The following is a 72089-nucleotide window of genomic DNA, read 5'->3' on the forward strand; positions in this document are numbered from 1 at the left end:
GCTCGAATGAATGTGGCATCACAAGTAAATGTGAGTAGGTCATTTCTTTTTATAAGTATACGCATACTTGCTAGTTTCCAGTTATACTTTGAAAAGAATTTACTATGTATGCCTTGCTTAGACTAAAATTACCTGAAGTAGTGAAATGACTGAACCTAGGGAATTATTTTGAACCCTATAGGTTCACAGATATGCATACCATGATTAGACTTACAGCTATAATTAATTAATGTTACTAGAACTGTTGTGCTATTGTGAAATGCTAAATAATCCTACAGGATGCGCAAGTAAGTAACTTGTTGATTAGAATTATTGATTTGTTATGGCATGATTATATTTATGTTATCTGCTCATCATTGTTGCAACCCGGTGTTAATACTCGCCCCAGGGCTAGGGCCATTCCTTTACGTGAATGTTCACATCCGTATCATTCACTCACCTTGGATCCAAGTAGGTGTCGGTCCTGTCGTACAGATTGCACTAGGCAATTCCGACTCATATGTGACCGCGCTTCGACGCCAACCTTCACATGATCGTAGTACTAGAGCGCATTGATTACACCCAGTCTTATTCGTGTCAGAAATTATATGTAAAAACTCATGTGTCAGCATAGGTTGATGAGCATTCGTTATGATATGTTTACTATTTTGAGATTATGTGATTATGGTCACCTTGTGCTTACCTTGATAACTGTACTTTATTGATTTCTTGAGACTTTGCAGGCTACGGTAAGTATTTTCTTATTATACGTAGTACGTACATTTTCAGAAACTATACTTGATTTTATGGCGAGGGGTTATAACATTTTTGAAAATGTTTTTACAAAACATTATTTTCTGACCCACTCAACTTTGTTTTTCACCCCTCCAAGTTTAGTAGCTGTGCTTGCGTGTAAACGAGGACTCTGGCAAATCTCTGTAGATAGTTATCTTCAATGGTATAACCCTCATCCTAATTATTGTATTGTTCTTATGTTCTGCCATCACATGTGAAATAGGTTCAATCCCGCTCACCTGCACACTCCCTTAATTAGGCATTTTTAGGGTTTAAATTTATTCACATTTTCCACTACACTACACTTTATGGCTTCGTCACCTTCCAGGTGTCAGCCAACACAACTCGATTCGGAGTTCAAGTGGACATTCCGGTCAGGGCATGTCAATTTGGTATCTGAGTATAAGTTGGGCAGTATTACATGCATCACACGTGTGATGTAAGCATTCTAGGTTGTTGAGCCTAATTTTTTAATCTTGCCACCTCGTCCAACACGAAAAATGTATTAGTTTTTTCTAAGTCTTGAGTGACTTAGTCCACTTATTGACCTTTTAGAAAATCATTTTGGCGAACGCCTCTAAATTATAAGTGAAGAATTTCCCTGCTAAGGAAAATGTAGATTTGAGATAAGTTATTGGCCCTGAAGCAAGGCTACTATATCAACAGTTGTGCATCACTTGAGAATTACCTACCAATTGCACTACCATCTAGTCATTTCTACCAACCCTTTTGAGAATGGAAGCTAAGAATAGTTTTGATTCCTTGGTAGTATCTGTTAGTATACCTTCTATCATAATTCCCATGAAGTTGTACTTTCGTCAAAATTTCCAGAAATGTCTTTAGTGACAATGTGGTGCTAAAAGGGTAGATCAACTTAAGAACATCAGGGGGGACAATCACTTTTGGTCCCTGATAGCACTAATCTTTCCAAATGCACTAATGATCTTTCCAGATCTTCAGGAGGAAGATCGACTTCCGTTTAAGTCCATCCTAAAGTAGATTATTAGAAAATTCTTTTTCCGGCTTTAGGACGTTCCAGCCAATGCTAGTTCCCGAGTTTTCTTTTGGTGATGTACTCGTTATTTTGATGAGCATAGACACCGGTGTATGAGTTGTTATACCTACAATTAGTAGAAATCCCTGAAGTAGTAAGTATTTTCTCTATAATTAATGAAACCACCTTACTGGACCAGTTCCTTACCAATCATCCAAAACCAACTATCCAAGCAGGCTCTAACCTGTAATCAACCTATGGTGGCACTATTAATTGACGATACTGTTCGATATCCAAGAAGTGTCAACCAGTATTTAGGCGGTATGATTTCTGATACCAGAGACATGCTAGTATCAATGAGTGATACCCTTATGCTAGGACGCCGGTTTACAGTTTCAGGGTAGCGAACAATATCAAAATATCGTATATGCATTAATTAGCGGTGCGACTGTTAGACTGATTAACAGTGACTACTTGAGCCGAAGAAACTAAATCATGGACACTTAAGAGCTGACCTTGTATTAAGACAGTAAACTCACGGTTATGTTAACCATATTACCTATTTAGGTATTCAAAACTTCTTCGACTAGCCACCTCTCGATCACTTCCATAGGTAGACAGTAGGATCGAAATACGAAATGATATCTCACTGTTAGAATGTTTTGAGTGTCGAGAAAATTGTGGTATAGTACATTTCGAAGATGTATACCTTTGACGTCATTTCTCAAAATTCTACTTGGGATGCCATCAAATGCGAGAATTAGAATGCACCATTGATCCACCTTGTTAACACCACATTTATTCCCCTTATTTCTTATAGAACAACTCCTATATCAGTTTTCCTTATGACTTTTCGAACAAGTCCTACTTCATTCAGAGAACTTAGTTACTTAAGCTTACCGATTAGGAAATTATTCAACCAAACCCCTTATCTAGGGAACCTCAAACCTATCCGCGAATGGGAAAGGTCAAACCTTAGGGTCATACCTAGATTTTAGCAACTTCCTCGGGTGGCGATTAAAAATCATTATCCCCTACTTTAAGTTGATGGTCTAGCCGACCAACCTTTGTAACTCGAGTTTTCTTCCATAACCTGATGAATTTTAGTAGCTTCGTCAACGACTTACTTACTCCAGTGACGAATCTAATCTTTAAACATCAACAGTCAGCTTTATATCAAATTCCTCAACTGTTAACTTTGATTAAATTGGTACTTTCTTGGGAGACGTGATCTCCGCAGACGATATTATTTTCTTTTTGCAAAAATATTATAGTGGAAACAAGTGGAAATTCTCACAAAGTATTGTGAATTTCAAGATACCTTTGGTTTTGTTGATTTTATTCGACAATTTGTTAGCGATCTTTCGGCTATGGTGTTTTCCTCACTTATCGACCAAGGAAAGTTAGTTTAGTTTAGGGTTGTTAAAGATGAGTAAAGTTTCTGACAACTAAAGTGTTGTCTCATCTTACCTCTGTTTTACACCTTTTTTTTTACTCCGATCATTTCAAAATCCAGTTTGACGTGTTCTTCGAATGTTTCGGCTGTGCAGAGACAGCATAACGGAGTATGGCCTTTATTTTCCAATGGTTAAAACCATTCAAAACAAACCATCTTATCTATGACCTTAAGTCAACAGTCGTCATCTTTATTCAAAAGCTAGATGACACTTCTTTGTGGAGAAATGTGTTCAAAGTCTACACCAACCTCACAAATTTGTGGAGCACATTTTTGCTAGGAAAGAGCCAAATTTCTGACAGGGACGATGGAAGAACTAAATCAACATCTACTATTGCACTATCATGTATTATCCTGGTTGTGCAAACATATTTACTGCTATAGCAACAAAAGATGCATCTACCCTTGAACTTCTTTAGCTTGTCTTATCCTATCCTATTCGGGATTCATAAGCTACAATTTGACAATACTCACAAGTGATCAAGAATTGTTCAAGTCTTTATAATCACCTCTTATGTCTGAGTAGGGATAGGAAAATATCGCCATACACTCCTAGTGCAAGTTTCTTGTACATGTAGATATTTTGGTGAGATACGGTGATTATCAATTGACTTGACAAGTCAATTCATTTTCCGAAGGTTCAAAAGGACAACATTTTTCACCTCTTGGTGCTGGAAGGTATTCCAGTTAACCTTGGGTACATGTGCACTTCGTATTGCCTTGAAGCGAAAACACTGTCTAGAAGAACCATTGACGTTAAAAGTGAAGTCATGACTATTAATTTCTCAATCACCCAGGAAATACTCAGTTGAATGAATCTTACCGTGGTGATTTGAATACCTCGGAAGCTACTGTTGTAGTTTGATGCTACGTTTTCGATCCAGTTATCTCATACTCTAGATTTAAGGGACTTGCTTTGATCCTCAAGTTCTCAAGTATTCTTATAGCTTTCTCGACATACTTTTTCACTAAATTCGGGAGTTGCTCGCTAAGGAGTTGCGGACTACATGGTTAGATTACGTGGCAGGTATGTCACTGTGGTATCTCATTGGGATGTGTGTTTTATTTCTAAGTTTTTGGGAAGCCTTCTTGAAGGCCACATGTAGTAAGTTTTGTCATCGACTACATTTCTTCTTCAAACTAACGGCCAGTCTGAGTGAACTACATGGATCTTTGTGGCATGTTGTGTTTATCTGCTCTTTAGTGGTAGCATTATCTTATTAGAAGCTTATTTCTGTTAGAACTGCTTGTAACTACGGTTACTATTTTTGGTCTTGGTTGACAAGTTGAAGACGTAGTTTGGAGATTCTTTGCTTAACACTTGTTTGATAAAGGAGTTTTACAAACAAGTGTTCAATTGTGAGAGTTCACAATGTAGAGATTTTATTTTATGGTTGTTGTTGCCCAAGGGGGGGTAGTGTGTGAGCACAGTAGAGACTTGACTAGATGTTGTTTGTGTAATTCCCAATGGGGCATGATGGTAATATTGCACCCTCGGGAGTTATTTACTTGCTTATCATGACAACAGTGAGTTGTCGATATCGTGAGTTGCAGACCATAATATCAATGACTTATTCGTTGGATTCGTTGAGCAAATACATAGGTAAATTCTTTTACGTTAGTACTTACTTATGTGTTTGCTGTATTTTACCTATTTATTACTTGGGCTCGACCTAAGGATATTATGTACTTACTTTTAGAGTGCGCGACACTTGGGATCTTAGTAGAAAAATCCTATGTTTAGTTTTACTATTAGTACAACTACTCTAAACCTTATGTTGTTATATATATGTATTTTCGACGGGACGTTAGTACATATAAATATTTTCAACGTTTTGTTTTTGCGAAAACTATTATATTATAGTATTGTACTAAAGAACGACAGTTTCTTCCTCTCGGCTCTCTTTGAAACAGCCCTTCCAAGGGCCTTCCACAACAAACAACTACAACAACCCTCCACCACCATCCTCTCCCCATTAGGTGAACCCCAAAAAACACCCCAAACCTTTCCCTTACCCTCGGTCGACACTATTCATTGTCTTCCCCAACGAGTTTCTTGTTTTTCCGACATTGGTAAGCTTATAAAAACCCTTAGGTTGTGTATTAGGGTTAGATCGAAGCTTGTTTTAAGTTGTGTATAGTGTGAATCGCAAAAAATAGCTCGGAGTAGCTTTTCCAAACTTTCTAGCAACCACCATCTCTTTCGAGGCATTTTTCGGCCAAACCATGGCGAGTTAGCTGTTATGCAAGGTACTAACCTATTCCTGCCATCGAGTACTACAACTTTCATGTTTAGATCACTTGATTTGGTTGAGTAACGAAAAAGTTATGAGCCTTGGAAAATCAACCAAGAAACCGATCAAAAACTTGGCCTGAAAATGGATCAACCCGACCCGTTTGTCCTGAAATCCAAACCCATTTAGGCTGAGACCCAGCCCAATTACCCCAAACCCAAATCCTTTTAAGTCTAGGCCTTGGGCCAGATTACCCAAACCCAACCCAATTATTTTTATTTATTTCTTTCTTTCCTTTTAAAAAACCCAAAGGCATTGCGTCGGGCTTTCAAGCCCAATACCCATTAAACCCCAAACCCTTTAGGCCCAGTTTGACCCGAATGTTGATCTGGTCAATGCTGACCGTTGACTTTGACCCTTGACAGGTCAACGTTGACTTTTGTTGATTTTTTCAGGTTTTTATCTTGGACCTTCCTAGGCTAATTTCGATGTCCTGAACCTGATTTTGACGTCCATTTTCCTAAATTCAATCGTTTGAGTGGAGTTTTATTAATTGTACATTTGTAATTATTATTGAAGGCTCCGACTTCCTAGCTCGAATGAATGTGGTATCACAAGTAAATGTGAGTGTGTCATTTCTTTTTATAAGTATACGCATACAATCTAGATACTTTTTCTCTTGTTACTAGAGTAACATCCATTAGATTGTTGACTACTATTGCTTTTATTCATGATTTGATTATTCATCAAATGGATGTGAAAACAACTTTTTTGAATGGAGATTTAGATGAAGAAATCTATACGGACCAACCCAAAGGTTTTGTTGAACCTGGACAAGAGTGTTACATAAGTTGACTAAATCTCTTCATGTTTTAAAGCAAGCACCTAAACAGTGACATGAAAATTTTGATTCCTGCATGGTTAAGAATGGTTATAAAACTAATGAGAGTGATAAGTGCGCATATTATAAATCATGGAATGACTCACATGTTATTATTAACCTCTATGTTGATGATTTGTTAATTTTTTGCTCAAATGAATTGTGATTAATGAAACAAAAAATATGCTTAAGAGCGATTTTGACATGAAAGATCTTGGTTAGGCTAATTTTTCTTTAGGCATGAAAATTACAAAAACATGTGATGGTATTATTCTTGATCAGTCGCATTGTATTGAGAAACTTTTGAGAAAATATAATTTTATTGATTGCAAGCATGTTTCCACTCCTCAAATGTTCACTAAATTCCAGTTGAAAAGGAAAATGATGTGATTAATCAAAAGGAATATGCTAGCATAATTGTTAGTTTGAGCCTGACATTGCATATGCAGTTGGAGTGCTTAACAGGTTTACCAGTAAGCCAGGTAAAGAGCATTGACATGCCATGGAAAGAGTAACGAAATATTTACTTGGCAATAAGAATTATGGTTTATTTTATAAAAAAAATATCCTGCAGTACTTGAAGGTTTCAGTGATGCTGACTAGAACATTATGTCATGTGATTCTCTTTCTACTACTGGTTATATTTTTACAGCTTTTTGTTGGAAATCAAAGAAACAAACTATTATTGCCAATTCAACCATGGAGGCTGAGCTTATTACTTTGACATCAGCCACTCAAGAAGAAGAATGGTTGAGAGATTTTTTATATGACATTCCACTTTGGGAAAAACCAATACCATCTATTGTAACTCATTGTGATAACACTACTGCAATCGGCATGATGAAAAACCGTTATTATAACGGTAAATCTAAACCGATAAGAAGAAAACATAGTGTTATGAGATCTCATTTGAGCAGTGGTACCATCACTAAGAATTATATTAAATCTGATGATAATCTTGCAGATCCATTAACCAAGGCATTGGCAAGAGAAAAAGTATGGAGAACATCAAAGGGGATGAGATTAAAGCTCGTAAAATCATGAGCCATATATAAGGACACCCAATCCTGTAATTAGAGATCCTAATAATTGGGTTCAATGGGAAAATTGAATCATATGATGGTCGTAAGAGATGCACTATTATTTGTACTCATCCCTATAGTGTAAGTGCATTTTTCTTGTAATGTTTTTAGAGGTTGAGTTTATTTAAACTCTTAATAAAATCTGTAACTCGTTTTGAGTGGGATGTTATAATTACAGGAGCATCCTTGATAGGTTTTATCTATATGAGTGTAAAAGTGGGGCCGCTTTCTATGAGAATTGGGCTTGTTCTCAAACACACTCAATAAAACCGGGATTAGCACAAGGTCATAACGTGCTATCTATAAACCGGGATTAGCACAAGGCCGTAACGTGCTATCTATTAAAGCTCAAATTAACACCTGGATTATTATGTGTGAGCAGTAATTCTTATTTTCCCTTAAACAGTTGTAGTTCAAGTATGAGACAACTATTAACTTTGGAATTTTCACTAATGGAGGTTCAATGCAGAGTTACACCTTCATGATGCATAATGATCCATCTTTGGCCAGTATTATTTTCTTTCTTTTCTTCATAATTAATATTCAAAATGAGTGGGGGGAATGTTGGTTTATTTTTAATATTATATCAATTAAATTAATTTCTGTTTGTACCATACTTAGGGCCTCCATATTTAGATTTCGTATAAATACGCAGGGGACTCAAATGTAATTATGTAATAAATGAAGGGGCAAATATGTAATAAATGAGGAGCCCTTAGTCTATAAAAGGGACTCCTCACCCTCACAATCCTCAAGCCTCAGATCCCCAAAGAGAGGCTCATATCCAGCAACCCCCTCACACTCTCAAACTCTCTCTTTCTCTGGGGGACTCCCCCTCACCCTTGTAATCCATACATACAGTTAGAGAGAAATACAATCAACATCAGTGTGGACGTAGCCCAAACATTGGGATAAACCACGATACATATTGTGTTCTTTACTTTCTTGCAGATTCACTGTCGGATTTACGTTGTTTCAAGACCTCCAGTTTTATGCATCAACATTTTGCGCCATCTGTGGGAAACGATACGAAAAGTTATGTCAGTTCTTTTTCATTTTTTCACCTCCACCGTGAATCTGAAGAACCCAGAACATCCCTCCTTGGGCTTTTCCAGAAAACTCCCAGCTCTCTCTCTTCGGAGCCATCCACACATACAATGGTGATCTGGTATGGGAGAGTCAACCGCAAAAACCATGCAAACCATACACACCATAGCCGTCAGATCACTTGATGAAAGGAGAGAACGTCAAAGAAGAAAATGTATGCTTTGATTTTAATTTTTATCTTTTTAAAATGGATGTAAAGATAAATTTATATATTGAATTGGGTTTGTAAGGGTAATTTGGGTTTAAAAAGATATTGAGTCTTATGTTCGATTCTTACTTAAGACGAATTTGAACCACATTATTACTAGTCTATTATGAGGCTACCTTAAGTTGGGTGTAGAAAAATGTTGCATGGGTTTAAATAAAATTTCCCTAACTACAAATACCAACTATTGATTGATTGGTAAAAAAAAAGCGTCTTAATTTAGATTGAAAATTCATTAATTCATATTTTCATAATTGTTTTAAAATATATAGTTTACCTCTATGACTCGGATTAGGTTTATCATTGGATGACTGCATTGCTGATATTGATTGTCATATGTGTAACAAAGTAAATTAACCTTCCAAACTATAGTAAATTAACCTTCCAAAGTCGAGCATTTTTGTTTCTTCCATGAGTCTAACAGATATTTCCCTTGGAATTGAAATAAACCCTGGCTTAGATCGAGCTATTCCAAAACTAAAAAAATACTTGAGTCCCCCCAAAGTCTTTCGTATCAAACTCATTTTTCTGGTATTCCTTCAATTTTTATATTTCTTCATCATCATTGCAAGTAGCAATCATATCATTAACATAAATAATTAATTAAAATCACTCTGCCTTTACGGTGCTTCAAGCATAAAGTACAATTTGAGTTGCTCTACTTGACCCGTACATCTTCCGAAACTAAATCGCCCAAACCATGCATGCGCCAACTGCTACAAGCAGCGAAGAAATGAAAAAAATTTGTGTCCAACTTGTCGGAGATGATCATTTACTCATACCTAGATCATCTTCTGTCTTATCCCTCAGCAATTGGGATCTAAGCTGAGGTTATGAGATATGATATTGTGATAGAATAATTTTTAAAAAGAGAAAACAAAGAGCTATATTATCCAAACAATAAAACAATAGCATGTGTTACGTGTAAGGTTTTCAACACATGATATTATATTATTAAATTATGATGTCGAGTAGTGATGAACCTGATTTATGTAATTTGTTGTGAATTATGTGGCTTAAACAAAGTTCTTATTTAGAATAAGAACATTAAAAAAATATCTCCAGCAAAAATTAATCAGCATCATTCCTTCTTTTTTTTGGTCAAACAACATTATTCATTTACTCCAGCAAAAAATCCAACTCTACCCCAAACTTCAAAGAAACTAACAATGAGCTGGTGATCGAATGGTAAATGACTGATTACGAGGCTTTCTTAAAACTAAAAACTGAAGGTCTCAAGTTCGAAACCTGTTACTGGTGTCGAAGCCAAACTTGTGGTCAGGAGCAAGGTATTAAATATCGATGATATCGGAAATATCGGTAGTCTAAAAATACGGAAATATCGATGGAAATATCGGGATATTATCGATATCGATAAAAATAATATGGAAACCACGGAAATTGTAAGAAAAACTTGGAAATTTTTATTGAAACTTTGCAAGATGTTTATTTAGTCAATTATCTATTAGTTTATCACAAAAAATTGGAAGGAAATGCATTGCATGATGGATTTAATTGATTTAAGTTGATTATATAGTGAGCTGGCAAACATTGTGAGTGTAGAAAATATGTAGTAATTAATGAAAGAAGTTTAAACACACCATAATCATTTATATATAATGAATTAGTATAATATTTTACACTTTATACATTGCATGTAAGATACATGAGTGACTTAGTACCACATAGAGTTCCTATGAGGTTTAAATTTTTCACTATCTTCATCATCTCTATGTGTAGAGTGAGTGTATTGTGAAGAGTAGTCATCAAATGATAAATCCCCAAAATAGTTTTGCATGTAATTGTTAACATGTCACCCATATGGATCTGAGATTGGTTGACGTTGTCCATAAGTAAAATCATTTGAAGATTGAGTCTCGGATTGTTTCCATGAGTTGCTCGATTCCATCCCAACAGGAATGGGATATGAAGGGTAGGGAAATGGTTAGTTATGAGTATAACCACAGTTACTACTTCCCACTCTAACAGAGTCCGAAGTTATAGATAACAAGTCATCTTCTTGACTTGACAAAATCCCCTTGCCTGTTTCTCTACGAGTATAGTTCTTCCCTATGGCACCAATTCCTGGTCCTGCCCGCCTACTGCCATGGTCCTCATCCTATGTTGCATGCGTGAAGTTTGCCTCACCAGTGAATGGGCTCATAAATCCGGGAGGTGGTCCAACATAGTTTCCATATCCACCACCACTACATCCAGCTCCACTATATCCTGCATCATTCTTACCTCCGGTGGTAGGTGAGTCTCCTGATCATGTACTAGAGTTATCATCAGTATCAGCACGATGTTGTGGTTATGTAGGATTGGAAGAAGGTGAAATTCCAGTGTTTCTTGGTCTTGGGCGCAAAAGTTCTTCCAAAGAGTCAGCGCTGCTAGATCTCACATCCTCCTCTAATACTCTTTCTACATTTATGCCTTCATTACGTGCTTCTTCAGCAACTCTGGGAGCTGGGTTGCCTTCATCATCATCTAAATGAAGAGGTCTAAACCATTGATAAAATTGGTTACCCTCTGTATCATCATCTTCAACAACAATATCAAACACATCTAGTGGGTCACCACGGTCGACATGATTTATTTCTGCTTCCTTATCTCGAATTTGAAGCTTCATGTTGTAGTAGCAATAAACTAATTTTTCCAACCTACTATGAGCCAACCTATTTCTTTGCTTTGTGTGTATGAGTGCAAATGTGCTCCAATTTCTTTCACAAGCAGATGATGAAGCTGTTTGTGATAATACTTTGATTGCTAACTTTCTCGCAGTTGGTGCATCAGTCCCATACATGATCCACCATTCAGCTACAATGAAAAACAATGTTGATAAGCCTAATAACTCCAACAAATTCTATTCTAAACTGATAGTGAAATATGTTTACACTCACTAGGAGACATTTTTGTTCGAGCAGCAACTGATGTTGGTTCTCCAAAAGTTCTTCTTGCATCTTTAAACCATGTTAGCTGAATTCAATAAATCGTGTTAGCTTAATCCAACAAAGTAATTATTATAATTTAAGTAATTGTGTACCTCATTTCCAAATTGGCCAACTGTTGGTGATGCAGGGTCTAATTTAGAGTATACATTATGTACAACACGTGTAAGGGTACCATCATCTTCAATACCGAGTCTGTATTGGTATCAAGGATTCAAATAATATGCTGTTCAAAGAAACATATACTCTAATAAGAGAAATAATACTTATGCAACTAAAGAAATGAATTGAAAATTATGACATAATTTATACCTGCTACATGCAAATCATGGTATAATGTTTTATACCTTCGGTCTTCAATTATCTTTATGACCCACCTTGCACCATGGTTTCTTTCCAATTCATCTTTCACTACATGCATCAACTTATATATTGCCTCCATAGTAGGATACACTTTTGTGTCAACGATCCGTAAAACTTTGTAAAGAGGTTCAAACACTTGGCACACATGTTCTGATTAAGTCCAAAAAGTATGATCAAGCACTATACTTTCCACCATACGACCTGCATTTGAGCGGCTCAAATTGTGGTTGGCCCAATCGTCACTGGTGAATAGTTGCTTCAACCCTGCTTTCTTCTTAAGTAGGCTATCTAATGCAATATAGTTGGTGGCGAATCGAGTGGTTGCTGGACGAATAATTTTTCCTTTGCAAAATTCACGCATCTTTGTCAACAACCAACCGTGATTGTAAATATAATTTGTGATCGTTCTAGCTCTTTTTACCACAGTAGCAACATTATCTCTCTTCCCCATTGCCTCAAACATGAGATCAATACAATGTGCTGCACATGATGTCCAAAACACATTATGATGTTTCATTAACTTTTTTCTAGCTTTGACAAATGCAGAACCGTTGTCGATCACAACTTGGACAACATTATGCTCTCCCACCTCCATGATTACATCCCTCAATAATTTGTAAATATACTTGTAGTTCTTTATATGGTCTGAAGCATCAACAAACTTCAAAAAAATTGTCTTTACCTTGGAGTATACCATGAAGCTTATGATAGACAATCTGGTCGAGCCAGTCCATCCGTCACACATGATTGTGCAACCATTAGTTTCCCACTTTGACCTCAACTTGTTAACATACTCGCAAATGTCTTTATATTCCATATCCAAATATTTGTTTCTTACCTTATAGGGAGTGGGAGGTTGTACTCTAACACCGGCCTGTTGACATCCCACTACCATATTTTTGAAATGATGTGATGATGCCTTCTCAGCAGGGACATTTTCATAGATAAAGAACTTGCTAATTAGACGCCTCATTCCCTCCTTCACATTACCTCCAGTGAAATAACTCCAAACATTCTTTTGACGTGCTTTAGATGACTTATATAAACTTAGGGCTATTGGTGGTGTTGGTTGTTATTCTCTAACACTGCCTCCCCGTCTCATTTGTGCACCACCACTTGTCCCGGAACCTTGTGCTCTATTAGGAATTTTATGAAGGTGTTCTCTTTCCCATGCTGACTGTTTGGAGGCACGTAATGCTTGTTTCAAACTGCGTCGTTCTTCAGGTCTCATGTCATCACCACATTCGTCCTCATCGTCATCATCATCACTGTCAACCGCTTCGCCAATTACTTCTCCTCGTAGCCGAGCTCGAATATTTTCCATTCCATGTGTTATCTTTTCCTTTTGCTGTTTTTTATTTTTTTTAATAATGTGGTGATGAATGCCTTCACTTATGGGGGCACATTATCGCATCGTTGGACATTTTTTGCTGGATCTAATCCACTAAGATGGTATTTAAGTCGTGTCACTCCGCCACTCTTCATTACCCGACCACAATATTTGCAAATTGTGCCATGTTTGTTTCCGTCTATTGGGTCTCCATGTTCCCAAGCTGGATCACGTTTAGTAACTCCACTGGACATCTTAAACATACCTATATTTATTTTTCATGAAAATTAGACAATTTTTTTTTGGCCAAAAAATATAGTACTAGTGATGACGGTTATATAAGAGAACCTAAATAATAAAATTATTATACAGAAGAATTAAATACGAAGTAAAGAAAATGATTGTAAAAATTTAAGTAATTATAAAAATAATATGGAATAATAAAACCTAATATTAATGAATAATAATCCAATATGATAAAAAAAAAATCCTAATATTAAACATAGTAATGATTCTAATGAATAATAATCCAATTTAATGAATAATCCAATTTGATAATAATCCAATTTGATAATAAAAAAAAACCTAATAGTAATGAATAATAATCCAATTTGATAAAAAAATAATCCTAATATTAAACATAGTAATGATTCTAATGAATAATAATCCAATTTAATAATAATCCAATTTAATGAATAATCCAATTTGATAATAATCCAATTTAATGAATAATAATCCAATTTGATAATAAAAAAAACCTAATATTAATGAATAATAATCCAATTTGATAATAAAACCTAATATTAATAAAATAATAAATAACATTAAACATATTAAAATTATCCTAGGGAATAATTACACAACATTACTTAATTACTTAAAAAAATTAACATGTAATTGTTAACATTACTTAATTACTTAAAAAAATTAACATACGAGTCCACACAAATTTTTTTGTTGTATAAATTACAATAATATAAATATAAGTTTGTAAACCTACCTTAAATATGGAACCTTTTGTGTTGAACCTTTGGAATGGATCTGGAATGACTCTGAAAGAGGTAAGGGAAGAAGAAGAAACAAAAAGGTGTAATAGGGGTTTTAATTTTCAAATGGTCAAAAAATGAGTGATGATCTGATACAGAGGCTCTGATAATGTGAAAGAATATCACAGTGGCACACGGTTTTAAATGATCTGATACAAGTTATAATTGTAAAATTGTACAAGTAATTCTAAAAGTTGTCAGTAAGTTCCTAAGTCCTGAGTCCTGAGTCCTGACAGGAACCACACACACACACACACACACAGACACGCCACCACACACGCAGACACACAGAGACCTCAATCTCTCTCTCGATCCTTCTCTCTTCTCTCCCTTCTCTATTCTCCCACACACACACACACAGAGATCTCTCGATCTCTCTTCTCCCTTCTCCCACACACACGCACAGAGACCTTAATCTCTCGATCATTCTCCCACATGGCCTTCTACTCCTCCCTCGCCTTCCTCCTTGTCCGCATCTTCCGCCTCGTCAGCACCGTCTCGAGTCGAAACTCTCATCTCTCTCCTTTCTCTCTGCACCGAGACCCACATACACACACGCACACCATCGCACCTGCTTCAGGAAGACACCCACCTCGTCTTTCTCCCTCTCCTTCTCGTCTCTGCAACTCGGCGAACGCAGGAACCCTCCGGTAAGTTTCTTGAATTTCTCTGGTTAGGTAAGCTTCGGGTTTACCTCTTTCTGTTCTAGATTGAAGCTCAGATGTGAAATTTAAGTTCTATCTCGTGTTTTTGCAAGGTTTTTGGGACGAAATCGGTTCGGGAATAGGCACACCCATCTCCGGCGAGGCCATGGGTGTCGACGAACTTTCCGAACACCTCCGACCGTTTCACGACAAATGGAAGTTATAAAAACATTTATCTTGTCTTCTATTTCATTTTGATACCTAGATCGGAGTCTAGGGTGCTCTTTTATAGTCGGCCGGAGCCCTATAAACTCCGGCGTTCTTCTCCGATTTGCACAGATCTAAAATTTGGCGATATTATCGGTAATATCGCGATATTTTGACGAAAACTAATTGGATACCTATTAAAATATCGTTACCACGAAAAACCGATAATATCGGCGATATTTCGCCGATATTATCGGCATTTAAGACCTTGGTCAGGAGACACTGAAATATCTCTGTGAGTCTTCTCAACCCCAAAAGAAATGGATAACTGTGACTTGACAGCAGTAGTCGCGTTGTTAAAAGAAAGGAAAAAAACTTCAAAGCAACCCAAAATTATTCATTACTCCAGCAAAATTAATCAAATCTCAAAACACCAGTTTTCTGTTCTTTCTTCCTGTAGCTTCTGCTCGACATGGGAATCAATGCACGACCGTGCTCGCTTGTTGCTCGACGATTGTAATTGCCGCAGTTCTTCAGTGAATCAGAGAGCTAGAGCTCATTGCCCGCCACCTTCTTCATCCTCTGCCCCTGCATCAAGGTTAGTAGGTCAGAAGTTGATTTGAACTCTCGAATCGATCCAACAACTTAAACTCATTCGATGAACAAATTCCCAATTCGTCAGTTTTCGGGTTTGCCCAATTCGATTCCAAAAGAACCCACCTTTACAAACCCCACAATTTCTGGGAGTTTTGGGAAAATGAATCGGAATCCGATTCCTATACCCCACAGAACGATTCCTGAACCCAAAGGGCAGGACCTTGATTTTGTCAATGTTGTAAACAGCCATCTGATTCACTCGGATTGGGCTAAGCTTAATCCCTTATCGACCGGTCTAACTGCTTTTAGAGTTAAACATATATTGCTGAAAATTCAGAAGGATTATGTTCTTTCCCTTGAGTTTTTCAATTGGGTTGCTGCTCGAAACCCGAATGCACATACCCTCGAAACACATTCCATGATTCTCCACATTCTCACCAAGTACCGGAAGTTCAAATCCGCGGAGTCTATTTCGAAGAAGATTCTTGTTTCGGGCTCAATTGATTTGCCTTCCAAGTTGTTTGAGGCGATTCTGTATTCGTACCGGTTGTGTGACTCATCTCCTCGTGTCTTTGATTCGCTGTTCAAGACTTTCGCGCATTTGAAGAAGTTTAGGAATGCCACAAACATGTTTTGTCAGATGAAGGAGTACGGTTTCTTCCCAACGGTTGAGTCTTGCAATGCGTATTTGAGCTCATTGCTTGATTTGCATAGAGCGGACGTTGCTTTGGCGTTCTATAGAGAAATGCGGCGTTGTAGGATTTCGCCCAATGTCTATACTCTTAATATGGTTATGGCTGCTTACTGCAAATCGGGAAAATTAGAGAGCGCTGTTGAGGTGCTCGAGGAGATGGAGAGCATGGGTTGTAGTCCTAGTGTGGTGTCGTATAATACACTGATTGCGGGACACTGTGATAAGGGTCTTATGAGTTCGGCTTTGAAGTTCAAAAACTTGATGGCGAAGAATGGATTGCACCCTACTGTGGTAACTTTTAACACGCTTATTGACGGCTTTTGCAAGGCAGGAAAACTACAAGAAGCAAATAGAGTTTTTAGCGAGATGAAGGCCGCAAATGTGGCTACTAATACAGTAACTTACAATAGTTTGATAAACGGGTACAGCCAGGCAGGTAATAGTGAGATGGGCACTAGGCTTTTCGAGGAGATGTCAAAGAACCGAGTAAATGCTGATATACTGACTTATAATGCACTGATATTGGGACTCTGCAAGGAGGGTAAAACAAAGAAAGCTGCGTATCTGGTTAAAGAACTTGATGCAAAGCACTTTGTCCCGAATGCCTCAACCTTTTCTGCCCTTATTGTAGGACAGTGTGTCCGAAAGAATGCTGATCGTGCCTTTCAGTTATGCCAAAGCATGATAAGAAGTGGTCATCATCCTGATGAGCAAACTTTGAAGACGCTTTTATCAAGCTTCTGCGATAACAGAGATTTTGATGGAGCAGTCCAAGTCTTGGAAGAAATGGTAGAGAGATCTATTGCTCTTGATTCAGGTATCTTATCTGATTTATGTCTAGGACTTCACCGATGTGGGAAAGAAGAATTGGTAAAGTCATTATGCGGTAAGTTGGAAGCTAGACGACTCATGCCTCAAGGTTTTGATAAAAGGTCGTACCCAGTGCACAAGGTTCCCGCTTTACGCAGGGTCTGGGAGAGGTGAATGCCGGCTAGAACTGAACATTTAAGTTTTTCGATAACATGTAGATTCGTGTTCTGTTTGTAACTTTGAAAGAAAAGGTTCAGCAGTGTTTTCGATTAAACATGTAAGTTTTTAAACTACTCTCTGTTCTTCGCTCTTTTTCCTTCCATCCGTCCGAAACTCTTGTCAAAAGTGCGATTGATGAGCAACCGTACATGACTGTGTCCCAGCAATAGTTTTTCCCCTGGAGTTTTTTCGAGTCGCCAAATATCATTCGGGTTTTCAAACCACACTTGGGGTGCGTTTGGTACGTGGGACGGGACGGGACGGAACGGGACGAGGCGTTCCGTCCCGCGTTTGGTGCGCCAAAAATGGGTGGAACGGGCTGTTCCACGGAACAGATTTTGGGTGTTTTTGCGTCCCACCTCCACCCCCTGGAACGGGTTTGTTCCACGTCTGTGGAACACAATGTTTTACCATTTTAAGACAAATATACCCCATGTCTTTTTCAAAAATTACACCTTCGTTCCGTCCCGTCCCGTTCCGTCCCGTCTGCGTACCAAACACACCCTTGAGAATTGAGATACAATACTAATGTTGGAGAGTTACTTGAGTTCCATCACTTCCAATCTCATTCGTTACGTCCTGCTGCAAAAGGAAATAAGGAAGGGCAATTAAGTTCAGATAATTCCTTCTTGTGGTGTTCCGAAACCATTCATTCTTGTGTTGCTGCCTCGAAAATCTGGGCCAAACTCTTCCGATTGGACCCGATTCTCGAGTTTGTGCTTCAGGTGGCACAACGTTTGTGTAACTGCAAGTCGAACACTTGCATATACCCAGTATGCTGTATCTATGAAAATATATAATATCATCCAATCGAGACCCAGAATGCAAAAGCTCTCAAAGCAACAACTCTTAACTCTCTAACAGCGTAAGGTGCCAAATGTGCGTACAACAAATCAAATGTTTTCATCAGCTCTGTGTAAGTATCGGAATTACAAATTTCATATAGCGAGGACCTGCTCGAACCACCTACTTAGATATATCAGAGATTCTAACTACGTTACGATTCATCTTCACCAGCTTCAGCGGCAGCTATCTGAGAATCCAACGTGTTTATCAGCTGCTCACTAACTGTTTTTGCCACGGATACCATGTCGAGAATGATGCTTGGATCAAGGCCTGCACCACCCCGTTTGGTCAACCCGCAGATGTGCCCTTGCCTATTGACGGAAATTGAAACAGCCGAGCTCATTTGTGATTCCTCTTCTGAAGTGGCATCCACAATATAGTGCTTACCTACCTGAAAAATATATGCAGATGATTCAGTACAGGGCATAAAGCATTTGCAATTTGCTAAAGGACAGAGGAGACGGTTAAATTTTGTCACCTTTGTTAATGTAACTATGACAGGGACCTTAGATGTGTCAAATTGCAGAAACTCCTCGTCGCTTACATCAACCTCCGGTTGCTCATCCCCAGATGCACCAGCTGCAACATTTACTCTTGGGATGCCTGTATTGCTCAAAGCAGCCTTTGGGAACATAAGTTTCGTTATCTTTCGTTTTTTTTTTTTTTCACTTTATTTGGAAACAGAAACAACATCAAGTGTAACTCTTAATTCTTTTGCTAGCCACTAAATTTTGATGTGCAAACACTTTAGAGACTCTGTCAAATATACCTGCTGCCATTACAAGATACGAATTGTTGTAAAGACCGGCTTGCAAGAGCACTAAGCTCGAACTAGGAAATATCGGGATAGAATTATATTTACTAATTTATTTATGCTCAATGATTATATAAGTAATGTGTAAACAATTATCAAGTACCTTTATAGCAGCACCTAGGGCATCTAGAAGATTCCCATCTGAACTGACAACAAGGCCGTCAATGTAAAGATCCCAACAGATCTTTCCTTCCACAACTACTAGAGAGGAGAGTTCAATTCCAGCACCTGAGACAAACAAAGGCACCCATATTTTAACTCTGCAGTTGGATTCAAATACGTTCCACTGAGAAACTATTGCCAAAAGTGAAGACAGACCAGATCCACTTTTACCACCCAAGAGGCAATGTCGAAGAGCCACTGAGAGTTCTGCTGACAGCTCCTCACCCCCTCTACCCTGCAGACATGTTAAAAAAACAACAGCTTGGCAATAAGTATAAATGCATTGGTCATACAAAGGCAAAATAGATATTCATCCTCTGCAATGGACCAGTAATTCATACACCAAACGGAGAACTTCAGATTGCCTAATGAACAATGAACATAAACTGAGAGATAGTTCCTTCATATTTTATCAGTGCGTGAATTCAAAATAAAAACATAGTAGACTGTCTACAGGCTCATGAAGAAACCAAGATGTCTAGAAAACCTTAATTCACAGAGTAAAACATTAGAAGAAAAAAGATGATCAAAGCGTTAACCTCAAACATTGGTGCTGCGGTTGGACTGCAATCGACGTTTATAAAGACCTTTCCTTTGTCGGGTTGCAGTGCAGTTGGCCTTCCAAGTTCAGCCTGCACTCGGTCAAAATTACCAGCAAATATGATATTACAAACAACAGCATGTAAAAGTATGAGCTTAAGATCAACACCGTAACGATACCTTCACACTAGCAATGACATCCGTAGCCCCCATCCTGACCCTTGCCGAACCATTTGCCTGCGCAACGGCCACAAAGAACGGCAATTATAACTAAATAAGTAAAATTTCATGTTGCACAAAGAAAAAATGCACTACTTTTAGTGAAAATATGACAGATATTAACCTGGGAAATTACTCCAGTTTTGACATTGATGGGCCGAGGCGTCAATCTTTTTCGACCATCAGAACGAATGTCCTGTGCAATACCGCCCTGTATAAAATGCTTTTCTCCTATGGATAGTCCCACCATTTCTGATATAATTAACTTCATAAATATCAAGAAAAAAAATGAATTACTGCAGCAATATATTACGTCTATAAATAACTAAAAAAGGGCACCAATCCTGAGTGCTCGTATGTCAAAGAGAAAATCTACAGTTTTCTCAATCAACGTCAACAACTAGGTCTAAGTAAAGGCAGCAACTTGGAATGAAAAATTGTCAACTTTTCAACGAATATTAACAAGCAAAGAGGAATAATTACCGAGCAGAGACAATGCTGACGAAGCCCTAATCAGTGACAGAAGGCGGTGGCCGTGGCTGTGGCGGCGTTGCTGCGGCTGAGAGAAGATGCAGAGGAAAGGCTGTAGGGCTTAGGGTTTAGGGATTTCAACATCTGAAATTAGGGAATTCCGATTACGGAATACTCCGGTGTTACCAAATTTAAGGGAATCAAAGTTTAGTGGGTCCCACGCAAATTTTGGAATCCAATTCCGAAATTTGGAGGAATTAGACTCCTAACAATTAGATTGGTATTTGGATTCCGGAGGATTGAGGGGGTGAGGAATCCATTTTTCTTACCCATTGTGCCCTCGCATAAAAGTTGAAATTCCAAATAAACCCAAGCTCTCGTCCCCAGTGTTATCCCTCTCCTTCTCCCTCACCAAACAACAGCAAACCCAAAACCAATTTAAAGAAAAATCAGAACAGAATCGACAGCTCATACAAATGAAAAGGATTGAGAGGAACTCACTCAACATGAAAGTATTCTAAACGAAAAAAATGGGAAATTGATTCGGAAGCTGGCATCAAAATTCGAGGAAACCCATGTACTTGGATAATTCCAATGATGGATGATCAGATGAGAGAAGCACGTACCTCAATCAAACAAAATCGAGGGTAGCAGTCGGATTGAGGAAGATCGAATGGAATCGAGGACGCAAGAAACAAAGACCTCTTCTTCCTCTCAGTCTCCAAGTCGCCCTTTCTTCTGTCTCTCTCTTACTCTCCTTTTTCTTTTTCTGTTTTCCTATTTTTCAATACTATGTAGCACACTTTTAAATTTGCGTCGTGTTGAGGCAAGTATACAACATATGCACATCCAATAACTTTATATGAACATAATTTATTTATGTAAGGGTAATATAGTAGTCAATTTAGTTTTCATTCCGATTCAACTGAATAAGTAAACAACTTATATGGACTCAACATCATTCCTACTCCGATTTCAGAAAGTTTTAGTAAACAACTTCAACAAGAATCTGATTCTGATTCCATTTCATTTCAATTCCTCTTCAATCCAATTCCTCATCGATTGCCATTAGGGTATCCGCTTTTTATTTTTCTGTTTTTTTTCTTTTAGCAGGAACAGCTTCTTCTAAAAACGACAACGTTTTGCTGGTAAATTTCCCCCTCGGGAGACGCTCTATATAATCGACACGTGTTGCTTATATCTTTTTCAACCGTCAGATTAGTATACGATGACACGGCGCGTGCACATCGCCGGTGAGGCCATGAAACTCGAACCTAACCGAAAATTCCCAAATCTTCCACCTGTGAAAAATTAGGGTTTTTCATTTTCTAGGGTTTTGTATTCGGTTCGTCTCCCGGAAAATTTAACTGATCCGATGGGTCGTTCCCGCGCGGTTTCGCAGGCGGCTGTCGACAACCACAATCAGAGGTCAGTGCAATTTTTACCAATTCGCTGCAAATTTTCAAGCTTTATCAGACGATAAGCAATTTAATTTCCCAATTTCGTCTAACAGAAATTGTTTACTTTTTGTGTAATTTTCAGTAGGGGCAAAAGAAAGAGAACGGCTTCGGGGGCGGAGGCGGCGGAAAACAGCGGCACAGCTCAGAAATCTGTGGCCCAAGAAATCAGCGAACCGAAAGGAGCTTTCTACCATTGCAATTACTGCAACAAGGATATTTCTGGGAAAATTCGGATAAAGTGCGTGGTTTGTCCAGATTTTGACCTTTGCATTGAGTGCTTCTCTGTTGGAGCTGAGCTTACACCTCACAGATGCAACCACCCTTACAGGGTTATGGTCAGTCCCCTTTACATTTTCAAAGTTGATTTCTTTCTGGTACATTAGACTAGTTGAAATTGCTTGAAGAAATTTTGAATTTTTAAGCTTTGAGTATGGCTAGAGCCAATTTTAGAATTTGGAAATGGAAAAAAGCGAGACTGGGATGACCTTGGTGTAAAATGCATTAATTGGGAAAAGATTGAATCGGTTTTCTGACCCGAATTGAAGCTCTATATACTTATACTGCCTACAAATAAGAATGTTTTCCTTAGAATCATAGAATGCAAGCAACAGCCCCATTTAGATTCACCTCAAATCTGCGTAAGCATCTATGAGTAATTATTTTTATTTGTATATAGAGTATTTTTCGAGCTTGTACTTTCTTGTCAAAAATAGGAGATGCTTTCAATATGACATGGACTATTAATCAAGCATGCATATAATATATGCAAACTTTTTGGTTTTTAAACAGGACAATTTGGCTTTTCCACTTATCTGTCCAGACTGGAATGTGGATGAAGAGATGCTACTGCTCGAGGTATTGAACATACTGATTTTTTTTTTTTTTTTCAATTCTTATGATAAACCTGTATCTTTTATTTTTCCGGTGAAACTAATAAATTTGTGTCGTGTATCACTTGTTCTTTGATCATGCTGCTTAGGGTATTGAAATGTATGGATTTGGGAATTGGACCGAAGTTTCTGAACATGTTGGAACAAAAACCAGACAACACTGTATTGACCATTATAAAGCTATTTATATGAACTCTCCGTTCTTTCCTCTCCCAGTAAGACCAGTGTTCTAATTAATGCATGTCCCCACACACGTGATATACACACATAAATTTATAAAACGCAGAAATTATTACTAATAGTCTTCATGATATCCCTTAGGACATGTCTCATGTTATGGGAAAGAGCAGAGAGGAGCTTCTTGCTTTGGCTAAGGGGTCTGATGAAATCAAGAAAGGTTAGTTTGCGATGATTTCTTATTAGCTGATGCCTGAAAGCAGCTGTGTTTTGGTGTGTGATTCATGATTTAAGATGCTTCAATTGGTTAATATGGAACCGTTCAGTGGCTTAAGTGATGCATGCTTGTTGAATGTGGTGAATGGTGATCTTCTATTCTGCAATTTGTATTCAAAGGATCCGCGAATTGTTTTCCAATGCTATGTGTTATTTGTTTGTCATAGATACTGACAATCCTTTGGATTAATTAGAATGTCTGGCTCATCTGTTTCGTTTTTCTCTGCAGAAGTTCCCATGCTTGTGGAGATTACACTGAAAGAAGTGTCTCCCTTTTCTGCAGAAGTCAAGTATGGTATTTTTATTATATTTAGTTCCTACTTTAGGTTCAAGCACTTGTTCCATATCTTCTTTTTAATTTGTTTCTTAATTTTATTGATCAGATGTGAAGAATCAAAAAACAATCCAGCTTCCCAATCGTCGTCCAACTCAACTGCTGGTACACCAGCCAACATATTTGAGGCAGTTTTTAGCAATCTCATTTTTGTCATGTGTGGTTACCAGTTAAGCATGCCTGGAAATGTCTGATTTTCTGTTTTGCATCAGATGTTGCCAAAGGGTTGGTCCCAGGTGCTGTAAAGAAGGCATCCAACAAAAAGCAGATTAAGGACGAGACTAAAGTCGGTAAAGTGGAAGGTATGGTTTTATGGTTACTTCCTGTATCACAATTATTGTACATGTACTGCATCATACACACATCTACTTTTACATGTCTTTAGAATTTCACTAACTGACTTTTTTCTTAATTGTAAGAAGCATTAGTTATGTATATCCACAAAACTTTATTGCCCAGAAGTTATTTCCCCCACAGAATAGTTGTTGTCACTTAAATATTCATGTTATACTTGATACATATTTATATATTATGGATTTGTCATGTATTTGGTTTAAAGCTCAGTTTTATGTATTATTAACAGAAACTCAGGTTGACCGGAGCGTTGGAGAAAAAAAACTGAGGAGTTTAGGGGAAGAGGGACCTATTACAGAATTCAGTGGCTATAATTTCAAGAGGGAAGAGTTTGAAACTGAATATGATAACGATGCTGAGCAGATTCTGGCCGATATGGAATTCAAGGATACTGACACTAATGCTGACCGTGAATTGAAACTACGAGTTCTGCATGTCTACGCAAAAAGGTATTTATATGGCAACTTTGATAGATTAAGGCTGATAGGTCTATTTTCAAGTTCAAAGCAATTTTAAGGAAGGGAACAATCTAAAGTTTTAACAAGATGAAGTGATTATTTTCGTTACGGTCAGAAAATTTATACAGAATTCTATTTCTGTCATAATTATTGCAAATGCTAGGCAGCATGTCACACATTATCTCATACAAGTGATACTGTATCTCACCACGTAACAAGTTAGCCTTGCTGTCTGATTTTCCCCTTTTTTCCCCTTGTTATACTCAATTATATGTGGGAATTTGGCAGGCTTGATGAGAGGAAACGTAGGAAGAAGTTCATACTTGAAAGACATCTGCTTTACCCCGACCCTTTTGAGAAGGGCCTCGCACCTGAAGAAAGAGAAATATACAAGCGCTTCAAAGTTTTCATGCGGTTCCACTCAAGTGAAGACCACAAGGAATTGCTTAAGAATATCATTGAGGAACAACAGATTGTCAAAAGAATACAGGATCTTCAGGTCTGATGCATGCCTCACACTTGACTTGTATTTATATTACCTTATTTCCCCCTCTATACTGTGGGTTGCTCTCGTTGAGTAAACAATGGGAACATGACTACATTATGTTTGTCACATTCTTTTACATGATTCGAAGTCAAAGGTACCGTGGCTTCCCACGGTTAATGTGACTAGTTCAAATTACCCCATAACAAACCACTCAAACTCAGTTACCTTTTAACTTCCCATCACCACATGAACTCATTTTGTTAGTTCTCTCGGACCGTATAATAAAAAACGACCATGTTGCATAGCGTCTTCTCAAATTTTTTTTGCATTAACTATGCAGGAAGCTCGAACTGCTGGCTGTAGGACAGCTTCTGACGCCAGTAGATACCTTGAAGAGAAGAGGAAGAAGGAAGCTGAAGAAAGTGCCTTAAGGATTAAGGAAAGCTCACAGGCTGGTAAAGGCTTGCAGATCAGCCCTCGGGGATCTTTCAAGGGATCCACAGTTCTGCATCCCTTCAGCAAGGACTCATATTTAACTACGCAAGCTATTTCAAACTCCTTGGATTATTGGGATGTCACTGGGCTAGCCGGGGCTGATTTACTCTCCGAAGCCGTAAGAACGCCAATCTCAACGTGCTTTTTTTTTTTTTTCCTTTTATGCGCGAAATTATGTTTTATGATAGTCGATGTGGGGCATAATACATGCAGGAACGAAGACTTTGCAGTGAGATCAGAATTCTACCTTCACATTATCTCAACATGCTGCAGACCATCTCCATAGAGATTGTAAACGGCAATGTTACAAAGCAAGCGGATGCCCGTAGCCTGTTTAAGGTTGAACCGAGCAAAGTCGATAGGGTTTACGACATGCTGGTGCAAAAGGGAATGGCTCAAGCATAGTTAGGTCTCCAATCCTGGTTCTTGTAATCCTGTACAGTTCTGTTTGTTGATTGAAAGGGAAGATCCCATTTCGTTCACTTATCATCGCATGTCCTTTAAAATTCTTCAAAATCTTAATTTGAGTACATCTCCTGAGAATGTGGCACAACAAAATGATTCCGTGCCTACTGTCGTATGCAACTAGGGATTAACCAAATACAGGAACTTAGAGAGTCATAAAACAGATAAGAATGCCTCCCTCATTTACATATTTATCTTTAATACAAGCGATAATAGGGACGGGTTATCAAACTTTTGCACTTGTTTATGTTAATGAGAAATGTTAAAAAAGTTGTAAATTTATGTGCAAATGGAAGGAAATTCTACAAAAGTATCAAATATCAACGTCGTAGACGAAAATGAAAACAATCTCAAAAATAAGAACACAAGAGATTTAACGTGATTAGGCTTAAAGCCTACATCCACAGGCAAAGCACGGCGAGGAATTTCACTAAACAAACGGAGATTACAAAAGAGTTTAAATACTCACAATCCAAATCCCACTAAACCAAACGAGTAAAGAACCCAAAAAAAAAGGGAAAAGATTCCCTCAAACTACTCTCTAACTCACAAACTTACAAATTGACTATCACCAAATTACCACATGAATAAGCCACACTAAATAAACTAACCCTAATCTCCTATTTATTGAGCATAAGACTGAGGTTTACATAGGAATCCTAATAGGAAGAAAATCCAAATCCTAATCAAATAGGCAATAAACAAATTCTCTCCACCAAGAAAAGGTAACCAACTAAGAAGTCAAAATTCAAACCCAAATAGAACACTAAAACCAAATAGCTAACATGTACCTAATTTCGAGACGCAAAACCCAACAAAAGGACTCAAAAGTAAGACTTTCCATGGATTCTCTGTCATCTTATGTTTTTTGCACAATATTGTATAATGTTAACACGAAAATTAATGTTAAACTGTAAAGTAATAAAGAGTCGACAATTTAATAATCTTCTTAGCTTTTCTTTTATGTTAATTTGGGTGTAATCGGTACATCAGTTGGGAACGCATAATAAATTAGCAAAGGGGGCTTATTATCACTATTTTTTACCTTTCATACGTCTTTGTATTTCAAGTCATGAGATTAAATAAATCAGTAAACAATGAACAGTATCAAATAAGTAATGTATAAGGATGGGCACGGACCGAGCTGGGCTCAAATTTAGAGATATCAGACCCTACCCGTTTTAATCTGTAACGGGGCAAGCCGAGCCGGGGTGAAGAGATTTTGAGTTTTAGAATCGACCCTAACCTGGCCCGTTTCAAACGGACCGGTTCGGGCGGATCCATAGTTCCTATTACATTTATTTTTTCTTTAGCACAAAAATAACAATGTCATTCAAGTCGTCTACCTCAGTGGTCGAGCAACCGCCTCCTCCGTGACAACCTAGATGCTCAAATCGGATGGCGCCGGAAAACCCAGATGCAACAATGGCCAAATAGCGCTAGAAAACCCAGATGCAGCTCAGACCGTTAACGTCGTCTTCCTTATTCGTCATCTTCATCGATCTAGAACCATAAACCCACCCAACCAACACAAAATCAGAACCACAAAACCCAACACCCACAAAATCCCAAAACCCGAAAACATAAACTGACCAGGTTAAATCGGGTCCCGTCGTACTAAAATCCCTTGTACCACTGCATCGTCTTCCCTGTCACCGTTTGTGCTGCTCATGCGTCTCTGATTCTCTGCAACTTTTGGATGATGGGAGGGATCGCAATCGATGGAGATGAAAGGGACCTCAATCAATGGTCAAATGGTGGGTGGGAGGGACCTCGATCGATGAAGAACAAATAGAGACGAGGAAGAAGCAACGATGAACCGACAGATAGAAAATGGATGAAGTCGTGAGGTCTGACATCGAGAGTCGTGATACCTAGATTGGGAGAGTGATCGAGAAACTCTCAGCTCGAATAAAGTCGTGAGGTTTGTGTGTTGTGTTGTGTGTGTTTGTGGGAATGAAAGGTGCACGGTGGAGATTAAGTGTGATGATGGATACGGTTCAGGTCGAGGGTCCGTGTCCTCAGATATTGGACCCTTCCCGCCCTGTTTTCTGTATATACTATATTGGATCCGTCCCGACCCGCGAGTTCAAGATCCGTTTGCCTACCCTTTTAGTGCACCACAAAAAGATGTGTTTGTCATTTCCCATCGGTAAAAGATTCATGCAGCAAACAATTATTCAGTCATTGTACTTGACTTTGGAACTTTATGAATTTTGAATTTACAGCTTGTACTAGCTTTCACCCATGCATGTGGAAGAAGAATCCACAATAATAAAGAGAGAGAAACAAAAACAGAAGCCCTCATATATTCACTGTTCACTCTACGGAATACAAGTCAATAAAAATCAGAAAGCAACTTCTCAGACATAGGCTATAGCTCCAGAACCTGAACAAAACTAGACGAAAAAAGAAAGAAGAAACAAATTGTATAAAAATTGTAAAAAAAGAGTTCATCTTTTGTGTCTGGTGCCAGGTCAAACGCCTCTCTCTCTCTCTCTCTCTCTCTCTATCTCTGTCTCTCTCATAAATCATTCTGCAGCATATCTGATGATATCACCACCCAAGTCAAAAGTACACTTCTTATGTCAGTTTCCTTGCTCCATCACATTACAGTACATAAACCCACAGGCCACAGAGTCTCCATTTTGCTTTCCTCCCTCGCTCCTCTGCCTGCCTTGTTTTGTCACTCTCACCATCTCCCAATACCCTATTTACCCATTTTAATTATTTTGTTTTCATTAATCCCCTTAACCAAGTTTTGTTTCTTTTTTAAAAACGACGATCTATTATAAACTACTTCTGTATATGTGCATCGAAATATTTGAACTAGCCCATATGTAACGGAATAGGAGCTGATAGATTGTTCCGTTCAGCCTGATCTAATACGCGTCTACTTAATGACACATTTGGTTGGAAAAGAGACATGATGGATTGTTTATAGGTGTGTGATATCCACACATCCCATTTTACTTCTCACACACTTTTTTAATTTTCGACCGTCGGATCGGATGAATTGAAGAATATCAACGGATAAAAATTATCAAGGGGTATGTGAGAAGTAAAATGGGATGTGTGGATAGTACACCCCTTGTTTATATTAACCTAACTAAGACAATCTCCAACTTTTGAGTTAAAACCTAATATTTAGGTTTTAGTCTTAACCTAATCTTTCTCCAACAGTTGAGACTAAAATAAGTTTTGAGTTAAAACTTAATGTTTGGACAAATTTAACCCAAAATTTAGGTCAGTGTTAAAGGGCTGGCACACCGAAATCTAGGTTTTAAACTAACCCAATCATTTTTCCAATTGTTGGAACTAAAATAAGTTTTGGGTTAAAACTTAAAATTTAGGCAAATTTAACCCAAAATATGAATAAATCCAATGGTGAAAAAAAAAATTTAACAGATTAAAATCGAATATGATCATCAAATTAAATAATATAAATAAAGATTTGAAGGCCCAAAATTGAATCCAACAACTCAAACAAGTACAAAAATTAGTTAAATCAAAATTCACCCAAAAGGTCTATAAAATACACTTTTCATGAGGCCAGTATAGTAAATTTCTAATTGTTGTCGAAATCTAAATATTTTTAAGTTAAAATGTTAAGCAAAATATATTATGATAAGCTACATAAATCTTATTTTTTAAAATGTTAACAAAATATAATTTTGTATAAATTTATTCCTTCATAAATCCGGGTTAAAATTTTAGCATAGAATCATTAATGCAAAAAAAGTATATTAAAACCTAAAATTTTTTAATTAAGAATTTAAGCTTCAACTCCAACCATTGAAGCAGAAATTAATACACATTTACTTACATACTTGGTAAGAAAATAGGCTTGATAGCTTGTCCACGATGCGTCAACTTATACATTTGAACACCGCATAGTGTGATAATTGATCAGTTAACACTGCATATCAATCAATGATTATATCTTCATTGAATTTTAATCAAATACATTTATCACATTTCACATCATGTGATACTCCAATAATGTCTGATAAATCCAACATAACTCTATATCAAAGTTAAATTTAACCTCCTACACTAAATCACTACTCAATCTGCTGCACCGAAGTCCCAAAGGTGCAGTCTCGTACCCCCCGAACACGCTGCGACATGTCGTTCATCGCATACCAAAGCGTTCACTTCCCCAATCCTCTCCCTGAAACTGTACAGATAGGCCCCCCTCTCCACCTCCCACACCCTCACCACCCCACCGACGCACATTAGCGCGCACCCTTCGTTCATGCACCCCATCACCGCCATCTGCGCCGCCCCCCTCACGTTAAACCTGCACACCTCCTCCAGCGTGTCACTCCAGCGCACGCTAGCCAAACCCCTCCTCCCCACAATAATGTACGCCGACCTGCTCACGTCAGCCGCTCCCACAATTATCCCTCTCCTATACTCCTCCTCACTCAACACAATTCCCTGATTCCTCAGATCGAAGACAATCACACGCGCGCTCGTGCACGCCACGGCCGTTTCCCGACTCGTGACTCGGACTCGCCCCACGGCCTCGGTCATCTCCGTCAGCATGTGCCACCCCATCACGGCCTCCGGATCCGACAACGTCCCGCCGACAAAAGTCAATTGTTCAGTCAAACCATCCCAAATGTGAAACGTCCGACCCGGAACTCCTGCGTACAGCCCGACCCACCATCTTTCGGATCCGGTGAAGTCAACCAAAACACCGTCGTTTACTACGTCACCCAAGTGGGCCCTACGAGTGACCTGCGGACCGTTTATGACCGCCACATGGATGTCTCCGTCCAGCGTGGCAAAGGTGAGAGTAAAGTCTGTCATCACGATGCCGGTAACGGCTCGGGAGAATCGGCCGAGGCGGTCGCGGAGGTGGGGCCGGAATGTGCTGACGTGGAGGCGGGTGGCGAGGTCGAAGAGGCGGACGGCGCCGTCGGCGAAGCCGCAAGCAAGGTGGGCGTCGGAGAGAGTGAGGCACCGGCAGGTGAGGCCGTCAGGGTCTTCCACGTCGGATAGGTCGAAGTGGAGGGTCGTGTGGGCTGACCTCGGGGTCCGGAAGTTTGTGGCCGTCCGATGCCAGTAGATGTACTCGTCGCGCCACGTGTCGCGGATGAGAATTGTCCGGCCCCAGATACGGCGGGTAAGGCGATGCCAGAGAAGGTTAGAGCGCGAGACGGCGCGCCACGTGGAACAAACCTGCACATCGGAAAAAATGTCACGTACTAGATGAGTTTCAGTATGTAGGTTACTCGTTCATGCACTGCATGCATGTTATATTGTACGGAAAATATGAGAATTAAAACGCACAGCATAAGGAAGTGTTACTCATATGCTATTTTTATCACATTTTTTTACTATCTTAAATGACAAATGAGTTGGACAAGCTACATCATTTAATTTCAATTTTTTTATTAATTAAAACACTTAAATCATTTTAATTGACAAAAGAAGACTTCTTGAATATCCTAATCATCATTTAATTAACAACCTTTTTATTAATTATTGATTAACTATTTTTATTTTTCATTCTTATTAATTTTTTGTTTATTAATTTCTTTATTTCATACAGTCCGTCAACGTAAAAAATTTTAATATAAACATATATTGTAATCTAATTAATTACATGTGGAAAGATGGGCACGCATGCATGAGTAGGTAAGGATAATATGTGTATTTAATGGACTTGGATTGTCTACCCTCTCATTTCAGTGCCCTCATCGTGCCCTTCTGTTTATGTGATCACGGTTAAACCACGTCAACGTTTTATATTACTATTTCTTTTTGCTTTATTATTTTTATAAAAAAACAATATAAAATGTTAACGTGACTACACAAAACAGGAAGGCACGGAAAGAGCATCGAAATAGGAGGGCAGACAATTCAAGTCCGTATTTAATAGAGGGGTCAGAATCTACGGGTACGAATAGCGGTGTCAGATAGGGTATGTGTTTTAACCAGTTAAAAGGCAGTTAATGGAATGGCACAATGTAATTAATTAACCACCATAAATTGACCGCAAATTGTATACAAGCAAAAAGAAACAAGTACAATATTACAATCACCATCAAGGACAAAATCTCTTTCAAATCATTAATCAACTTGGTACGTGCAATATTATTCAATTTGTTTAACCAATTATAGATAAGAGGCAAGCAGAACCCCAACTTAAATAATTCTTCTAATATAAAAATAAAACAATATTATCAAAGACCTAGATCCCTTTCTAATTACTAATTAATTATGTGGGTTGAATGGTTTTTGGGATGTTAGCAAATATTAGCTAGGGCAAATAACACAGGGTGGACAGGGAAGAGAATCAAATGCAAAACCCTAGACACACACGGAGCAGACAGTTGATGCCATGCGCGTAAACCCTAGAGAGACAGAGAGGACCTTGAAGGTGGACCCCGAGGGCAGGCAGCTCAGCTGGCAATCAGCAGAGCCAGAGAAAGAGTAAACACTATAGGGAGGAGAGTGGCAGGGTACGTAGTAGGAGAATAGGGGCTGTGGGAGAGTAAGAGAAGAGTGAGGAAGAAAAGACATCAGCCAGAGAGATGTCTAGAAAAAGTGTCAGCTGTGTAGTGTACAGTTACTGATGAATAATTATCATTTCATCACTTCTGCAAATCTCTCATCTTCCCTACCAACCCCCCCCCCCCCCCCCCCCCCAAAAACCCCAAAATCCTTCTGTATCTGTACGTATTTCTGTACATAATGTTGCTGCCTGAGTGCTGTATGAGCATTATTTGTTAGAGAAGGATTCTCTTTAATTCTAATCTCTATTTGATATCAGTTGATATCAAATAAGGAGTAAGGTTTTTTTTCTTCTTATTTTCATCTCCTTTTTTTCTCTCTCACTTTATTTTATATTTTATTGTCTCTATAAAAAATTTAATATAAAATATTAATATGATTTAACTCTATCTATTCAAATAGGAGAATTCTAATCTCTATTCCCTTCTCTTTATTTCTATTTGAATTCTTATTTGAATAGATACAATTAAATCACATCAATATTTTATATTAAATTTTTTATAAAGACGATAAAATAAAAAATAAAGCGTGAGAGAAAAAAAAGAGATGACCTTACCCCTTATTTGATATCGACTGATATATCGATCCAGCCGACTATCATGAACACTGGAGACTGACACCTCTCTCTCTCTTGCTCTCTCTTCCTCTCTGCTTTTATTAATTATTACTCAATCCAACGTATACCTTACAAGAAGCAAAGTACAGGACTATATTCGTTTGCATTCAACAAGATAATAAGAGATTTTCTACAGTTTGTTTGTAACAGTAACTAAAATCGATATATTAAAGAAATTGGAACTTCAGGTGAGCACACTATTGTTTGTAACAGTAACTAAAATCGATACATTGGTTTTTGCCTCTCAAATTATTGTTCAGGAATTCAATGAACAAAATCTAACGAATTATACTTATCCTGGAACTTTCTATACAGATATATCAATACATAAAAAATTGTTCATCGGACTTCGATTTTAACACTTTGTAATATCATTATATATTCATGAAAAAACATAGCTAGGGACCATGAAAGGGACAAAGATCGAACATCTAGATAACTAATCATGTGGTCCATGGAGGAAAGATGTACCTAGCTAGCAAGGATAATAAAGCTATGAACAAACATACACATACATCTTGACATAATAAAAACATAGGATTGCAAATTTTGCGTACTTCCCCACGTATATTTGGCTTTCATTTCCAAGAAAGGTGTAGCCAAAGCCTGTCTCGTTAAAAGCAGAGAATCTTTTCTTCCCCACCCCTACTTTCTTTGACTCCTCTAAATCCCACCCGTGCGTGCACTACTCATGCACGTTTTCCTGCTCTAATTGGATCTTCTTTCCCCTTTCTTATCTTTTTTGGTTTTTTTCTTGCTTTTGGAGACTTGATCATGTACGTGTTCTCGGGTAATGGTTTCATGCTTACTGTGTAACGTATGATATTATTTTATGTTCACAAACATACTGATCTATATGAAGATTTTCACGAGGGAAATTCCGTTTTGCAGAAACAGAAAATAGGTAGGTTGGCGATCGCTATATGACACCACAAAACGGGATCAGGCTCCTAAATAGGCTTGTATATCATCTATTCGATCAAAAGAGAACACGGTTTCATATAGTTATGCAAGTTTAAGTATTGTCTGCATACATGTTAAGCGGTGTGACAAAAGAATACACTTTGTTACGATGATTGTAACTTTCTTTTTAATCTTAGAAGAGTATATACTTCTAAAATATTTTTAGAAAGAAGGGTGAAATTATTTTAAAAATTTATCAATTTTTCAAAATTTAGCTAGGCTCCCAAACAGTTTTCAAACATTCAAAAAAGGGCAAAGCAAGTCTTAAAAGACGAACAAAAGGAAAAAAAACAAAGAAGCAAACACAGAGAAATAACAAGTCACCGGATGGTATTGCATAGCATGTTAGTAAGAGACAAGCACACTTCTGGAGTTGACAAGTAGACATCAGCTTGTAAACCAAACAAGCATTGGGTTCCGTTTACCCAATAAAAAAAAAAAAAAACGCATCGGGTTCCATGTGCTGTATGGCATACGCCACTTGCATCAGTTGCATGCAAGGTTTTTTGACATGGCACCCATCAACTGTCAGAGATCTCTACATCTCAACCCTCTCCTCAATCTATGCATATCTACCTCCCTCATATAGAAAGCCGTTTGGATTCACATCAAGCTCAAGGACTTTTTCTTTTTACGATTTATTTGAATTGTTTACGTTTTCTAGGGCATTAACTTCGACTTGAAATTCCTTTCTACGATTTTAGATTATTTTCATCCATACAATTTATGTGATTACATGATTTTTTTTTTTTTTTAATCTCTTCCGAGTTCAAATTTTCAAAATTTTCATCTTTCACTTAGTCTAGTTTCCACCGGTGGTTTAGCCTTTAGTAGTAATATATTCGATTGTAATACTATTTAAATCCAGTAGCATTTTGTTTTGTTACTTTTTAAATGCTGAAAACATAATATTTTAAGTGTCAAAAACATAACATAACCTAAAACAGATCCAACGGTGATATATTCCTGGAATCTTGTTCTTGACGACTTGCATAACAGATTTACAATAAATTAGAGAAAAAAAAAACAAGATAATGAATTTTTGTACGTTACTCGCATGAATAATTTTGTACTTTAAATTCCAATTTAGTCTGAAATAAAGTGCACTATAATATTCTTGCATATAGTACTGAAAAACTCAAAAAAAAAACAAAAAAAAAACAAAAGAGGACATTAATGGCTATCGCAGCGAAAATATAACTGCAAAGAGAAACGTTAGTTAGATATAGAAACGTACAGTTTTTGTACAATCAAGCCTCGGCCACTCAGCTTCCTAAATTTTGCTATATGATTCCAAATGGTAAGTGATAAAACCAAGCTTTAAAGGTCCCTATCCGAGACAAGAAGAAGAAGAAGAAGAAGAAGAAAGGCATCCCAATAAAAATTTGTAGAAAAGCTCAGTCAAAAAAGCAGAGGGAGAGAGAGAGAGAGATTGCTAGAGCTCAAAAGGGTTACATGCCAATAAAGGGAAAGGAAAATTAAAGCCAAAAGAACCCTTTTCCGTTGGATTTGGAAAGGGAAAGGAGAAAAAAAAAGAGTAGTGCAAAAATAGTCCCATTTTTGTGAAGTGGGAAAATCCAAAGAAGCTTACACAATCCCCCCTGCTTGTGAAAGGGACATTAAATTATTGTTGCATAGAAGAGATTGAGAAAATGACCCTTCAAAAAAGCAGTTACTTTCTGAAGCAAAACAGTTTCTTCTCTCGGATGCTCATAGCTAAACCAAGTAACAAACTAAAGTATGCAACAGTGTGTCCATCTCTCCGACTAAACTCGAATCTTCCTCTCCGTAGTTTAAATAAACCCGATCCGAATTTGGTAAGGCGGACTAGAACAAAACCCAGAACTCGTTGTACTCGTTTATAGGTGATTACAGAAATTTTCTCGTGTTTTCACCAACAAAAAACAAAACAATACCCATAAACCAAATGATTTTTAGTTTTTTTAATATTTTTAGTTTTTTGGGGAATCTCAATTGAATTAAATTTGGTCTGGCAGCAGGGTCTTCTAGTGTAATAATACATATATGATGCCCTTTGACTAGACTAATATTTTGTCCATTTTTGGAATAAAAACCATCAGTCTCTCAGTATACCTAGTCGGATTCTAACGCAGCTTACCATGCCAAACTTCCCAAATAATCAAATTAAAGCATAAATTTTCATATTTCGCATTGCTACACAATTTCTAAATCAAAAACCTTCATGTGCAATTAGTTAATGTACTAAAAAGAAGGGGTGGAGTGTTAATAACTGTTAAATTTTATCAGAAAACGCACCTGAAACACATTAGCAAGGGCAGGAGCAGCGGCAAGTCGTCCGACGGCGCGGGAGGCTTCAGTGGCAACTTGAGAAGCGAGAGCTTCCACAAAAGGCTCAGGCCAGACCTCGTTTACGGCACGTCGTCTGGAAGAGGATGGCCCTTGGAAATCACCACCTCTTTGTACATGGCTAGGGCCAGCTCCATTGGCACCGTCGTCTCCATTTCCATCGTGGGATGTGGGGGAAGAAGAAGATGATGAAGTTGATGATGGAGCAGAAGAGTAAGAGGTAGACATGAAGGAAGGGGAAAAAGGTGGGAGAAGAACACTTGAGAAAGGAACACAAGGACAAAAAGATCTTGGACAAAGACACAATTTAAGTGAGGGACCCAAGAGAGGGTCTTTGTGATTCTTGAATATATATACGCAATTTCACACTCGCATCCCCTCTCTCACTGTATCAAATAATCTAAAATATAAACAATGCTCTGTTTTTTTTTTTTTTTTTTGAAGTATAAACAATGCTCTACTGAGAGGAGGAACAATTTTTATGACAAGACGTTATTATGTCAATGTACTCGCTGCAATACAAGTCATTTTAGATGTACTTAATTTTTTGTTCAATCAATGAGTAATGTTAGGAGAATAAAATTTGAAGATTAAATTTGTAAATTAAATGATATAAAAATTAATTATTACTTAAGTATTTATTAACTCATTTACGTCTTATTGATGACAAACCATTTAATTTATAAATTTAGTTTACTTAATACTACTCCCAATCAATTGTGATTAGAGTAATGCTAAAAAGACTAAATTTGCAAATTAATTATCAACTTCCATACCCTTTAATTTTCAAAACTTTGTCTACAAACTTGTGATTAACATATTTTTATCTTAAAAATGGTATAATTAAATTTTTTTTTAATCAACGTTTAAAGATCATTTTCCAAAAATTAAAACAAGTTGAAGATTGTTTAATAAAAAAAAAGAGAGAGAAAGTGAATTCGCTATAGAAATCATAAAGTATTTATTTTATAGTTCAAATTAATTGATTGAGAGTGTGAATTTTCTTTAACAACAAAAAACTAATGCTAGACTAACCAATAATAATTTTATCTTCAGCCCTTATCTTCTTATTTTTATCCATTGATTCTTCTTATATATTCAATCCAGGGTAAGTGCATGGGATAATATAGAAACGTAAAATTCACTTCAGAGTTCTAAATTGATAGTAAAGATAATCAATTTATGACATAATATATTTCAAGACAATCAATTTATGAGATAATACAGATTTAGTTTCCCAACCTGCAAAGACGGCCGCTGGGAGGGGTGGGGTTTCTGAAACCGCTGGGTTTATGGGTTAACCCTGGATTTTACAGGGGATTTGTAGCCCTAGCTCTCTTTGGTCCCTTTTGGTCTCCCTGCATCTGTATCAGTTGCAGATGTTTGTCAAGAAAATGGACATTGTCAGTTTTTCAAAAACAAAAGCAACAAAATACCTCACTCTTTCGGAAAGAAACCAAGAATTTTTTTTTTTTTTCTCTCACGAGGATGTTTATGTTTTTGAGAGGAGTGCTGTTAAATAGGGTTCTAATTAAGAAAAACTAATTAAAATAATTTGAAAATTTTGAGTTTTAACGATAAAGATAAAATAAAATGTAAAGTGATTAGTATCGGAATTGACTTTTTAGTGTAAAAATATGATTTTTTGTTAAAGTGAACCCTAACGAGAGTTTTTCATTAAAGTTCCCTTCTTATTATTGACAAAAAAAAATAGCATTCTTATTAGGGAGTTGTGAGTACTAATAAGAAAGGTTCTAAAAGAAGTAGATGCTAGTCGGGTGACGGCCGGAGTCTAGCGTTTAGGTGGATAAGACAAATTTAAGTAAATTAATTATATATCGTATAAATAAATGTTTGTTTATTTAAAAAAATACATAATTATATTATGATACATAAATTGCAAAATAAAATTACATATAGATTGTAAAGTATAAGAACATATAATGAGTGTTCATCCAAATATTCAACAAGTCTCTTACATTTTATTTAAAACATAAAATACAAAATGAAAGTTATCGGTTTTCTGTCTAAATGAGAGTCGCAACCTAGACGGGTGGCCAGGTGGCTAGGCTAAGCCTAGGCAAGGGTCTATGCGTCATTTCTTAATTTTCAAACGCATACTGTTAATGAGAATAGTGACCAGCAGCCTAACGTCTAGACGGGACCTAAACGGCGCTAGGCGAAGATTTTAGAACAGCGGTAGTAAGTAGCAATTGGTGTTGCTGTACTGGAGACCCCTGGTCATATTAGTAACTAATAGGTCTAGTTAGTTCCAAGTCCTTGATGATCGATGAATTTTATTATTCAAATTTGTTACTTCGTATTCGTATGAAGTCATGTAATAAGACAGAAACGTCAACCACTGTATTCATCCGATGCATAAAAATTATTTTGTAGTTCGTAGCGTAAAATACATAAATAAATTATTCGTGATTCATCAAATTAAACTTTAATTACTATTCTATCCTTAATGGTGTTCTATTTGTGCTAACATATTTCTTCTCTTGCATTATTGTACTTAGTAAGCAAAATTAAATCATCAATAAACTTGAGGGGCAAAAGCAGAGAAACATAAGAAATCTCAGCAAAAGAAAAATTAGGTGACAATGATTAAACATCTGAACTGTGGGAGTTGAAAAATTAGTGCCCTTGAATCAATAGAGGTTATGAATTTATAGATACGTGAAAGAGGGAAAAAATTATGAATATTAACGATGGACTCAAAATGTGATGTGATGAACTTGTGAGTTGTGAGAGTGAAGGTTAGTTTTGTGATAAACAAACTATCGTTGTAGTGCAGTGGTATATTTCTTCTTATTAATATTAAAAGATGTTTCAAGTTTGAATGTTCTTCTCAAACATATTTAATTGTATCCTATGTGTTCATGAATATTTTGACAATCCGATTAGTCAAAAAAGTGAAACCGTTTAATTCTGGATGATCCATCCATATCCAATTTTGTAATCGAATTCCATCTCTTCTAGATCAAAGAAAACTTTGTATCCAATTGTTGAGCGGTTTTCCTAATATCTATTGAGTAGCTTGCTTGCAATATGTGCTGCTGTACTCGAGTTGGAGTTGAAAATTTCAGAGATTCAAGGAACTTGATACAAAGTTTTGTAGGTGCCGAAAACATTATTAAGGGAAGCGTGGAACTGTGTCCGCCATTCTTTGTACAATGACCACCGCAGCTATATATTAGGAGATGATTGACGATACATGTGCCATGCACAAATTGCATGCTGTTTTAGTACATTACTTGTATAATAAAAGTAGAAAGACAGTCTCTTCACCTATATTTCAAGAGATGTTAAAGAAACTCTCTTAAAAGTGGATCTTATTGTAGATTCTTTGTCATTTTATGTTTTTGAAACAATATTTGATAATGTTATTACAACAATTAACATTAAATTATGAGATGACAAAGAGTCATATTTTGAGAGAATATCTTTAACAAATGTATGTGGTGTACTGGGTTATTTTCCAAATACATACATTATGTGTCATAATATATGATTACATTAGTTAACTCTCGAATAGGGCTTGAAAAGTCCTCGGACTTCCACATGGTTTTTCTTTTGGATAGTTGTACAATGTTGGACCTTGCCAATACAGTCCCTTATAATTTTCTTGATTATTTAGTTTCTTGTTTGGGCAGAGAGAATGGAAAGAGATAAAGATATTAAGGCTTTAAAATCATTATTTTTTTGCTAAAGATTAAAGGCTGTCTTTAGGTCTTGTGTTTATCCACTTTGGATTAGTATTTCTAGTTTCTACTTTATTATTCATCATTTTGTTTTGTTTTCTGACTCTTTTACATGTCCACATAATTTTGTAGATTCGATCACATATTTTAGTTATATAATTTCGTTTATTTATGATACTAGTATATGATAATTTTTCCACTGTTTTAGTATATATTTTTGTGAGATTATGTAATCAGGACTTATTTATTGTGATAGGGCAAAAGTGTTCTATTTATAACTTTTGCACAGGACGCCCGAAATTTCACAAACAACTATGTTTAGATTCATATCGTATTGTGAAAAAGAAAGAACAAACATATGTTTCCTAACCTAAAAACAAGAGTTTGGCTCCTTAAGTTTGAGGAAAAGTTCATCCTCAAAATATTTTGTGGCTTATCTACAGAACTTTGTCTTTATAACCGAAAGTTCATATTATAAATCACTCGGTTAAATTCATCTCTGCAAAAAATTAATTAAAACTACGATTATTTAGTCAATCAATTCCAGCAAATAAATAGACGCATTATAATACGTATATAAATTTGTTCATTTGATTTTACATAGTTTAATGGATAAACAACTTTATTTTTAATTTTTTTTTATAAAATAAATTTTTACGTAATAATTTATTATATGAACGATTAGCATAAAGAAATACTATAAATTAGTCACAAAAAAATATAAGAAAAACTAACGAAAATTCTAAAAAAAACCTTAGTTTTAGTTAAAAATGACAAATTAAGATGCAATAAATAGTACAAAAAAAATGTAAAAATATGAATTTTCATTAAAAATTAACAGTACCGAAAATATTTCATTAAAACTCCTAAAAATATAACGAGAAAACAAGTTTTTCTCAAACCTAAATCATATATCTATCTGAAATCGAAAGGAAGAGAACAAAAAGGGCGGGCGTGCAAAGAGGCAGAGGATAAGCGCGTGGGGAAGAAGAAGAGGAAAGGGTATGGGGCCAGAGGAAAGACAGGAGAGTGCTTTTTGACTAGAATGGCATGCTCATGTCTAATCGGCTAGCCCTGTCTCGATGGAATATAACTGAAAGATCTTTTTTAGCAAAGTACAACTCCCCTACCTCTCTCTCCTCTGTCCGTGTCTCTCTCTCTCTCTCTCTAAAAGGTTTGGATAAAAAATACGGATGAAAATAGCTAGAGTAGGAGAGTAGGCAGCTACTGTTATTAATTGTCAGGTAATAGATATACTAGTGTTCGTAGGGTTCCTGCCACAGTCAGTCTGTAACTATCATAACCATATATCCTCACCCCCCTCTCTCTCTCTCTCTCTCTCTCTCTCCTCACACAGCCACAGGTAGAGAGAGAGAGAGATAAAGCCCATCACTGGCTGGCCTGGCTTCTGCTTCCTTCTGCATGCCCTGCTGCTTTCAAATTTCAGAAAAATTTATTCATCCTTCTGTCAACCCTATCATAAATATGGACCTTCCTTGGTTAGGGGCCCAACTTGCCTTCTTTTGTTTTCATTCTTTATTTTGATTAATAGAAATGTTAAAGAGATTCTCGCAAAATCGGAATATTTTATAAATTTTGCTATTTTATATTTTTTATATAATATTTTATAATATTGAAATAAAAATTGACGTTAAACTGTGAGATAGTAAAGAATCTATAAAAATCCTATTTCGGAAGAAACCGCTATCATTTCTCTTTGGTTAAACAGACTCCCTATCATTCATTCATTATCAATGCTATCAAAGTCATTCTCATATGGAAAATGATTTTTCTACTCTTCTTTTAAATTATGCATGCTTACATTTCTGTTTAGATTTATTTAGAGGAATGCTTGGCTATTTAAAATTGAGTAGGAGTTTTTCTTTAATATTTACTGTTAAACAATACCGTTTGTATTATCAATTATTTTGTAAATATCATTTATATGAAAAATTAATTAAAATTAACGTTGTTTAGTCAATTAATTATAGCAAATAGATAGACGACTTGTAATAATTTTACTGTATCTTACCAGTTTCTTTAATACAAGTCGATGACTAAACAATCTTATTTTTAATGACTTATTACATAAACCATTCTTACATGATGATTTATAATATGAGCGATAATAAACATAAACACAAAATTTTATAAATCGATGATAAAACATTAAGAGGACCGCCTCCTCATTCAATGAGCATCTAAGTTAATTCCTTGTTTAGTCTAAAAGATAAAAATAAAACACAAAAAAGAATAAAGAAACAAGTGAGAACTTAGAAGTAAACAAGAGTGCATGAAAAAATAAGTGGATGGAAATCATTTTCTTTTTCAACTAACTATGAAGGTTCTTCAAATAATCAAATGGCAGTCTGGTACCAAGCTCAGTGCTTATCAAATATAAGATAAAATCTTTTCTGGGCAAATTTTAGCAGGTGATGCTCGATAGGCCTCAACATCATTGTTGTGCATATGTTGACAAGCATCGACATCATTGTTGTGCATATGTTGTTCAATGAAATGCTTCACGTATAAATTCAGCATAAATCAATCGATTAAACTTGAAGAATTGTTGTAAGTTGTTTCTATTTAAAACTGTTTTGAGTTTTTACCCTAGAACTTCGTGAGATATGATTCTTGGAAAGGATTCTCTCCGAATCACTTCCATCAAATTCTATAAATTAACAAATTTGGGTCCCTGAAATTTGATTTAACGGTTAAAGTTATTATAATTTTTAAATGGCCGTTATGTTTTTAATCGTTGGATCAAATTTCAATGATTCGAATTTGTTAATTTGTAGGATTTTACGGAAGGGATCCGAAAAGGATTTCCATGATTCTTAGGGCTGGTTTGGTATTGCTGTGCTTTGAAAAAAAACTGTTGTGAGAATAAACGGCTGTGTTGTGAGAATAAGCGGCTGTGAAATAAATCAGCAGAATGTTTGGTAAACTTTTTTGTAAAAGTGCTTTTGGAAAAAAAAAGCAGTCTAATAGTGGGTCTTTTCATTAAAGAAGCACTATAGCTCCGTGTGCTTTGAAAAAAAGCCAGTTTTCCAAAGCTGCAAATAGCAGCTTCAGCTTTTTCCTTTGATTTCAGCTTATTCTCACAGCAGCTTTCAAAATAAGCCTTTTTTTTTCAGTTTACCAAACACCTAAAACCCTCACAGCAATTTTTCATGGATGTTTTTTTTTTAAGCACCTCACTCCCAAACTAGATCTTAAATAGATAATACAGTTGAGCAAGCCCTTAAAGGCGGCAAAGCCGAGGTTAGGACTGAAATGGCCTTTGACCCCTCCCCCTTCTCCAGCGCCATCTATCATATGAAAAAATACGTAATAATAAGTTAATAACCAGAGATTTTTACAAATAATCTTTAGGTTTGGCTCTCTTGTATATAAGATGACAAAACCATTTACAACCAATGGCTAAAATTTGGGCCCCGACAAAATAATCCTAGGCAATATTTAAAATATTTACGAAATTATTGATATTTTTGTCGAAATATTCGAAAAATCAATGTTCGATATAGGAAGAGGTGGAATGCAAATTTTACCCTATATCGGTGAATATAGAAAAATTAATGAATATCGATGATACCTACTTGTTCACTATAGAAATTTTGTTGAAATCCATTGTAAATTTTGAACTGCTGAATTATTTTTGGTAAATTTTTTCTCTTATTTCGACTAAATCTTAATGAATTGATATTTTACCCCATCACAAATTTTCATAATTTCTATCAAGGGCATCGATAATAATATATATACTGATATCCATGTATATTTTTATAAATTAACATATCAATATTTCTACTTGTATGGTTATTTTAAACACGAATCCTAGCTAGCTCCACTCCTGTCCTTGGAATTTTAGGAACAAAAGTGGAAGATACAGACCAAAAAACTGGAGGTTGGGTAGACAATCCCTAGTCAGTCAGATTCTCACTATTTGTGCCCCAAATCTTATTTAGGTTGTGATTTGAGAATAAGAACAGATAGGTTTGGGCTCAGGTTTTGACTATTTGGGCCAACAATTTTGCAGGACCTTGTGTGACTACGATTCCATTTCGTTAACATGTAACAACATTCAATATTTCTATCACTTGACTACTGATATTGTTCACACTTGAAAATTTGAGAGTATGAATTCCGAATAAGAAAAAAAAAATACCTCTTATGCTCTTAAAAATATTTGAGTTATTCTCGTATTGCCAGTTAGTATGGAATCTCAACTTTCTTTGTTTTTTTTGGGTAAATTATATTTTACCACCTCAGGTTTGTGGTCGATTTCAATTCCTTACAGCATCTTTAAAACATTTCATTTTCATACATCAAGTGCTATTTTATTTCAATATAATACATCCGTTATATTTTCCATCCATTGATTTGTTAAGAGCTGACGTGGCTGCCAAATTTATGCCACGTGGCAAATAAAAAAAAATTTACATTAAAAATAGAGAGCTGCTAGACCCACCCTGTTGTCTTATTTCCCGCCCACATTATATTTACACCCACTATAAAAAGTTAAAAAATTAAAATGTTATTTTCTCACCCACTATTATTCCTAAAATAACCCTTATATATAATTAGAGATCAACTTTTCTCTTAAAAAAAGAATATAAACAAATAATATTACTCTCTTCTACAAGGCAGGAAAAAAAAACCAAGGTCTTCTAGTCTTCAGTCTAATGTAGTTTGGTCGGGATTGAAAATGGAGAAGCTTACTCAAGTAAACCATCTCTCAAGCCGGAACCCTTGGGGTTTTTTTTTTGTTTTTTTGTTTTATTCTTCTGCAAGGAATCCAATAAACTATAAAGCCAAATGATCTCAAATCTCAACTGTAAACTTCCAATTAACAAGATTAGCCATTCTCCCGACAACTCTCTTCTCTAACCCTTTAACCACTCTCTACTGCCACATTCTTTCCTTTTCGACAACGAAAAAAAGTACGAAACTCTCTAGTCAAATGAATCACAAAAGAAATGACCTCGGTGAATTCAAATTAATACTTTAACTAAAAAATCAGGAAGTTAAACCATCTCTCAAGCCCTAACCCCTGGGGGATTTTTTTTGTTGCAAGGAACGCATGTATGTGAAGTTATGCTAGATGATGATGGAGAATGCTTTCTGAAATTTCATCAAGGGAAGGCAGATAGGAGTTGCAGAGAGGTGGGTTTTGATTTGGCAACCAAAATCCTAGGGATACAACTCTCTTTAGTAATGATTTCACACCCAAACTTTTCTTTTTTATTATATATATATATATATATATATATATATATTTATATATAAGTAATGCAAAGGGAGGTAACTAAGGTCTTTATTAGTCATTTTATAAATGGATAAATTTGTAATTAAAAAATTCATACAAATGGGTGGGAAGATAAGGGTCTGTTTGGTATCATACCAAAAAACTTTGGTTGTTCCTAAAAATAATTTTCAAATAACATCACTTAAAAACATTATTCTTTTTAAGTCTCAAAATTTCAAAAATCTGTTTGGTTGAATTTTTAAAAATAATGTTTTTAGTTTGAATTCAAACTTCCTTGAACAAAAATTGGAGGAGACAAAGAATTGGGAAAGAGAAAAGAGAGAGGAAATTGTTGGTGAGGGGAGAGAAAGACAGAGAGAGGACGAGGAGGATAGGGAGAACAAAAAATTACGGTGAGGAAATGAGGAGTGAGAAGAAAGAGAGTGTAATGAGAGAGAGACAAGACAAAGGCTGAGGAGAGAGAAAAAACAAGGTGTGATGTGGGGAGAGAAGGAAGAGAGGGTTGAGAGAGAAAAAAAAGAGGGTTATGAAGGAGCAAAAGAAGATGTCGAGGAGAGAGTAGAAAAATTCTAAAAAACTCACTTTTAGTGTTTTTAAGTTAGTTTTGAATCCAATTTTTAAAAACAGTTCTACCAAACAAGCATTCAAAATCTAAAACTCAAAAAGTGTTTTTAAGTTAAAAAAGTTGGAACTCAAGTATAATACTAAACAAGCCCTAAGACATTGAGGTGGAAATAACAGCTCTTTAAAAATATTATAATAATTTACCCTTAAAAAAAAAAACACTTGAAAACCCAGAAAACCCATTCCCTCGATCACCTCCATCTCCTGCCCCTCCCCTCCCCTCCCATCTAAAAAACCACCCCATCCCACCCCACCCCCACCTTACCCGCAACCCCCCGACCAACCTGCCCTTCTCGCCACCACTGAAATTTCCATCCAGTCCTTGGACACCCCAATTCCCATCACTGATATGATCTGTAAATAGTGATTAGCTTAATCACTATTAAGGTTCTAATTCTTAGGATTATTAGACTTATTCCTGTTATTGCGTGGTTTGTTATAATTGGCCAGCTGACATGATGAGTTGTAACTTGTATAAGAGAACTAACTCTCAGTATTGTAAAGAGATCAGAATTTACAACAAAGAAATTAAATACAAAAATATTTAGAGCTTTGCTCCTTCATCTCTCATTCCCTCTTCTTCCATAGCTTTCTTGTGCTACTTGCAGGTTGATTAAGGGAATTGAGAATTAGGTCGTATCAATGGTATCATCCTTCTCGACTCCTGGTTTCCCTCATATGCACGCCCACCCGACCCGTCTTCCTGCCATGGATGCACGCTTCTCCGCTGCAATCGACTCATTTGACGCTTCGCTGCGTGTTGCGCTCCGTGATGCAATCCGCGAAGCTATGGATTCTGCACTCACCGCCATTCACAAGGATGTGAATCCTGTACTCGCTGAAATCCACAGTGAACTTGCTCCGTTACACCATGACTTGGCTCTCGGCGTCGGGGGAGATTCTGATCCAGCCTTGATGTGTTCCGAGGAAGCTGAATCAATCGAGGTCAGTCACCAAAAACCTCACAATAGAGACGGCAACCCATTGCAAATTTTGCTAACAATCCACACCAATTTCATTCCGCCATTACTCTCATATTCACCGATGTTGCGAGCACTGGAAAATTCAGCCGTCAAGCCACACTCGAACAACTCCACTGCATCTACAGTCTTGCTTCCGGAATCGAAGACGATGACCTATGTTCCGCATCTACTCCATACGCACTCGTTCTTCGATACTACAACAATTGAACTTGAGGATTTTTATGCATGGAAACTGTTTGATGCAATTTCAAACTCAAGTTGTTATGTTGTTCTTGATCGTGACATGTGCTACTGCAATGGCATTCGGGATAAGGGTGGCGGGTCCAAATTTAGGTCACTGGAGGACTGTCAAATGAAGCTGATGGAAAAGCTTGCACGGTCGAATTACGATGACAACATTGGTTATTTCATCAAGAAGAAACTTCATGTTTGGTGTCAGCTACTGAGTGGGCTATTGGAGTTAGGAAGGATACGTCGACATGAGGTATTGAGATTATTGATTAACAATTTTAAAAATCGGAAGGCCATGTGGCATTGGTTTTTCCATTGTTTCCTTGCGTATTATACCGATGGCAAGGTGGTCAAGACTGATGTTTACTTGAATGAAATTAATGGGTGGATTGGCATGTATGAGGTTGGCAAGTTTGTGATGGCTTTGAATGCAGAGAAAATGTTTGATGAAATGCCCAAGAGAGAGTGTGAGAATATTAGGGGCACCTATTTTGAATTCATATTCTCTCTCAAGGATCACCGAGAAATCAATTTTGGTGCCTTGGTTATCGATCTACATGCTGATTTCTTTGTGTTGTTCACTAGTAACTTTCAGCCGCTATGGGATCCCATAGATGCATTGGCTCAAGCTGTAAAGCTGATGCTCTATCTTTAGTACAAGGAGGGCATGCGCATGGGTAACAAACAATCATGCTTTTGTTCGAGGCAGTGTGGTGGTGACTGGCATCATGCAGCTATGCCATCACTAGTCTCTTGGGTTGTAGTTAGGTGGGTGAGGACATGGGAACCACCGCATGCCTATCAATACAAATTTTAGAATGACAAAAGAGAGAAGCACATGGATAATCTTTTCGATGTTAAAAGATTTTTGCACTTGTTAGCAGAGTCTCGTAACATAAGAGGGGCATTGCTTTATGAGGTTGAGTGGTACAAAAAGAAAGCCTTAGTTGAGCAACTTGGTTGTCTTGCCATCCAGATCCACTGTTCTGATTTCAATTTGGAAACAAAGAATGAAGAAAACTGGTCCAAAGAGCATAATGGAGCTAATATTAACATAGTTATGTTCCTTACTGTTGGTACAAATGTTCCCACTATACATGAGAGCTCTATTCCTCAATACATGGCTGAATTGGCGAGGCATGTGATTATGATTTCTTCTGTACCCACATTTCCCGCCATTACTGGGAAATCTTATAATACCACAAAGCTAGCACTCAAGGAAATAATGCTGGAGTTGCGTAGGGTGCTCCTGATACTCTTAAAGTACTTGGTTGCATAGCAAGGGGTGATGAAGGGTTGGTACAATTTTAGTGGCTTGATCATAGACTTAAGTTGATCAAGAGGAACTATGAGCTCCCAACTCTGTATACTATGGATTGGCGTGACATTGAATTCGGAATCTCTGAAGGTGTTGATCTTATTGCAATGTCAGTTGTAAACAGCGCTGAATCTGCAATTGAAAAATCACCTTTTCACCAAATCAGCCAAATCCATAAAAGTCTTGGCTAAGATTGAGAGTTTGGATACCCCTTCAGAATTTGAAAGAAATTATAGAGGCATTGAATGGAATCACGGTTGCGAGAGTTGAGCTTGGAGTTGACATCCCACTTGAACAGATTCCAACTGTCCCAAAGAAAATAACCAATGAATACAAGCAGCTTAACAAGCTAGTTACTGTAGCTTATCAGTTTCTTGAGTTAGTGATACAATACCCAACTCCAACCCATGCTAAGGTTGCGTATATTTCTGAAGCTGTTAGACAATATGCATTCAATATTGGCAGATGTAATTCTACTGTTGAATCCTTATTTTATGCCTTCAGCCAACAATGGTTTAGTGTGAAGCTTATATGTGCATTCTGCTGCTTGTTATTTCTTATCCTTGGAATTGTTGGGATGCACTATGTGGTTAATTTGGTGGGAGGCTCAAAAGAACCTATAAAATCGATTGCTACCATTGAGTCCATTACTTTAGTGTTGGCATATTTCACTAACAAAAGAATTATTACTTTATTGATTTACTATGGTGGAAGAATTGGTTACGGAAAAGAATATCGTGAAAGGCTGCTGGGCAAATGGGAAGTTGTGGATGTCAATGATTGTTGCAGCTATGCTTTATATTTGTTGGACTTTGGGAAGATATATGGCAAACACCTCTCTAATACTAAGATCTTTCATGTGGAAGGCTCGAGCCCTGTGTCTTATAGGAAGCCTGTGATATTTGCAGACGAGACCTATGCTAACCAGACTGCTGAAAATACTAATTTTGCACCTGTCTTTGTCCAAGGATCTCTAACTTCTGTGCGCAATTGGTATCAACTGTTCATGTGGGTTGTAGTGCATATTGCTGATGATGGTTTGGAGTCCATAATTGACACATGGACTGAAATACAGCTGATGGAGTTAGGTGAGTGTGCCTTTTATGGTACAAATTCTAATTAGCCAATTCAAATCATGAAAGTGACGGTTATGAGATTGACCTGCTGCTGCTTGTCAATTTTGTTGAACTCTGGAGACACACGATTTTATCAAATTCGAAGTGCAGCAGCAGTCACTACCCCATTGGACCATTGCGGAAATAAAACAAGTTGTTTTTTCCTTAACCTTGAGGACAAGGTTTTTCTTTAAGGGGGGATAATGATATGATCTGTAAGTAGTGATTAGCTTAATCACTATTAAGGGTCTAATTCTTGGGATTATTAGGCTTATTCCTGTTATAGCGTGGTTTGTTATAATTGGCCAGCTGGCATGATGAGTTGTAACTTGTATAAGAGAACTAACTCTCAGTATTGTAAAGAGATCATAATTTACAACAAAGAAATTAAATACAAAAATATTTGGAGCTTTGCTCCTTCATCTCTCATTCCCTATTCTTCCATAGCTTTCTTGTGCTACTTGCAGGTTGATTAAGGGAATTGAGAATTGGGTCGTATCAATCACCCTTCACTTACTGCAATCCACCACAGCCATCAAAATTCAATCGCCCTACCAAGTCCACCTCATCCGCACCCACTTCAAAACAATCGCAGCCGTCGGATCGCGGGGCTGCAGAAGATTGTGGACGCGATCGTATCGGAAGACTTGGATGGCTTTTGGGGTGGCAGAGACAGCGGATTTTGAAGGAACTGGGACGACGTCCTTGCAGAGATGGAGGAGGAGGTGTGCAGGGATAGAGGAGGGGAGGAGATGGAGAGGTTTGCAGGGTAGGTGAGCGTGGGGATTTTGTAAATGGGTTGGTTGGTGGGTAGAATTAGGTATGGAAGTATGGAAGTGCTTCAATGGGGATCAATCGCGGGTTGAGCGGTGAATTTTGTAAATGGGAGTTGCAGAGAGGTGAAGGGGACGGAAGGGGATCTGGGTTTTCAAGTTTATTATTATTATTTTTATTTGTTTAAATAGGGTTAATATTATAATATTTTTAATATATAAAAATTATTTTTTTGCCACGTGATACAAATTTGTCAGCCACTTTTAACAGATCAATGGATGAAAAATGTAATGGATGTATTATATTGAAATAAAATAGTGCTTGAGGTATGAAAGTGAAATGTTTTAAAGACGTTGTAAGGAATTGAAATCGACCCCAAACTTGAGGTAGTAAAGTGTAATTTACCCTTTTCTTTTTGTTGTGCAAAAAATGGTTATGTTTTAAATGCAAGCGTACATATCTATTGAAATATAGACGAGTGTAAGTACAAGGTTGAATTTACAGAGATTGTATATAAATAATGGAAAACTAATCAAACGCAAATTAACTTAATACTAACTTAGTTGGAGAAAAGTTGTTTTGTTGAGCAAACTAATCATATGAATATGAAATGGATAAAGAAAATAAATGATAGTATTAACCAAAGTATCTGATTTCACTCTCATTAATCCATAAATTCCAAATTTATTTATCTAGCAATTCCTAACTCACAAAGTAGCATGAGTAATACTTCAATTCTTCTTCGTTTAAAGGTATAAATTCAAAACATCACATATAAACTAATTATTGAACTACATAATATCAAAGCATGCTAAGCATCCTATGGGAAGAAGAATATTTGAATTACAACGGTTCAATGAAATTTGGCCTCAAACTATCAAGAATGGATGACACAAAAGATGAAAAGAACAACAACTTCATTTTACCATTTGAAGCAAGAATCATAGCATTACGATCACTAAGGGAATTGAAGAGATAAGGAACATAAACTTATTTCGCAATGGTTGTTCATAAACTTGTTTCATAATCATTGTTTCCTCCTTAACCTTAGTTAAGGAGTTTAGCCACACATAATATAACAAAATACAAAAAGTCAAAGTGTTTGGAAGACATGGAAAGAAATATGTTGGAAGTTTTGAGACTCTTGTCCCACATTGGGGAAAACAAGATTCACAGGGGCCTTTATATAGATTTAGTGCTTTAGTCTAGTAATTAGAATATGGGCCATTTGGAAATGGATTGAAGGCTTGGGCCTTATGGTTGTGTGGATTAGGCTTGTATAATATAGCCTAATACAATGAATATTAATTAATCAAGACAAGGGCCTTGGGCCTTGGAATTTAAAATTAATCTGATTCATTAATTTTAATTTTCGGATTAAGTTTTTAATTAGTTTATTATTAATTAAAAACGTTTTGATTAAAAGACACAGCTCTTAGAAAGAGTTGTGAACCTTCAAATACACTGAACTGGTATTTGAAAGGGTGTGAAACAACCTATATATATATATGCAATCCATGGTATCCAAATAATAATATTTTCTTCTTCCTTTTCTTCCGTACAAAATTCCAGAGAGAGAGTAAACACACAAATCAATTCGCTAGAATTCTATAATCCAGTGCGGATTATAGGATTAGGTAGTTGTATCCTGGTCGAGCAGACGTTGTAGAACCACAAGCACAAGAGTGGGACGGAATTACTGTTCGAAGGACATAGCTTTTACGCTAGCCTCTACCTTCTGTAATCAAGTTAGTACTGTGGATATTCTTATATAAATTTCTGTTTTATTGTATACTTTTCATTCTGTATAGCAAGTACTTTTAGTAAAATAAAATTGTGAATTTCAAGTTCTGTTTATTTCTGTTATATTGTTTATTTCTGAATTGTTCTCCAACAAAATATAAAACAAGGGACAACGTGAAACTATCTGGCTCTCCTCCTCTCGTTTGCTGCAGCTCCTATCTGTTATAAAAGATATGGAAGTACAAGTCTTGCAATTATTTGGCAAATACAACTTAACTTGTAGTGGGTGAATGTTTTCCTTCTTTCATTTTACTTTCATCACTTCTTGTCTTCACACATGAATGAATTCCTCCTTCTACCGTTTGGTCAATGATTATTGCATGTTATTACTCCCCTCACCGATCTCAACTATTCTTCCGTTCAGAATCTAGAAGTCCAACTTGTGCATTTATTGGCCAGATGCTATAGTTTCTCAGAACATGCTTCAATGTTTTGATCACACAGAACGCTACAGTGAATAAGTTATCACCAAATTTGACAATGTTACATTAGACACAATTTGGAGAAACTGTCATGAAGAAGTAGTTTTCATTTGAGTACTTTATGTTGACGTTTTGAGCCCTACAATTCGACTAAAAACATGAGCTGCGAATCTGAACATCTGTTGGTGTGGGATAAACTAGGAATTTGCTACATAAATTAGATTGGCACCAACTATGACCATGTTGGAGTATAAACAATTTGAAACAACATTCATGAAGAAGTCATCTGTATCTGAGCAGTCTACATTGATAGTTTGAGGCCTGGGAGTTGACCGATGAACAGAAACTGCTAATTCCAGCTTTGCTGCCACAACTTGCATGCAGCCATGCACATGTATCAATTAACAAGTTCGAATACCTCCTTGGTCTTACTCAAAGTAAATAAAATAACTTGCACAATTACACTTAGTGGTGGAGCCAGCATAGGGTCATTGGTTGTTCTTAACCCCAATAACTTTAAAAACTTTATGTATATTTGCTTGTATATTGTATTTGACCCCTACAAACAACTAAGGCAAACAAAATTACAACCTCCTCTCCTACTTCTATTTTCTTCTATCATATTTGTCCTCCTTTTCTCTCCTCTTGTATGAAATGTTTTAGTTGAAAAGCGTTGAAAGTCTTCAACATTACTCCACAGTATCCTGCATCCACCCTCGATGAGCCTGTACAAGTAATAGTAGTCGTTGACCTATGTTGACATAAAATTTCGGGCAGGAATTCGCAGGTGCCTACTAGGTGCTCGACGAAATGACCCAATAAAGCTTTTTGGTTGATATTATGACCCCATTATTTGAAAATCCTGACTACGTGACTACGTCATTGATTACACTCAACATTTTTTATAAACTTGTCACGATAAGTGTATTCAACAGTTTACTAGTCACGAGGATGTAATTAATTCCAAAGTAAACAAGGTTTTTTTTTCTTTTCAAATATATGAAGTTGACAGTCACGTTCGAAGACTAAATATTAATAAGGTGTGTGAGAGGAAAAAATGAATGTGTGAATATCACTTTTCATTAAAGACTCCTAAATAGTTATGAGATGAAATATGCATATTGGCACAAGTGAGTGCATTTCAATTGACTAATAAAAAATAATGCTTGCTTTTTACATGTTTAGTCATTTCTTTTTACGTGACGACAAATTATTTGACTGTAAAAACGCCATAATTTGAATCGTTATTCTATTGTCTTGCGAATATATAGTTAACTGAAAAAATCATTTATTTGAAAGAACGTTAACTATTCATATATGTCGAAGAAATCAACTATTAGACAACCAACTATGAGCCTATGACTTAATCTATATCACTTCTATTCCATTTTTACCACATAGTCCTTCGTTGACCTAGCCATTTTTTAAGGTCACCAGATCTAATTGCTTACAACTGCAAGGGACCTTCCTACCTAAGAAATTAAGTGCAATAATTGTATTATATGATGATGTGATCTGGAACGTTTAAATGCAATAATTATATTATATGGATATGATCTGAACATTGACTTAATAGCACCCCGCCATTGCAAATGTTTCAAAGCTACAGCTCTCTGTGCATGCTATTTGTCCTGCCATTTTACCACCTTTTAATTACCAGAGAAATCTGCTAGCTCTTTGTTTGTGTACTGACGGAACAACAATGAAGGGCGTATTTCTGGACAGTTTTTCTGCTGAGGGAATACTTGCGAAGGCGGCTTCACTTACCACTGAACCACTGACACTTGCTTGGGGGCTTCGGAAACCACTACGCATCCTGCATGAAACATTATCCCAGATTCAAATTGTCGTACTTGATGCTGCTGCTAAGGAATCAGTGGGTCCGGCAGGGGCAGAGTGGGCGGAGGAACTTAACGACGTAGCCAATGACGTTGACGATGTCTCGGATGAAATCAACTACGAAGTTGTCCGGCATCAACTAGAAATTAAAGACCGTATCAAGAAAAAGGTACTCAATTTCTTTTCACTCTCGAATCCGCTTGCATTTCGTCTTAAAACGACACATAAAATTAAGAAGATCAACGCGTCGCTGGTCGATCTCAAGAGTCGGGCACCTGTTATCGAACTAGTTGCCAGAAATGTGTATGCAACCCACCAAAGAATGAGACGGGTCACAGATACCAACTCATTGATCGGTGCGGGAATCATCGTTGGAAGAGCTGAGGCTGTGTCAAATATAGTTGCAACATTGACTAGCTCCGATATCAATCGAGAATATCTTTCGGTTATGGCCATTGTAGGAATGTCAGGCTTGGGAAAAACAACCGTGGCCCAAGAAGTGTTTAATGACTGTCATGAGATAGCTACACACTCTGATGAGAAAATATGGGTGTATGTCTCCGATACATTTGACGTCAAGTTTATTTTGAGTCGTATATTAGAAGGGGTTAGCAGTCCCAGCCCTGCGTTAAGAAGTCACGATGCATTGCATTATAGACTTGGAGAAGCGTTGACAAATCAGAGATGTCTTCTTCTGCTCGACGATGCTTGGGATGAAGATCCTTTGGAATGAAACATTTTGATGCAATGCTTATCGCTCATCAATTGTGCACGAGGAAGCACAATAATTGTCACTACCCGTAGCGCCGAAGTTGCAGAAATTACAGCAACACCACCTCTTTGTAAATTGGGATTTCTATCGGAAGATGAATGTTGGTGCATAATGAAGGACAGAGCATTTCCAGATCGTAGTGCTCTTATAGATCCTCGTCTGGAGGAAATTGGAAAAGAGATTGCTAAGAAGTGTGCAGGTCTACCATTAATGGCAGAGGTGAGGATCCATATTATGTTTATTTTCTCACTTATTTTCTTTTCTTTTTCTGCAGTAACTTTTAATTAGATTTTAGGACCTAAATATGAGTTTTTTATCGTTTGAATTTATTTTTTTTCGTTGTTGGAGTTTATGCTTAATTCAAATGCCAATTTGTGCTTAGTTCTAATGAAAATAACAATTTATGCTTAATTCAAATACTACAAGATTGTGCAAAAAACTGTTAATACTATATATTCAAACCCAAACATAACACTAGGAATTAAAAAAAAGGAAAACTAACGAAAAATTTAAAAAAACTTCTCTTTTAACAAAAAGTCATTTTTAAAGATATAATGAATAGTGCTAGTTAAAGGTAAAAATATGATTTTTCGTTAAAAATAAATAATACTATAAGTGTTTTGTTAAAACTCTCATAAAAAAAAGTAACACACATCTCAACAAACCTAACACATAAAAAATAAAGTTGATCGATCAAAATGAAGACAAAAAGCTCGGCAGAGTACACATTATAGTGGGCCTCAAACTAATTATATTTCTCGGAGAAATCAGGTGTGAAAATACTTTAGGATAAAAAATAGGAGTTTTAACGAAATATTTTCGGTATTGTTTACTTTTAATGAAAAATTATATTTTTATTTTTTTTCTAATACTATTCATTACATATTTATTTATTAAAACTAATTTTTTTAAAAACTTTTAATTAGTTTTTCTTTGAAAAAAGGCACGCCAAACTTACATCAAATATAAGTAAACTAAAGACGATGTACAACAAGCCTACTTGTCAAGCGACAAGGATCAAACCCCTACAGTAGAAATAAAGTAAATTAGAAAAGTGAAGAATCATATATTAAATAAAACAACACAATGGAAACCCAAATACAAGAAACAGAAAACTACATATGCTTACAAAAAGTTAATTATGTTCACCAAGAAAGATAACATACTAAAAACCAAATACAAACTTCACTAGAAACCAGTCATGTTTATAATATACTTCATTCTTTGCCAACGTAAGTAACGAAAAATCTTTGCAGGCAGGCAATACTATAGGGAAAGGGTAATTCAAAAATTAAAATAAAGTCAAAGGACTAAGACCATCTCCAATATTTGGGTTAAAATCTAAAATTTGTTGTAAACATTCCTAGTTTAAGTATGATTGTATAAATCCTAGATAAACATTGATTCTAGTTATCCTTTCCTATTACAACTTGTATTACTTGGAGGAGAAGAAATATCTTCTCTACCTTTACTACTATAAATAAAGGCACAATGTAGGAGGGATAACAACACACACATTCCCCTACAATTCTACAAACACACATCTCTCTTCTCTCTTTCTTTGCCGCCGACCCTAGTCTCTCTGTCAAATAAAATAGACCACAACACGTTATCAGCACGCTCCTACCGCTGCGCTTAGGAATCTGACGTTGGAGATTTTTTTTCTGCATCAAACCAGTTCATCCATATCATCACGCAATTAGGTTCTTTCCAAACAACGGCTTTTAACTCGATATTTTGCAAGCCCTGATAGCATGAACATTCACCATGATGCATGACCCAACTTTACGTTTAATGTATTTTAGATTCTACATAAATTGTGTATGCTTCATAATCAAAATTGCTACAATTATGTGAATTTGATATTTGTCATGAATTGAATCTTACATATGTACACGCATTGAAACTATTATTTGCATATGCATCAACGTAAATATGTGATTCATTGAATTTTACATGTATATAATTATATTTGAATTGAAAAAGAAAAATATTTTTTTGCGATTGGGAATTAGGGTTCTAGTCGAACCCGTGCCTTTGCAAGGCCGCAAGCCACCAGGCCCGCAGCCTGCGATGGCCCAACCCAAACCGAGAACCCAGGCCACAAGCCTTGAACCGAAACGGTGCGTTTGAAGCACCTTGTCCCGACCTACGGCCTGAAGCCCAGGTCCTCGCCGTCGATTTTCCGACACCACACGACCTGCAGTCGTGCAAAATTGGACACCACCCATCGTTTTCACCAACGATTTCTAGAAATTCCAGAAGAATTTCATGGGTCTTCACTCGAATTCAACTGAATTCATTCGGTTTTTTTCTTCCATCGACGTCGAGATCTCTTCTTCGTCGACAAACACCTGGTTCTTCGACGAACCATGGCTTGCTCGACCCTGGACACACCGCCTGCCATGGCGCCGTCCACGAACTCCGGCTTTCTTCTTTGGCATCGCACACCCAGCACGGCTGGGATTTCTTTGGACCTCTTTCCCGAGCCTTACTCGGGCTCTGTCACTCGGCCCGTGTAACACAAGAAAAAAAAAACAATTTTTTTGTTGGGCTCGCTTGCAGCGGCCCAGCCCGTAAAGAAAACAAACTTTTTTGTCTATTTCCTGGGCTCGCCTGCAGCGGCCCAGACCGAAAAAAAAGAATTTTTTTGTTTCTTTGGACCAACCTGAAGTGGCCCGCCCGCGAAAAAAAAAAAAAAAAAAAGAGAATTTTTTTTTTAGGGCTGCACACAGCAGCCCATTCCCTTCTCACCCCGTGGGCCTGTAGCCTACACCCGGGGGTACTCGCCCTATATTTTTAGGCCCCGAGATGTTATTATTTAATATTTTTTTTTAAAATAATATGGGTTTTATATTTTCCCCACACTTTAATTTGGCCCTGAAGACCAAAAATAAATTAATTCACTTATCATTATACAATATTTCTGCATATATTCTTTGCATATTTGTTTGCATATATATTTGTGTTTGCCTGCAGGAATATATGAACCTGAAGTTCATAATTACTTTGAAACCCGAAGTTTCTTCTAAACATGCCTTGTTTGAAAACCCGAAGTTTTCACTTAAATATATCACCCTGAAAACCCGAAGTTTTTCATGCAAAATTAAACCAATACATGTCTATTAGAACCTGTATGTTCTACTCCTATGTGCATGGATTGATTTTTCTCCATTACACTAACCACATCTTGTCCATCTACTTTGTGATAGGAACATGTCGAATTTGAACAAACTCGACTTCACCGCTTTGGAGGTTTCTGGAAGGAACTACCTCAAGTGGGTTCAAGATGTGAAGCTCCACCTCACTGCAAAGAACTTGCGTCCCGCTATTGAAGAAGCAACAGATAAACCTGTTGGCGAAGCTGAAAAAGCCACTGCTATGATCTTCATCCGAAGACATATCCATGACGCTCTGCAAACTGAGTACCTTGCTGAGGAGGATCCACGTGCATTATGGGTCGCTTTGGCTGATCGTTTCGATCACCAAAAGGACATATTCTTGCCTGAAGCAAGACACGACTGGCAGCACTTGCGCTTCTAAGACTTTAAGTCTGTGAATGAATATAATTATGAAGTTTGTCGAATCCGATCACTTCTCAAGTTTTGCAATGAAACTTTGACTGAAGAGGATCTCCTGGAGAAGACCTACTCGACCTTCTCTGCTTCTAATATTGTCCTGCAGCAACAATATAGAGCTCAGAAGTTCACTAAGTTCTCGGATTTGATCTCTGTTTTACTTCTTGCTGAAAAGCAGAACCAACTATTGATGAAGAATCATCAAGATCGACCTACTAGGGCTACTGCTGTGCCTGAAGCACATTATAACACTAATCAGCACCCAAAACGCCAAAAGAGGAGTGGTAAGGGCGGCCAGAAGCCATCCCACCAAGGTCAACAGAGCCAAGGCCCATCCAAGGGAGGAAACAAAGCCCAGAAGCGCCCAAACCTCGCTCCTAAGGCCCCGAACTTCAAGAATAAAGGCAAAGCACTTGCCACAATGAATGACGATATGTGCTATCGTTGTGGTTCCAAGGACCATTGGTCCCGTATTTGCCGTGCTCCCAAGAAGGTTGTGGATGCATATCATTCTCGTCGTACGAAGTTTGAATCAAACTTCCTGCAAGTGGACGAACCAGAGACTACAAAGATGGAGGTTTCTGACTTTCAGGAGGATACCACTCCTATGGAAGATTAGAATCTTAGACATAGACTTATTTTTCAGTTGAAATAAGACAATTGGGGCCGAATTCCACCTAGTGGCCGAACCCCACCTTGTTTTTTTTGGTTGATTTTGAACAATTTTCCTTTATGTTTTGGATTATTAGTTGGCGATTTATTTTGGATATTAAGTTTTTAATCCTTGAATAAATGAAATTATTTTGAATTGATACTTGTTTTTATAAACTTTTATGCATGTGATCAATTCAAATTAATTTTTCATTCTAGGTATGACTAGTGGGAAAGTTAGTTGTCTGGCAGATAGTGCAACCACGCATACTGTTTTGCGTGAACGCATCTATTTCACTAACTTCGTACCTAAGAATGCACCTCTGACAACCCTCTCAGGCCCATCCAACCTGATCGAAGGATACGGTAAGGCACGTATAATGTTGTCCAATGGTACAATCTTGACCATTGCTGAGGCACTCTATTCTCCACGTTCCGGAAGAACGTTACTAAGTTTCAAGGACATTAGAGATAACAATTACCACGCTGAAACCCACGTAGAAAACGGAGTTGAATTTCTGTGCGTAACTTCCTACGAATATGGCCAGAAGCGTATTCTAGAGAAGATGGAGCGTAACCCGAGTGGTCTGTATACTACGACCATACGCCCCATAGAATGCCACTATGTGGCCGGCCCTACCACAGGGACCGCGCACGAAATTACACTTTGGCATGATCGTTTGGGACATCCTGGACGAATAGCGATGCGCCGTATCCTCAAAACTTCACACGGACATCCACTAACCCGAAGCTTAGGTTCGATCCATGAAATTGCATGTCAAACATGTTCTATGGGAAAGCTTATTACTAAGCCTTCTTATGACAAGATTCGTTCGAATCCTCCCATTTTTCTACAACGGATTCAGGGGGACATTTGTGGACCGATTCAACTTCCCTGCGGACCATTTAGATATTTTATGGTTTTGGTTGACGCTTCTACACGTTGGTCACACGTGTGCTTGTTGTCCACAAGGAACGCTGCATTCTCCAAACTGTTGGCTCAGGTTATCAAGCTCAGGGCTCACCACCCTGATTATCCGATCAAATCTATTCGATTGGATAATGCTGGAGAATTCACATCTAAAACTTTTGATGACAATTGCATGTCGGTTGGGGTTGAAGTTGAACATCCTGTACCCCATGTTCACACCCAGAACGGCCTGGCAGAGGCTTTCATTAAGCGTTTACAAATGATTGCTCGATCGTTGGTCATACGTACCAAGCTCCCGATCGCTGCTTGGGGCCATGCAATATTGCATGCAGCAAAGTTGGTCCGCCTGAGGCCTGTTGCGACACAACCATTTAGTGCCCTCCAGTTGGTCACCGGATGCGAACCCGACATATCGCATCTGCGCGTTTTTGGTTGTGCGGTCTATGTGCCGATCTCGCCGCCCTTACGTACAAAAATGGGGCCTCAGCGAAGGATGGGAATCTATGTCGGATATGATTCTCCTTCGATTATTCGTTACTTAGAACCTTTGACAGGCGATCTGTTTACCGCTCGTTTCGCGGATTGTCACTTCTATGAGACAGTCTTCCCGTCGTTAGGGGGAGATAAGAACGTCAACGTTCCTAATGAACGACGCGAATTATCGTGGACGACTCCCACTTTGTCTCATTTAGATCCCCGCACCGCTCAGTCTGAAGCTGAAGTGCATCGCATATTAGATCTCCAGAGCATAGCTCAGAGCATGCCAGATGCTTTCACCGATCTAGCGCGCGTGACAAGATCACATATTCCAGCTGCGAATACACCTGCAAAGATGGATGTACCAAATGTACGACGGACTACCCTCCTGGAAGCCCGGGACGCCAATTCTGGTGATCCACGTACATTAGCGGCTAGCCAATCATCTGCCCCTACATAAAAGCATGGCAGACCCCTTGGTTCAAAGGATTCACACCCCCGGAAGAGGAAAACCACGGCACAAGGTCCTGAAGAGCCTACCGTGAATCCGACTATCGCTTACTCATTTTACCCAACTCATGAGGAAATTCTAGATTATGGAAGCATCCTTGAAGAGACGAATCCTCCTCCCGAGAATCATGAGATTTCGGTCTATTATGCTAGCTTAGATGATGTGTGGTGTAGAAATGAGATGATTGTCGACGATGCATTAGCATTTGCAGTAGCTACTGAGATCATGTTGAGCGATGACATTGAACCGCGTTCCGTTGATGAATGTCGACGTAGAGCTGATTGGTCAAACTGGAAACAAGCAATCCAAGTCGAACTTGATTCACTTGCGAAACGTAAGGTGTTTGGACCTGTAGTTCCTACTCCTCCACATGTGAAGCCCGTTGGCTACAAGTGGGTTTTCGTTCGGAAGCGTAATGAGAAGAACGAAATTGTGCGTTACAAAGCTCATCTTGTAGCACAAGGTTTCTCACAACGCCCCGGGATTGACTATGACGAAACTTACTCACCCGTTATGGATGTGATTACTTTTCGATACCTTATCAGTTTGGTAGTTTCCGAAAAATTGGATATGTAGCTGATGGACGTAGTAACCGCGTATCTCTATGGGGATCTTGATACGGAAATTTATATGAAAGTTCCCGAATGACTTACATTGATTGGTTCAAATATTTCCAAACCCCGGAACACGCTCTCAATTCGGCTGAGGCGTTCACTATACGGTTAGAAACAATCCGGAAGAATGTGGTATAACCGTTTGAGTGAGTATTTGACTAGTCAGGGATATGTGAATAACGAACTATGCCCTTGTGTGTTCATTAAGAAGTCACATTCCGGATTTGCGATTGTTGCAGTATATGTCGATGACATGAATCTCATCGGAACTCCTGAAGAGCTCGCGAGAACTGCTTCGCACCTGAAGTCGGAATTTGAGATGAAAGATCTAGGTAAGACTCGATACTGTCTCGGTCTCGAGATAGAGCATTGTTCGGATGGAATCTTAGTACATCAATCGAACTACACCCAGAATGTGTTGCGCCGTTTTAATGAGGATAAAGCGAAGTCTTCGAGTACTCCTATGGTCGTTCGTACGCTAGATGCAAAACGAGATCCCTTCCGTCCGAAGGAGGATGATGAAGAGATTTTGGAGCCTGAAGTTCCTTATCTAAGTGCGATAGACGCTTTATTGTACTTAGCTCAATGCACTAGACCCGACATCTCCTTCGCTGTTAATCTTTTGGCAAGATACAGCAATGCACCAACACGCAGACACTGGACTGGCGTGAAAGACATCTTCCGTTACCTTAAGGGTACTACGGATTTGGGCTTATTCTATCCCTACGAATCCTCGAGTGATGCCGCACCCTATGCTCATCGGGTTGATTCTCGCCTTGTTGGTTATGCCGACGCTGGATACTTATCTGATCCGCACAAGGCGTGTTCTCAAACGGGTTATGTCTTTACCGTTGGAGGCACCGCAATATCTTGGAGGTTAACTAAACAGACCTTAGTTGCCACTTCGTCTAACCATGCTGAAATTCTCGCCTTACATGAAGCAACTCGGGAATGCTTTTGGTTGAGAGCAGTAGTGGGCCATATTCGAAGCTCCTGTGATCTTCATCCTGCCGTTAATGCCCCGACGACGATTTTTAAAGACAACGCAGCTTGCATCGAACAGCTCAAGAAGGGTTACATCAAAGGAGACAACACCAAGCATATTGCGCCGAAGTTCTTCTTTACACATCAACAACAAGAGCATCAGAAGATTGAAGTCACGCAAATCCGATCACAAGACAATCTGGCTGACCTCTTCACCAAATCACTACCGAATGCGACGTTTCAGAAGCTTGTTCATGGAATTGGTATGCGTAAACTTTCTGAGTTGTAACTTTGCTATTTCTCTTTGGAATTATGTCAAACTCAGGGGGAGTATCTTCTGGATACTTGCTTGATCTTAATGTACTCTTTTTCCCTACGATTAGGAGCATTTTTCCCACTGGGTTTTTGCTACCTAACTAGGTTTTAACGAGGCACCCACCTTGGGCTGGTCATATCCCTGATGACGTCCTGTAGACGTTTATTTTGACTTTGCATTTCTCACGCATTTTTCCTTAGACTATGGATTTTGTCCCTACTCGGGTTTTTGCCATAGCCTTACGGTTTTTTAGTGAGACTTACTACTTATGCAAGTTCCTACCTTATTGAGAATAAGCGTTGTTCCTTGGAATTAGTGCCAACGAGTCGACTTCCTCAACTTCTGCATGATGCTGAATATACCTTGAGTATTTACACACTCAAGGGGGAGTGTTGTAAACATTCCTAGTTTAAGTATGATTGTGTAAATCCTAGATAAGCATTGATTCTAGTTATCCTTTCCTATTACAACTTGTATTACTTGGAGGAGAAGAAATATCTTCTCTACCTTTACTACTATAAATAAAGGCACAATGTAGGAGGGATAACAACACACATTCCCCTACAATTCTACAAACACACATCTCTCTTCTCTCTTTCTCTGCTGCCGGCCCTAGTCTCTCTGTCAGATAAAATAGACCACAACAAAATTTAGGTTTTCAACTAACTCAATTATTCTCCAATTGTCGTGTTTAAAAAAGTTTTGGGTTAAAACTTGAAATTTAGGCAAATTTAACCCATAATTTAGGGCAGAGTTAAAAGGTTACCCCCAAAATTTAGGTTTTAAACTAATCCAATCATTTTCTAATGGTTGAGTCTAAAATAAGTTTTGGATTAAAACCTACAATTTGAGCAATTTTAAATTTATAAATACATTAAATCCAACAACTGAAATCGAATATGATCAAATCTAACAGTAAAAAAAAAAAAAAAAATCTAACGGCCCAAAATTAAATCCAACGACTAAAACAATTAAAAAAGGGAATTGTTATTAGAAGTCCAAAAATCTCATTTTGCACTCATCACAAGTGTATTTTTTTTTTCAAAATATAGAAAATTTGGGATGCCAAACGAGAATTTTGGAGTGCCAACAACAATTCCCTTAAAAATATATTTAAACCAAAATTAACAAGAAAACTCTATAAATACATATTTCGTGGGGTAGGTTTAGTGAATTTTCAACTTATCTCGGAATCTAAATATTTTTTAGTTAAAATGTCGACAAAAATAAATTATCATAATTTACATAAATTTTATTTTGAAAATGTTACCAAAAAAATTTAGCCTAAATTCATTTTTTAATAATCTCAGGCTAAAATTTTAACTGAGAACTATTGGAGCAAAAAAAATATTTTTGAGTTAAAAATTTATGCTGATTATTTAATAGAACTCTAACCAAGTATATCAACAGGTTTGGGGAGACGTGTTGCGTTCTAAGAAAAACGCAGATGAAAGGTTGTCAATTTTAAAAAGTAGAATATGGGACTTGCCGGAAGGAAGGGATAGAATCATGCCCGTTCTGAAGTTGAGCTATGATAATTTGAAGTCACCATTTTTGAAACAAAATTTTTCTTCTTGTTCAATGTTTGAGTATGAAATTGAAAGAGATAACTTGATTCAACTTTAGATGACACAATGATTGTTTCCCATATTTTCCAAAGTTAGATATATATAGATGGAGGATGTAGGAAACAAATATTTCAATATTCTGTTGGAAAGGTCCTTATTTCAAGGTGTTACGGACGATGACTTTGGTAGCGTTGCCAAATGCAAGATGCATGTTCTTGTGCATGAACTTGCTCAACTTATATCAAAGTCTGAGAGCTTCACATGGGATTCTGAAGAGAGAGCTGGCACTCGAAGTCGAAGGCTTCGACATGTTGCACATACATCCGAAGTGGAAATTATTTCACAAGTAAATGTTAGGAAATTGCGCTCATTGTTTTCGAATGGTGAAGTTCCTAGTGCCCTCACTGACAAGTTACCAAGGTTTAAAGCCATACATATCTTGAATCTATATAAAGCTGGTATCGAGGGATTACCAAATTCAATAGGCCAGCTGAAACAGCTGAGGTATTTGAACGTCTCGAGAACTGAAATCAAATAACTCCCCAAATCGATTGGCAAGCTCCATAACCTGCAGACTTTAAGAGTGGAGTACTGTAGAAGTCTTAAGGTGTTTCTGAAGGAAAAGGGAGACCTAGTCAACTTGAGACACATTTATTTTGGTCATGTCCCAGAAAAGAGACATGCTAATTTTGGTTGGTATGGTGAACCTCGTGTTCGGGTTGGACAATTGACTAATCTTCGAACAATGTCTTTTTTTATTGTCGGTCATCAGATGGGTTATGGAATTGAGGAATTGGGTGGGCTAAATCAATTGAAGGGTGAACTTACTATTTATGATTTGGAAAATGTGAGAGATGGAGACGAAGCGAAGAAGGCAAATCTAGTTGGGAAAAAGAAGATAAGGAAGTTAACACTTGTGTGGGGTGAGCAGACGAGGCTAAGCAAAACGAATGAGGAGTATGGTGTACTAGAAGGCCTCAAACCACAACCTCAGCTGGAAATTTTGGAGATTCGTAATTTCATGGGTGCTAAATTTTCATTGTGGAAGCAACTCTACAACTTGAAAAAGATTCGATTGCTTCAGTTTGACATATGTGAAGAAGTCACTATGCTTGGTCATCGACCTAATCTTATGCATCTTGAGTTTGATAAGATGATTCATCTTAAAGGTTTGGGAGCTGAATTTTACGGAAACAATGCTGATGGTTCTGTAGAAGATACGAGAAGTACTGGAGAGACAGGGGCTTTGTTTCCAGCATTGAAGACATTAAGTATTTGTGCGGCCCCGAATCTGACTGAATGGAAAGAAGCCCCGGTGTAATGGCATTTCCTTGCCTTGAGGGGCTGGATCTCATGGAGTGTCCGCAACTAAGAAACGTTCCAGTTAATTTTCCATCCATCCGTCAGTTAGAGATAAGCATGTGCCATGAATTATCAAGCCTACCAAGTCTGCTAGAAAAATGTACCTCGCTTGAGAATCTGGAAGTAAGAAGTTGCAATAATATTACATCCATTTCAGTATCTGAACTGAAGTCCATCCGGAAATTGGTGATTAGTTCAACGGATCTACATAGTGGACCTGATTCCAAGGTTCCATCATCACAAATCGAAGCATTAAGGATATCAGGGTGGGGTAAGCTCAAGTCTCTACCTCAACAAATTCAACACTTCACTTCTTTGAAACAGTTGTATATACACCAGTTCGATCAGTTGGAGGTTCTTCCAGAGTGGTTATGTAATCTTACATCTCTTACTGAGCTCCATATTGAGAGATGCGAGAATCTCATGTATCTGCCTACAGTCGAAGCTATGCGAGGCCTCAAATTAGAAAGGCTTTATATATACTGTTTGAACCATACTTGACCAATCTCGAAACTACTGAGCACCGGTCAACGTTATACCGTCAAGGACTGTAGAATTTTTGATGTGTATTTCATGAAGAAACAATTACAAATGAAACATATATATAGGAAAAGAAAGTAGACATAAGCCTAACTTGCCTAACTTGCCTAACTTGCCTAATTTCCTAACTTGCCTAATTTACACAAAGAATGTTGACTAGCCTAACTTCACTAGTCATCCAACATGTTTATTTCATGCATGCATTTTAACACAAGATATGACTTGCATGCATTCTTCCAACACTCCCCCTCAAGCTGGATCGAGGGGATTCACTGAGCCAAGCTTGCCCAATAACCGATGAAACTGAGATGATGCTAGTGCCTTTGTAAAAAGATCTGCTAGTTGATCATGACTTCGTGTGAACATGGTCCGGATGATTTGCGTTTGAACTTGAGCTCTGATGAAATGACAATCCACTTCAATATGTTTGGTTCTTTCATGGAACACAGGATTGGCAGCAATGTGCATGGCTGCCTGATTATCACACATAAGCGTCATAGGAGTAGAACTAGGAAACCCTAAGTCTGAAAGAAGCCCTTTAAGCCAAATGAGTTCACACGCAGTGGCTGCCATGGCTCGATACTCAGCCTTTGCGCTGGAACGAGCAATTACCTGTTGCTTCTTACTCTTCCATGTGACAAGGTTTCCACCAACAAATGTACAATAGCCTGTGATTGATTTCCTATCAATTGCATTACCTGCCCAGTCTGCATCTGTGTAGCCACTAATGACAGTGGACTGATTGTTATGCATTGTAATTCCTTGCCCAATTGAACCCTTAAGATAATGAAGGATTCTCTTAACAAGGTTAAGGTGATCAACAGTGGGAGAGTGCATGAACTGACTAGCCAAGCTCACTGCATATGTGATATCTGGATGAGTGATAGTGAGGTATATGAGCTTGCCTACTAATCGTTGATAGTAGCTTACATCATGCATGGCTTCTCCATCTATGCTGAGCTTCAGTTTACAATCAACGGGAGTGATAGCAGGCTTGCAGTCAAGCATTTTTGCTTCTTGAAGGAGGTCCAATACATATTTCCGTTGATGTAGAAACAGTCATTTTGAAGATGTTGCCATTTCGATCCCCAAAAAATACTTTAACCTCCCCAAATCTTTGATAGCGAAAGCTTGATGTAGTGAGAGTTTTAGTGCCTCAATCTCCACGGTATTATCTCCAGTGATGATAAGATCATCAACATAGACGAGGACCACCAACTTCCCCCTGGTGCCAGTTCTTACAAATAACGAAGAATCAGCATTACTTCGCATGAATCCAGCCTTTTCTAGAACAGAACTGAGCTTGGCATACCAAGCTCTTGGTGATTGTTTCAATCCGTATATTGCCTTGTGCAATTTACAAACCATGTTGCCTTTAATACCATCATAGCCTGGAGGAGGTTGCATATACACTTCTTCCTGCAGCTCGCCGTGAAGGAAAGCATTCTTCACGTCTATTTGGTAGAGTGACCATCCACAATTGATTGCAACTGACAGTAAAACCCTGACTGAGTTCATCTTGGCCACCGGTGTGAATGTTTCCTTATAATCTACACCAAGGGTTTGGGTGAAACCTCGAGCAACAAGTCTAGCCTTGTGTCTCTCGATAGATCCATCAGCTTTGAATTTAGTCTTGTAAATCCAACGACTTCCAACAGCCTTTTTTCCTGGTGGTAGTTGAACTAGGCTCCAGGTGCAATTCTCTTCCAGTGCACGAATCTCTTCTTTCATGGCTTGGTTCCATTGTGGGAGAAGAGAAGCTTCTTGAAAGCCTCTTGGTTCATAGTGCTTATCAATTTCACTGAGAAATGCAGCATGAGATGTTGAGAACTTACTAAAGCTGATACATTCATTGATTGGATGTCGTGAGGCATATGTAACATAGTCCTGCAACCTAGCTGGAGGTTTTCTGATTCGAGGAGGATTTCTTTTAATCACCTGAGACTCTGTAGAGGGCGGAGAAGGATCAGAGTAGGGCTCGTCTTCACTCTCACTGACAGTAATTTGGTCAGTTTGAACTTCTTCACAATGTGGACTTACAATGACTGATCTCTTTTCCAACATCGGATAATTAAAGTTTTGAGGGAGTGGGAACATGTCAACTAAATCCTCCCCCTGACTTGTAAAATAGGGATAGTTTTCTTCGAACTTCACATCTCTTGAAACTGTGCACTTCTTAGTGACTGGATTAAAGCACTTGTATCCCTTTTGAGTGGTCGAGTATCCCATAAACACACACTTGGTTGCCCTGGCATCTAGTTTGTCACGGTTCAAGGTTTGGATGTGAACAAAACACACACAACCAAACACCTTGAGATGTGTCAAATCTATTTTCCTCCCCTTGAGAACTTCATAGGGAGATTTAAACCCTAGCACACGACTTGGAAGTCGATTGATGAGATAAGTGGCAGTAAGGATGGCAAACGACCAAAATTTCTTTGGAACGTGCATGTGAATCATGAGAGCACGAGTTTTTTCCAAGAGATCTCTATTTTTCCTCTCGGCTACTCCATTTTGTTGGGGAGTCCCCACACAGCTGGTTTGATGTATGATACCCTGAGAACTTATGTATTGAAGCATGTTGTTGGATAGAAATTCAGTGCCATTATCTAACCTTAAAACCTTAATGTTTGATTGAAATTGCGTTTTAACATGCATGTGAAAGTCTTTGAAAATGGTAGGGACTTCACTTTTTGATTTCATAAGATATAGAAAACTTGTTCGAGAGAAATCATCAACCAATAGAACAAAATATTTAAAACCTTCCATTGATTCAGTTGCAGGTCCCCATACATTGGTGTGTACCATTTCAAAAGGTTTACTTGTCCTAGACATTGAATTACCAAAAGGTAGCCTAGTAAACTTAGAAAATTGACAAGTATCACAAGTAGGATAGGGGTTACAAAAATTTGGAAACAGTTTCGACAAGACAAGTTCAGAGGGGTGAGCTAATCTCCTATGCCAAAGTTGGTTTTCATCTATGGACTTCGATTGAGCTTGAAGAGCCTGAGTGAAACAAGTATCACAAGTAGGATAGGGGTTACAAAAATTTGGAAACAGTTTCGACAAGACAAGTTCAGAGGGGTGAGCTAATCTCCTATGCCAAAGTTGGTTTTCATCTATGGACTTCGATTGAGCTTGAAGAGCCTGAGTGAAACATGCATTCTTGCACAGGTAGTAAAGTCCATTTATGAAGACCCCTTCACCAATCATCTTCATGGTGAGAACATCCTGAAACATTACTTTATTTGGTGAGAAAATAGCACGGCAGTTTAGGGTGTTGGTGATCTTTCCAATTGACAAAAGTTGGAAGGGAAAGGTTGGTACATAGAGGGCAGTGGAAGGTATTTTTTGAGAGAGTAAGTTTATTTCTCCTTTTCCCAAAACTAAGACATTTTTTCCATTTGCAACAGACACATGTGAGGGGCTTGAAAATTTTTTAAAATGATGTAAATTTGTAACTTTGTTTGTCATATGATCTGTGGCGCCTGAATCAATTATCCAACAATCAATTTCAGTACTAGTTAATAGGGCAGTAGTAAAGGCTTTGAGTATACCTGATGCTTCTCCCTTTGGAACTTTCTCATTTCCAGCAAGAAATCTGGCAAATTGTCCCAACATAGCTGTGTGACTACCCTCTTCATTGCCTTGACCATGTGAGCCTCCTCCGTGCCCCTTACTTTGTAGGTAAGCTGCAAATTCATTGATCAATGACAATGGATTGGCAGTGAACTCCATGGATCCTTGTGAGATAGTAGGAGCGTGAGCATTAGCAAGTTGTGCCTTGAAATGAGGTTGAAATTGTTGTGAGGACCTTGGTATCATCCTTCCATCTTTGCTGAACTTAGGCTTGAGTTCAGGATGAAGTTCCCAACACTTGTCTTCCTCATGACCAACACCATTGCAATATTTGCATTTTAGATGTGTGTTTCTTCCCTTGTATACCTTGGCTTCTGAGTTCTTGTACTTTGATGCATATGCCCGAGTCTCCGTTAATCTAGGATTGATCAACATTCATAACCTTCTTCCTTGCTTCTTCTCGTTGGATAGTTGCACAAACATTGTTGAAGGTAGGCAGGTCTTGACTCATCAAGATGTGACTCCTTAGGTCCTCGTACTCAGAGCTCAAACTCCCTAACAGCTGATAAATTTTGTCTTCCTCAGCTCGTTTTAGGAGAATGGTAGGATCTGTGGTATGAGGGAGATATACATCCAACTCATTCCACATGGCTTTGAGGCTCCCAAGGTGTTGAACAAATGCTTTCCCTTCTTGTTGAGCACTGGCAATGTCCTTCTTTAATTGGAAGACCCGTGCATAGTTGTTTTGATTTCCATACATATCCTGCAAAGCTTTCCAAAGATCATGTGCGGAATTGGAGTAGCTAAAAATTTCAGCAACATGTTTCTCCATGGTGTTGAGCAGCAAGGACATGACAAGTTGATCTTTGCAGAGCCATGCATTGTATGTAGAGGAAGAACTGTCTGGAGCTTCCACGCTTCCATTTACAAACCCTAACTTCCCTTTGCCTCCGAGAGCTAGTGAAACAGCTCGGGACCAAGGAAGATAATTGAACTCGTTCAAGAGAACTGAACACAAACGTTGATTGGTGTTAACCTCAACGTCTGAGAAGTTTGGAGAGAGATTGTGCCGGGTTTCCTCATCATGGTTCACAGAACTTTCTTCAGTCATGACTTAGACTTTGAAAGAAAGAAAAAATTGCAGCAGCAAGAATGGCAGAGACAGGTTACAAATGAACCTGCTCTGATACCATGTAGAATTTTTGATGTGTATTTCATGAAGAAACAATTACAAATGAAACATATATATAGGAAAAGAAAGTAGACATAAGCCTAACTTGCTTAACTTGCCTAACTTGCCTAATTTCCTAACTTGCCTAACTTGCCTAATTTACACAAAGAATGTTGACTAGCCTAACTTCACTAGCCATCCAACATGTTTATTTCATGCATGCATTTTAACACAAGATATGACTTGCATGCATTCTTCCAACAAGGACCAGAAGAGTTTCCCTCTAACTAGGAGGCCAATCACAGCGCGACATGTGTCGACATCAGAAGCCAATCATAGCGCGACACGTGTCAACATCAGAAGCTAATCACAACACGACACGTGTCAATGTCAGAATGAAACTAGAAACTCTCTTCTATAAATAGAGATCATTCTCTCACAATATTTCCTAATGTCATTTGTACTAAATCATTCACT

The 72089-nt window shown here is 37.7% G+C and overlaps 4 protein-coding genes and 1 long non-coding RNA gene across 14 annotated transcripts; 2 read left to right on the forward strand and 3 right to left on the reverse strand.

Moving 5' to 3' along the window:
• Positions 1–15652: 15652 nt before the first annotated feature.
• Positions 15653–17664, forward strand: LOC126610822 (pentatricopeptide repeat-containing protein At4g26680, mitochondrial). The gene has a single exon (XM_050278953.1). It carries the CDS (start codon positions 15929–15931, stop codon positions 17543–17545), a length of 1617 nt encoding a protein of 538 aa, XP_050134910.1. The 5' UTR covers positions 15653–15928; the 3' UTR covers positions 17546–17664.
• A 749-nt stretch (positions 17665–18413) lies between these two features.
• On the reverse strand, positions 18414–21460 carry LOC126610823 (uncharacterized). 10 transcript variants are annotated; one of them, XM_050278962.1, is made up of 10 exons: positions 21269–21460; positions 20972–21042; positions 20655–20730; positions 20296–20436; positions 20133–20189; positions 19952–20044; positions 19569–19647; positions 19354–19478; positions 18915–19058; positions 18414–18827 (listed from the first exon to the last, which is right to left on the reverse strand). In XM_050278962.1, exons 4-10 carry the CDS (start codon positions 20419–20421, stop codon positions 18588–18590), a joined length of 864 nt encoding a protein of 287 aa, XP_050134919.1. In that variant the 5' UTR covers positions 20422–20436; positions 20655–20730; positions 20972–21042; positions 21269–21460; the 3' UTR covers positions 18414–18587. The 10 variants fall into 10 exon arrangements, with proteins under 10 accessions (XP_050134919.1, XP_050134916.1, XP_050134920.1 ...); XM_050278959.1 differs by having other exon boundaries at positions 20655–20786; XM_050278963.1 differs by having other exon boundaries at positions 20972–21049.
• Positions 21461–21851: 391 nt separating this feature from the next.
• LOC126610821 (transcriptional adapter ADA2a-like) lies at positions 21852–26059 on the forward strand. Its single transcript, XM_050278952.1, has 12 exons — positions 21852–22070; positions 22185–22437; positions 22892–22957; positions 23082–23207; positions 23314–23389; positions 23675–23735; positions 23829–23884; positions 23992–24081; positions 24363–24582; positions 24880–25090; positions 25419–25691; positions 25787–26059. The coding sequence occupies exons 1-12, from the start codon at positions 22018–22020 to the stop codon at positions 25976–25978; spliced, it is 1677 nt and encodes a 558-aa protein (XP_050134909.1). The 5' UTR covers positions 21852–22017; the 3' UTR covers positions 25979–26059.
• A 1134-nt stretch (positions 26060–27193) lies between these two features.
• On the reverse strand, positions 27194–28029 carry LOC126611673 (uncharacterized). The gene is made up of 2 exons (XR_007618923.1): positions 27632–28029; positions 27194–27541 (listed from the first exon to the last, which is right to left on the reverse strand). It is a non-coding gene; the product is annotated as an uncharacterized LOC126611673 (long non-coding RNA).
• A 1946-nt stretch (positions 28030–29975) lies between these two features.
• LOC126612070 (transcriptional regulator STERILE APETALA-like) lies at positions 29976–36789 on the reverse strand. The gene is made up of 2 exons (XM_050280374.1): positions 36423–36789; positions 29976–31228 (listed from the first exon to the last, which is right to left on the reverse strand). Exons 1-2 carry the CDS (start codon positions 36699–36701, stop codon positions 30107–30109), a joined length of 1401 nt encoding a protein of 466 aa, XP_050136331.1. The 5' UTR covers positions 36702–36789; the 3' UTR covers positions 29976–30106.
• Positions 36790–72089: the final 35300 nt, after the last annotated feature.

This window comes from Malus sylvestris, chromosome 17 (genome assembly GCF_916048215.2).
Source record: "Malus sylvestris chromosome 17, drMalSylv7.2, whole genome shotgun sequence".
Classification (NCBI taxonomy): Eukaryota; Viridiplantae; Streptophyta; class Magnoliopsida; order Rosales; family Rosaceae; genus Malus; species Malus sylvestris.

Bases quoted from the DNA above. Each gene is read 5' to 3' on its own strand.
- LOC126612070 (XM_050280374.1), bottom strand. From the start codon at position 36,701: ATGTCTACCTCTTACTCTTCTGCTCCATCATCAACTTCATCATCTTCT. The intron at 31,229-36,422 runs GTGCGTTTTCTG...TCCGATGTGCAG, and splicing joins CCCTTGCTAATGTGTTTCAG to GTTTGTTCCACGTGGCGCGC.
- LOC126610821 (XM_050278952.1), top strand. From the start codon at position 22,018: ATGGGTCGTTCCCGCGCGGTTTCGCAGGCGGCTGTCGACAACCACAAT. The intron at 23,736-23,828 runs GTATGGTATTTT...TTTATTGATCAG, and splicing joins CCCTTTTCTGCAGAAGTCAA to ATGTGAAGAATCAAAAAACA. The intron at 23,885-23,991 runs GTACACCAGCCA...GTTTTGCATCAG, and splicing joins GTCGTCCAACTCAACTGCTG to ATGTTGCCAAAGGGTTGGTC.
- LOC126610823 (XM_050278955.1), bottom strand. From the start codon at position 20,421: ATGGTGGGACTATCCATAGGAGAAAAGCATTTTATACAGGGCGGTATT. The intron at 20,045-20,132 runs GTATCGTTACGG...GACCGAGTGCAG, and splicing joins ATGTCATTGCTAGTGTGAAG to GCTGAACTTGGAAGGCCAAC. The intron at 19,479-19,568 runs GTCTGTCTTCAC...TGTTTGTCTCAG, and splicing joins GGGTGGTAAAAGTGGATCTG to GTGCTGGAATTGAACTCTCC.
- LOC126610822 (XM_050278953.1), top strand. From the start codon at position 15,929: ATGAACAAATTCCCAATTCGTCAGTTTTCGGGTTTGCCCAATTCGATT.